General features: G+C 38.8%; 3 protein-coding genes across 19 annotated transcripts; 2 read left to right on the forward strand and 1 right to left on the reverse strand.

Moving 5' to 3' along the window:
* AASDHPPT (aminoadipate-semialdehyde dehydrogenase-phosphopantetheinyl transferase) lies at positions 1,825-39,816 on the reverse strand. 6 transcript variants are annotated; one of them, XR_002433340.1, is made up of 8 exons: positions 39,634-39,816; positions 38,646-38,871; positions 26,770-26,891; positions 26,158-26,319; positions 19,553-19,630; positions 10,250-10,365; positions 8,403-8,576; positions 4,071-4,202 (listed from the first exon to the last, which is right to left on the reverse strand). XR_002433340.1 is itself a non-coding variant. In XM_021380557.1 (7 exons), exons 1-7 carry the CDS (start codon positions 39,775-39,777, stop codon positions 4,061-4,063), a joined length of 990 nt encoding a protein of 329 aa, XP_021236232.1. In that variant the 5' UTR covers positions 39,778-39,816; the 3' UTR covers positions 1,825-4,060. The 6 variants fall into 6 exon arrangements, 5 of the variants coding, with proteins under 5 accessions (XP_021236232.1, XP_021236248.1, XP_021236267.1 ...); XM_021380557.1 differs by lacking the exon at positions 8,403-8,576 and having other exon boundaries at positions 1,825-4,202; XM_021380573.1 differs by having other exon boundaries at positions 4,060-8,576.
* KBTBD3 (kelch repeat and BTB domain containing 3) lies at positions 39,999-55,363 on the forward strand. Of its 6 annotated transcripts, none has more exons than XM_021380612.1 (4): positions 40,032-40,135; positions 45,099-45,249; positions 50,306-50,553; positions 53,246-55,363. In XM_021380612.1, exons 3-4 carry the CDS (start codon positions 50,330-50,332, stop codon positions 54,864-54,866), a joined length of 1,845 nt encoding a protein of 614 aa, XP_021236287.1. In that variant the 5' UTR covers positions 40,032-40,135; positions 45,099-45,249; positions 50,306-50,329; the 3' UTR covers positions 54,867-55,363. The 6 variants fall into 6 exon arrangements, with proteins under 6 accessions (XP_021236306.1, XP_021236287.1, XP_021236300.1 ...); XM_021380625.1 differs by having other exon boundaries at positions 40,046-40,135; positions 45,184-45,249; XM_021380602.1 differs by having other exon boundaries at positions 40,047-40,135; positions 44,511-45,249.
* On the forward strand, positions 61,636-70,546 carry MSANTD4 (Myb/SANT DNA binding domain containing 4 with coiled-coils). 7 transcript variants are annotated; one of them, XM_021380688.1, is made up of 3 exons: positions 61,636-61,767; positions 66,354-66,979; positions 68,552-70,546. In XM_021380688.1, exons 2-3 carry the CDS (start codon positions 66,518-66,520, stop codon positions 69,125-69,127), a joined length of 1,038 nt encoding a protein of 345 aa, XP_021236363.1. In that variant the 5' UTR covers positions 61,636-61,767; positions 66,354-66,517; the 3' UTR covers positions 69,128-70,546. The 7 variants fall into 7 exon arrangements, with proteins under 7 accessions (XP_021236363.1, XP_021236328.1, XP_021236337.1 ...); XM_021380653.1 differs by lacking the exon at positions 61,636-61,767 and adding an exon at positions 61,774-65,722; XM_021380662.1 differs by lacking the exon at positions 61,636-61,767 and adding an exon at positions 61,774-62,890 and having other exon boundaries at positions 65,572-66,979.

Here is a 71,892-nt window from a genome sequence, read left to right on the forward strand (position 1 = left end):
AAGCTACATGCGGGACCTCTTCCTCCTTCTGGATGGCCCAGATTGTAGCTAACTGTTTCCAAACAATCACCAAGAACCATTTTCATTACAAGCTGCATGGTAACAGCCCTTATTTACTTCTGCAGTTTGATTTAAAAATGCAAGAAGCTAAATTGGAGTGATTAAATAAAAAATTGTCCCTGTTTTATCAGAAAAGAAATAATTACCCTTGTCTACACTGTACGTTCACAGGTGTTTTTTTAGCCAATAAGTTTAGCATCACAAGGACTGAACTGTGAAAAGCAATGAGCATCTGAGCTCTCTCTTGAGCTCGGGCCTGGGAAATTGAGGTAATTAAATATGTTGGTTTAAAAGTGAATGGGAAGAAGCTAAGTAAGATTTTTACAAAACAGTGTCTCCATGACAGCTCTTGGTCATTGGGTTTAATAGGTACTTGCAGTAGTTCCTGCTATTTAGACAAGCAGTTTTCTGGGCTATGTTAGCAATTATTAGTCTTCCTATTTTCCTGCTCCTAGCAAGTGCTTTTCCAAGACAAATCAAGTTACCATTCTGTTTTCTTCCTGGCTTTAGGTAAACTTCTGAAATACTCTGGGGTTATAAAAATAAAGCAGAAAAGCACTGCAATTTTTCTGAGAGGAGACAGTGCCTGCCATAGGGATTGACTCAGATCCAGCACTCATGCCCCGAGCTAGCGCCAGCACCACGTCTGCTCTGAGCTGGATATTGGCTGGCATTCTCACTGGAGTCAGTGCATGATTTTCCTAAGCATTGGTCCTTGAAATCAATGGAATTGCTCCCTCTGGGAAGTAATTCTCAGTGCTGCCTCTCCCAGCTCCCTCATAGTTACTGTGGCATTGCGCAAAGCACAAGTTATAGATCTGCTCCTAAAATAATAATGAGAATACAGTAGGCTCATATTCATCACTCAATTTGTTTTTGAGGTTTTTCATAATATACAATATAATGCGACCATCAGGCCCAGCACTGCCAGTCAGGCAAGGGAAGGGTTTGTCCCCCCTGCTCTGCTCTGTGATGCCTCACTTCAAGAACTGGGTGCGGGTTTGGGTGCCACAATATGAGAAGGGCATAAAGCTATTAGGGAGCATCCAAAGGAGGCCCTCGAGCATGGGGAAGGGTCTGGAGGGCAAAGGAGCAGCTCAGCCCACAGCAGAGCAGGCTGAGGGGAGGCCTCATGGCGGCTGCAGCTCCCCACAGGGAGCGGAGGGGCAGCGCTGAGCTCTGCTCTCTGTGACAGCGACAGGGCCCGAGGGAACGGCATGGAGCTGTGTGAGGGGAGGGGCAGGTGGGGGTTAGGGAAAGAGTCTGCACCAGAGGGCGGTGGGCACGGAACAGGGCAGAGGGCACGGCCCCGAGCTGCCAGAGCTCAGGGAGCATTTGGACAGCGCTCTCAGACATCAGGTTTGGGTTTTGGAAGGTCCTGTGTGGAGCCAGGGGTTGGAGTTAATCCTTGTGGGTCCATTCCAAGCTAGGATATTCTATGATTCTATGGGCTGATGGCTGCCATGCTCCCCTGACCATCTCCCTCTGCGTGTCCTCGTGGGATAATCCCAGCGGATACCTGTCCTTGACCAGCCATCATCAAAGGCCAGCTCATGTGCACCGCAGTGTGTGCTTCCTGTTTGACTCCTTCTCATGTTGTGAAGTTACAGCTTCCGGGGGCAGCATCTTGTTGCACTTCTGTCCCTTTGCATAATTTTGAATGTTACCTCTTGACTGTGGAACTGCATTACTAAAAGGAAGATAGCAACCCAAGTGCAAGTATCATGTGTATGCTAAAGAAGGCAAAGAGAAGGAACGCGGATGAACATCTGTCAGTTCAGCTTTATTTACTGTTTCACAATGTATCAAAGTACTGGGCCTGTTCAATGCATCTACTACAGACAACACTTACAGAAAAGTTGAGAGTTTTTTTTTTTAATGTACATTTTTCATTAAAAAACCCTTGTCTGTTTCTCATACTGATCAGAGTTTTATTTTATAAAGTGGTGTTTTATCAGAAAGTTCACCAAAGTTTTTCCCTGACCAACTTTCTGAAAGTAAATGACAAGCAGATGTATGAGCAGCAATGCTCTCATTTGCATTTAGATAAACAATATGAGCACAGCCTCAGCAGCAGTGGTTCTTGAAATTCTTGATGGCTTCTAGTAGTGAACACAATGCCCTACTTAACTTAAATCATTATTTTCCATGCACCATTAGATTTGCAATACATACCTTGTGTTTCTATGCTCAAATCAAGGCCAGCCTTGAAAATGTCAGGCAGGGTGTGGATTTTGAATGGGATCATTATTTCAGGAATATTAGGCCAGACTATAAGTTGGTTTTAGTATGCAACATTCCTTTCACTTCAGTGGAATTAGACTGATTCTGGCTTGCTGGCTGTCTGGTTCATGGCATTTAGTTTTTCGGAAAAGAAAAATAAAACCGAGCCAGTTTACAGTGAGCACTAGATTAGGGGAACATCCCTAAAGCACAAAGCAGAATACATGACTGCAAAACAGCAAATATTCAAAGTTACCTGATGGCAAGGACAGAATGAAAAACACAAAGCATTTAAATTCATGCTCTGACATGACTGTTTCAAGCTGTTATTTAACTAAAAGTAGCAGAATCCAACACAGATATCACTGGCAGCCAGAGCTTAGGTGCAGAGGTCTGCCCATGCCGCTGTTGTTGCTGTGCTGGGGTAAAGCAGTCCTCAGTTACACTTGCAGTCTGCCTGGCAATAGCATCACAAATGTGTTCTCTTGCATCACTTTAAATAAGAACTGCATTATAGAAGTAAGTTAAGGATGAATTTGTATTGACATTTAGAATCATTGTAAAGGCTGCCCAGCCCAGCTTGATTTATATGACCTGTTCTTCATATGCTGTTATCACACCCTGACATTCATTTCAAAATCAAGAGTAAAAGATATCATATTGCAGTACTGAAAATTGGTCTAGTCAAACCTAAATGATATCTTTTAAAATTAAAAGTCACAAATGAAAAATAAATTAGGAAGTAATAAGAAACCTAGCATACAGAATAAAGAATTGAATGGCTTTTCTACAGAATGCTGAACGCTATATGGACTTCTTGAATATTTTTTAAAGTTATGCGTGACACATGCTTGTGTGATTCTAAAAGAAAATTTAGAACAGAAACCTAGGTTCAATTTTAAAACTGTGTTTCTCATTTTTACAGCTGGGAAGTCACAGAAAGAATGAAAGAAGAAGTGGAAGAGAGCACTCTGGATGCTTGTTCTTGTTGGAGCTTTCCTGTGCCTGGAACCAAGCAGAATCTTGGTTTGCGCCCATGTAACACACTGGGGTTTGCCACTGTCCTCATCTGGCTGTCGTGCAAAGGACCCAGGACACCTTTAAGCACCATTCACAGGCACTCTCCTGTTCACCCCATATCCTTCCCCTCATTCAGGCAGGAGCAAGGAAAGAGAAACAGGTTGATCTGAATGCCAACACATTAATGCAGGATGATAAGGCATTTTTGGAAATGGCCCAGTTTCAACTGCTCACTCACGTTCATCATAACGTGCACACCAAGTTTTCCAGCTGCTGTGACAGTGCTCAGCCATCGCCCAAAACCAAGCTGCCTGTAGGTAGGGGCAGGACTGCCAGCTGTTAGTGCAAACAGACAAGGAGGGGCAGCATCCGTGTGTGATTAGGGCATCTCAGCTGGATGATGCTCACTGTCTCAAGGAGGGCTGGGGTGGACAAGCTGTGGCATATCCAGCTCAGCCCTCATCCATCCACTGCCCGTGTTCATTCTTGAAACAGAAGAGGACTGAAAGCAGGGAAGTCTCCTCATAATAGATAAATAGCAGAATGAAGGGAGAGAAGTATTTCCCTTCATCTCACCTTCCAAAGATGGAAATGCAGTATTTCTTGCAGAGCCAGTGCATTCCAATTATCTGGTTTTCATCCTCTTTGCAGCAAAATTCAATTGTGCCTCCACCACTGGAGGGGCCTGGAGCCAAAGCAAGGAGACAGTTACCACTGCATAACATTGGTCTCTGCATAACACACTGGCCAGCTTTCATCAGAGCCAAGCAAAGACAGAGTTGAATCTCAGGCTTTGCCACCTGTCTGTGGGGGATTCCAGCTGATACATTGCCCTGTTCTCCATCCTGAAAGGATCAGAAGATACTGGTGCTTCTTTCACAGTAAGTTTCCATCTGTGCCTGTAAGATTCAATATTGGAACATTAATTGAAGCACATACCTCTCACCTAAAGTGACTTAGGCATTTGCTTCTGGGTTGTGGATTGCATCCACAGAGATCCATGCATCTAGTTTTTGGGCATTGCAGTTCAGGGAAGCATCGCACACAGGATCTTTTCGAAGCTGCCCCAAGATTTTGAAGAACCATCAGAATTGGTGGTAATGATATTCAAAGATATTTTAGATTGCTTCATGCTCATTCCCATGATCGTAACACTTCTCACTCCTTGTGGCCACCATACAGATTCCATACAGCGAGTGAAAGAGAAGTAGGAACCTGGTTGTACAACAAGACTTTAAACACTCAATAACTGGCAACAGTGGGGTTTTAGAAGACAGAAATGGCCTTTTACATTCTGCCTTGACTGCAGTTCTACACATTGTCCAGTGCAAGTCAGTTGCCAGAATGTCAAATCCAGATTACAAAACCCCCATCACAGATGATATGTTGGGTGATTTAGACCTAATAATTCTGTTAAACAGTTTATGTCTATTGGAGAAAAGTACACTCATAGGAAAATAATAGAAAACTTACACTGTACTACCAAAGAGAAAAAAAAAAAAAGCTTTTTCCTTTTTATGCCTAATTAAGCTAATCACTGTTTTCACTGTTTTCATTCCTGAGGATTATAATATAAATCACTGATAAGCAATAATACAAGACAATCTTTAAATAAAAAGCATTAAGATAACAACAACAAAAAAACCCACATGCATTTGTCACATTCAACAAACATTCATCCAAGTCTTTCAGCTCAGTAGTTGTGGCCTCTAGACATCTACTACATTTTTATACCTCTGAGATATAATAATATCCAAATTACACGAACAATAATTACCACATTTTATGTGCCATTTACATGAAATGATCTCATCAAAAGCCTCAGATGCAATTAGGCTGTTCACACATACTTTGGAAAATGAGGTCTATTTTTCACTTACCACACTGTTGTGGTGGCTGTTTTCTGAATTGTTTTGCTAGCATCAACCATCTGAATAAGGAGGCCTAACTTTCTTGTGCTTTATTTCACCATTTTCATCAAATGTAACATATTATTTGAACATTTATGCTTGAATAGACTCAGTGCAAGACCAGCTTCAATGTTATTCAGCAATGGAATGTACAGTCATAAAAATTTAACATACTCAGGAACTGCCTTGTTCACTCAAAGCTAATTATAAAAACTGGAAAGGGGAGACCTATTGCGATAGAAGGTCCAAAGAAGGGACAGAGCAGAAATGCATCTCCAAGGGCTTACTGCACCTGTGCAGTTGACTCCTTGTGTCTACATGAGATGTACAGAATGTGGTAGACTAATATCCAAACTGCACTCCAAAATCTTCATGGAGGGTCTCATGATGATTTCTGCTTGCTAGTAGAGCTACGAAAGCTTTCAAAACTCACTGAAGCCTTTAAAAAATTTTTTTTTTAAAATGGATCCATTTGGAGTAATATTTTTCTGTATTTTTCATCTGTTTAAAAGCTTGAATACAAGGGCTTTGAAGCACTAAACAAACCAAACCACTGGGGAATAGAAATGTATTACCCTATTTTAGAATAAGAAAACAAAGGTGCTTGTGCATGACTTGTGCTCTTTTACATCTTTATCAGTGACATAGATGATGGGATCATGTGTACCCTCAGCAAGTTTGCAGATAACAACACCAAGCTGTGTGGTGCTGTTGATAAGACAGAAGGAAAAGATGTCATTCAGAGGGACCTGGACAGGCTTCAGAAATGGGCCCACATGAACAAAATGAGGTTAAACAGTGCCAAGAGCAATGTGTTGCACTTAGGTTGGGCCAATCCCAGACATGCTAACAGACTGGGAGAAAAACTCATTGAGAGCAGTCCTGTGGAGAAGGAGTTCAGGGTCCTGATGGACGAAAAGCTGTGCATGAGCCAGCAGTGTGCACTTGCAGCCCAGGAGGCCAACAGTATCCAGGGCTGCATCAAAGGAGAGGTGGCAACAGGGAGAGGAAGGGGATTGTCCCCCTCTGCTCTGCCCTCCCTCATCTGGAGGGCTGGAGAACCTCTTCTATGAAGAAAGAGGTGGCCTTGTTCAATCTGGAGAAGAGTATACTCCAGAGAGACTTCATTGTGGCCTTCTAGTACTTAAAATGTGCTTATAAACAGGAGGAAGATTGACCTTTTACATGAGTAGATAATGCACAGTCAAGGGGAGAATGGTTCTAAAATAAAGGAAGGGAAATTTAGATTAGATGTCGGAGGGAAGTTTTCACTGAGAAGCTGATGAGGCCCCGGCACAGGCTGCCCAGAGAAGCTGTGGATACCCCATCCCTGGAGGGGTTCAGTCCAGGTTGGATGGGGCCCTGGGCAGCCTGATCTGGTGGAGAGCAACACAGCCCACAGCAGGGGGGTTGGAACTCATGGCCTTTAATGTCCATTCCAATCCAAGCCATTGTACGACTCTATAATTGTATGATTGTGTGATTCTATGGCTTGCCGAAGGTCCTCAAAGCTTTATTTCTACAATGCCACTGAGACGTTTGAGGCACAAAAAATGACACCTCTTGTTTGATTTTATGGCCAGCTCCCTCCTCATAAGGATTCACTGAAGATCTCTAACGAACTGAATTAGAAACATAACCTTAGTGTGACACTGCTCTTCAAGAAGGAAGGGCATCACCTCTGCAAGGACTTGACAGGCATATTCCTGCCTGCAAACAGTGCCATCCCGTGGTTGTAGCCAGTGCAACCAGAGGTGCCTTCCCCACCCCTGCAGCGAGCGCCGGGCAGGCAGCCTTTCTGAGACTGGTGAGGACAAAGGGACGGGTGAAGGAAAACGTAGGCTTGGGAGAAAGAAATAAAAATCAGCCTCAGAAAGAGCATATAGTTTGAAGAGAGATTTAAGGGCTGTGTAGGAGAAAGGAAGAGGAGAAGGAAGAAATCTGGGAAGTCACATGTAAATTTATTATATCAGGAAAAAAAGAAGCAGTGTTAGTTTGGGGGAAAGAAAAGCATATCAAGAGAAGAAAGCAACTGTGAAGGACAAAAGGGGAATCAGAGAAGTTTTCTTTAAAAATGTCCATGGGCTCACTTTGCAGGTTTTCAATTACACTTTATTCAATCCACTTGTGCAAAATCGTAGTCCAGTGCACTGAGTGGCTTTGCAGACAAGGAAAGGACATTCTCCACTGCTAGAGACTCAGTCCCTCATAGAGAGAACTAAACTGCAAATGGTAAAAGAACATGAACAGGAGGAGGAAAGTGCTGAGAGAATGTGCCGTGATTATATAGTATTTATGAACGAGCTTGGGATGTAATCAGCATCATAAGAGATCTTGCCTTGCAGAAGACAATAATACTGTGGCCAAGAAGTTGTAGGTTAAGCAGGAAAGCATGGTAAGCAGAGGCCACATACCCTAAGCTCAACTGAACTATCTTTTAGTTCATACATACACTCACATTTAATTAAGTTATGAAATCATCAAGCCTTTGGCATGCTGCCTGCTGTATAAACATTTCTGCCATAGATATTCTGTAATTCTATTACAGACTTCGTAATTCAAATGGAGGAGGAGAAAGGCATGAAACTCATTATTAAACCGTATTATTTGTGTAAGAGTAATGCAAAGAGGTTCTAGCTGAGACCAGGCATCATTGGTACTAAGTACTGGGAGACAGTTTCTTTCTCAGAGGGGGCACGCCGTTTCAGCTGACAAGATGCAGACCAAAGGGAAATAGAGGCATCAAGAAGTGATTTTATTATGAGAAGTACAGCCACAGGCAGACAAAGTCCAAATGGCACTTTTGTATTAGCAAGTATCCAGCTGAAATGTAAACATATGCTATTTCTTGATTAAAATAGAAGCAAGGCCATCTTAGAATTGTACCATATCAAAAACAATACAAAATTACAAGAAGATGTATTTTAGAGCTACTGAAACACTAGATGTTAGAAGCTGGAGGAGAAAAAGGTTTTACTACAAGAATCTGAGAACTCCCTAATTCCTCCTTCCAAGCTATGTCTTTGCCCTATACAGAAATGCACACTTTCATTTCCATTAGGAAAGTTTTTTGTTGGTAGTGGATGGACAGACTGGAGTCTGGTTTTGGAACCGAAATTCCTACAGCAATGGTTTTCACTGTGAAAGTTACAGAATAAACAACTGTTTACAGAATCTGGTTATATTTACCTTAAGAAAAGTTTCTTCCTCCAAAGTCATGTTTGGTGCCAGCTCAGGTGCTTGGCTGCTTTGCAGTCCTTGACCTCCTCTTAACAATTTTCCCTGGCTATTCGGAGTTCTCAGAGATCCTTCTGAAACCCAGGAGGGAATCTCTGCACACTGCCATGGCCCAACATCCATGCCCTGCACATGGAATGAGATTCCTTAGACCTGGGGAATGTTCTTAAGCAGGTTTACGAAAGGATGAAAGACTTTCATCGTCAGTGTCTTGGGATGGAAGAGCTCACAAGAGTTTAGATCCAGACTGTGGTCAAAACTTATGCTTGATCCTTTGCAAGGAGTGGTAGTGGAGTTGTAGGCAGCATTTCTGATGCTGTGTCTTATCACCTCCTTAAAGCAGGACATAGTAGTTATTTGCCTGAGATATGCTCATCAGATTTTCTAATTAATAGGTATTCTGCTACCTGCTGACCTACGGTGTAAAGAATCTTTTCCAGAAGCATTTGTTTTCTGAAACATTTTCATCTGGGTTAATCTCTTCTAGACTTGTTAGAAAGTTAAATGTATTTCAAGCATGCCCTGTAATGATACCACCGGTTTTCCTTTATCACACTTGATGTCAAGCTAGAAAAGCATTTAAGGCTCCCAGCTACAGCAAAATAAATTCAGTGTTTCTTCATTTCTGTTGTTAATGTGTCTTGTACAGAGTACCAATCGTAACATGACACAGAAATGGTATTTTACCATATTCACTTCTGTTCACATTTTTTGAATTCATGTATTTTGATTAAAAAACCTCTTGGTAGCTACTAGGCCTTAATCTGTTCCTTTTCCTGTTTTTATTTCCCTCACTGCCAGACCTCAAGTTGTCTCTTGCATGAGCCAAAACACACTAACATTTAAATGCAGTTGCATTTTTATTTTGCTTTTAAAAGCTGTTTGTACAAAGTTGAGAATTCAGTCAATTCTGCTGTCATGCCACAAAATGAAACCAAAAAAACACTGTCAATTCTATCAATCTCATTGTTTCAGAAGTTCCCAAATCAGATATATATACATATATAAATTCCTGACACATACAAGATTTCTTCACTACTTCAGCAGCCTACATCTGACATTACTTTCTTCCCTCTCTTCACCAAAGACCCAGAAGATTTTATAAATGCACTTCCATGACCGATGCTACATAGTCCATATCCAGCACATCTGACTCCACCAAGCCAACTGAAACCAATGTACTCCCACTGCGGTGAGCAGTTTGCTACTGCTGCTTTTCATCTTGAAAGGTGAATGGGAAACAGCAGTCATTTCTGCAGGCGAGAGCTGTCTGACTGCCGCAATTCAAATGCAAATACATATTCCATCGCACTTTAGGGAAAACATGTTAAATTAACAAGGCCAATCATTTAAACATCATAATAAGCAATTAGGCTGAAACTATGATATCAGAAATATCAGTCTCTGTGTAAGACATTGCTTTCATTCGCATGAGAATTTTAATTAGGGCAGAACCAAGCACACAGCTGAAGTACAACCTTCACTTTGTACCGAACAAAATTAATCCAATACATTTCATAGTGTTCTACAGGTAGCTAATTAATTGTAATCACGTAACAGTCACAAGGCTAACAAAATACTTTTATGCAGCTAGTAAACACTGCTCACTGAGACTATTACTGTATTCAGTATACAGCATTGGAACTGAAGACATGCAGGAAAATTCCATTTCTCCTACAAAGAGACCAGTGACCCCATTGAACAAGTAGCTCTCTTCACCTGTCACAAAAGCTCTCAGCGAGGAGGAGGAGTACAGTGTGCAATCAGCTGACACATGGGCTGAGCGAGCATCCACTCACCTGATGGCAGCTGTGGTAAGTTGCAGGAAATCTGCTGCTGAAGCTGACAAAATACAGATATCCACTTCAAGGGAAAACATTCTTAAGCTCGTAGTTCCAGATTTTTGCCTGCGTACCTGTTTCAAAGGCAAACTCAAAGAAATCTTCCTAAGTAGTTATTTCAATATATCAAACACTACTCTTATGATGAAAAATACTGAACGCTTTTTTTTCAAACTACATATAGGTACTTATGTTTATCCAAACTGCAGGGAGAAATGCAGACTTATTTTTAAGTCAAAGATAAGATACTCTAATATGATATGTACGTATATTTGTACGTATATATAAAACTCTAAATGTATATATGTTATACATTTATAAAATTCTCATAGAACATTGTAAGCAACATATAACATTGCTGTAATACATTACATACACAGCATCCAATATGTACCATGTAAAGATATATGAAGCCTATTACTGTATTTATAAAGATCACTTATATTTTCGTTTGTCTTTTCGCACTTCCCAGCCCCTTCTGCACTGCTTATTAGGTACTATACCTCAAAATCACAACCAATGATACTTTTGGTACTGCGGCAAAAATTGCAAACATTGATGAGAGTGGCCGTCAGCAAATTCATGGGGCAGAAGCAGTGGAAGGATTGAAGAGATTTAATTAGCTACAGATGGCCAACTCAGGATGTCTAGCGACAGCCATAATTTGGTGAAATGCCCTGCCACTTAAAGCACTGCTGGGAAATTCAGCTTCCTAATGCTGCCAGAAGATTAGCATTCTCTTTAATATTTCTTTTGAGCAAGTCTAAACAAGGAAGGCATTACCTTTAATTGTGTAATTTTGCAAAATGTTTCAAATATTTTAGAAACTCATAATGGCTTTGAAAAACTTCAGTACCTTCTGTGAAATTGATCTAAAGCTATACTGCCTAGCAATTTTTGTTGTAGTCATAGTGACTAAAGTAATCCGAGGTCCTTCTCCCACCTGAGGTTTAAATGCATTTCTTTAGCACTTTTCCAAAACATGCCAATCCCATGAAGCTTATGATGCAGATCAGTACTCGGATCAATTTCCTACTGACCAAAATAAGGTTTTCTCAGTAATAAAGACATCAGCAAATATATGGTTACGATTCGAGTCCCAGTCTCAATTTAGTACACTAGGTCAAACTGTTAGCTGCCACATATCTGTGTAGTTGCATTTTCCCAAATTAAATTGCAGAGATCCTAATTTACTCTGCCTTAGGGACAGAGTTAAAAAGAAAAAAAAAAAAAAAACTCTTTCTTGTTTACACCTCCCTCTAAAAGGCAAAGAATTATACATTTCACTTTATCTGACTGCTAGGATGCAAGGCTATAAGGAGGATATGCACACCTGCATAAATTTCAAATAAGAGGCAGTGGGCACAAACTGGCACACAGGAGGTTCCCAGTGAACACCAGAAGCACTGCTGTGTTGTGCAGGTGACAGAGCTCTGTCTTTGTATTTGTGTGAGGACATCTCAGACATGCTGTGTGACCCCGGCCTCTATCATCCCTTAGCGCTGCTGTCCCAAGGGAAAGGGAAGAAGCACACCCTACCTGGGCGGCTAAGAAGATCCTGGACACACAGACTTGGACAGAAAAAGGGGAGAGTGGTTAACCTATATGTGAATTCAAGGGCAGCCCAAGTTTCTGCTTTCTGTCCGTTATCAGAGATTTCCCTGGATAAACTGGATGTGACTGGTCACTGGAGTGAAATTCCACCTATTGCAAGATTAAAGGAAAGCAATTTTTTAGAACACTGAACCAAGGCTGGAAGCCTTAAGCTACTGTGACAACAGAAAGGCACTAGTTTTAAAATCTTAACAGGAACTTCTGAAGTGTTAAAGATGAATCCTACTATTTAACCTTGATGGGAAAGACAAAAAAAAAAAAAGTCACACAAATATTTATATTACTGATTGACAGAAAAACTGATTGAAATAATTTCAGCTGCTTTGAGAATCTGGAGCAAAACAGAAATAAAAACTTCTTTTCATGAGTTAAAAGCTAGCATTACTACACTTTCACCTTGTCTTTCACATTCATTTTCCCTCATCATTTACAGTCTTCACATATAATTGTTTTACTTAACTTTTCCATTAATTTACTGGGGGGATACCGGAACACTTTCTGGTAATGACACCAGAATATTTGCTTGTCAGCTCTGGGGCACGTCTTTGCCAGCAAGAACTTCCTGCACTGGGAGCAGCTGATTAAAAGCTGTTGCAGCAAAAGGTCCCTCAGCCAGGTGTGTCAGAGGGGCCATGGCACCAAGGACACAGCACAAGCCCAGACGACACATAAGGAAACAGGATGGTGCTGTTATGTCTAAAAACATGCATTATCTTCTCTTTACATCTGTAAAGCCAAAATAATTTTCCAAGATTTTTCATGCGTGTGTGTGTGGGAGAGAGAACAAGGTCTTACTACAACATGAAGAACCTTTCTGTTCCACAACATTGCTTCAAAATTCTTTAGAAACTTCCTTGCATGTACTAATAAGAACCACTACACTACACTGTAGCCTCTCACATATAAAAATGTGTATCTATCTTTGGACATGTCTTAAATATCACACTATTTTTGCAGTTTAGTCCAAAGAATGAAGTATTTTCTCTAATGTAGAACACAATAACATAGTTTGTGTCAAGAAACTAGGTTGCACTTTATTAAATTAAAATTGCAGGAATAATGCAGGGAGTTTCTTTGTCCTGAAAGAAAGACTTGAGCACACCTCGTCTTCTAAGCATGCCACAGAACAGGCAGTTGGTCCAGACCTTCATTTCATAACTAAAGGATATCTCTACGAGCATACAGTTTTCTGTTCTCCTAAATTCTTTCAGAAATAATAAGAGACAAATGTTTCGGTAATACTATCTATGCCTATATCTAAACAGTGAGAGAGAAAAATCTCAGAAAAGCAGAGCCATAAAGAGTTAACACAAAATAAGAACAAAACCATAAAATAATGCACTTTTTATTGTGATAAAGAAATTAAACTCCATTTTAGTAGAAACAGGAGTCATCCTTTGCATCTAGCTGTAAAAAAACCCACAAAACTGTAGCTACAGCACAAGGATACCATATTACAAAAACCATTTTAAAAAATAATAAAACATTAGCTCTCTTGTGAAGAATTCAGTCTGTTTTCGTACCTACATTTTCTATACAGAGTACAGCAATCTCAAATATCTGTACTCTGGTTAAACATGCTCAGAATCACAAATACAGGAAATCACCACGTCCAGACACTGGTAGATTTAGACAGCAGTTAAGGAGGAAGGTCTGAATCACTGTTTTAAACTTGGTTCTATCAATACTGAGCAGACACTGCTCATCATCTTTGTTGAATGTAGATCTACGGTCTTGTTAAGCTCCAAAAAACCCCATCTCTCTGCTCACTTGAAGAGCTACCTTTCCTTCCTAGCCTGCTTTTCTTTTCGCATCATGTTTTTATTGCAATTGTTAAGGTAAAGATGACTGAGGTGAATTGCTGCCTGGGTGCTACCTATAAATTACAATCATATTTATACTACCTCTGCTGATACACCTACCATTTCTTGCCTAAGACCCAGAACATTTGATTAGCATCAGTGCATTTGATTCCATAATATAATAACAAGATATATTTTGCATAGGTTTACAGACTTTGTGAAAGCCTGAATGAATTCATATAATCCACTTTTCAAAACTACATATTTTCACATCAAATGACACCAGTCTCTTGTCACATAACTGCAATTTGTCTTGAAGTTTTGACGCTTGAAGTTCCTATTCCACTCCAACACTGTTTAAGCAAGATGCATGAAGATTTCAAAGATAGTACTATGTCCAAGCTAAACACATTCATCTGCTTTTGACAATCTGTTCATTAAACAGCAAAACTGAAAGATCAAATTGAACAGCCATGTTTTGTGCTGAGCATACGGCAACGGTCGAAGTTCTCCATGTGGATAAGCACATGGGGGACAGAAGATGAGGGAGCACCACACAGATAATGGGGGAGGTCTGAGTCCTTACACACAAAGTTACTTATAACAACACAATCTCAATTACTTTGCTTGTTTGACATAGATGAGCCTAAAAGGACTTTTACATATTTATTTGTTAAATTATTTATTGGTCAGAGACTGTTAATAGGTACTCAGAAGCACAGGGCTGAACTGCAGTCTAGGGCAGTTTATGATTGAAGATTTAAACCTCTGCTTCTGCAGGGAGCCTGGTCAATCCTGTTCCATAGAAGAAAAGACAACCCAGCCACAGCATCTTCTGGGAAGGGCTCATGCTGAGCAGAGCCTGTTTTTACTACTTCTTACGTTTCAGTCTCCAAGTTACGTGGTCATCTTTAGGGCAGCGTGGATGAAACAAGTGATTAGGGAAGGGAGCTCTGGAGAAGGAATCTGAAAGCCTGAGAATTTCTGGATGTAAGTGGGAAATTTCTTGCAGACAGAACAGTGATGGAGACTAGTAAAGGTCATCTTATCTGCACTGGACTGGGGAAAACACTCTGAAGTAGTGAGGTAAGTTAGAGCTGTGCTGGACCAGTATTTCTAAAAACAGCATGCATACTCTCTGGGCATTAAGAACTGTACTCTGAGGAAACACAAGGAAGACAGTGTTATGATCACATATGTACACGGGGCTCAGTTTTCATATAATGGGAAACGTGATGTTGAAACCCCAATAATTTTAAATTAATATAATTTCACTGCTCTATTTGCACATAATACTTACACTTACTTTAATACGTGCTTTTGTGACAGACAGATGTCCAGAAAAACATTCTGATGTCAGAGCATCTAGCTGGTCTCTTAGCAGCATGTGGGTAAATTCCATGCCTACACAGCTGCTCTTTTCCACATTGCTAAATACAAGTGTAAAAACTGTCAGTTTGCATTGACACAAAGCAACCTGACCTAAATGGCTCTTCACAAGTTATTATCATCACCTAATCTTAACCTACGTAAGGTTAAAAGAGAAGAGATTTCAAGTACTCAGTGTAGATGAAACACGTGGCAAAAATATACTGTGAAGAACTGCAACCTCATAGATGATTCTGTCTAGAACTCTAGCAACAAGATGGTAATTTAGACTGTCTTGTACAGCTGCAACCGATGGTCAGTGACTGGTGAGGACTGGCACGAAGTGGAGCAGTAACAAACAGGCAGTCATGAAGCTTAGTCCTTTCCCCTACCCTCTTATTCCAAACAGGCCTCCTCCTTCTGCAGGCTTCCAAAACCACTGGCAGGATATCTCCATTCTTTCAGCTTGGCAACACATCTGGTTATCTCGGCTCTTAAACACCTTTACATGCTTGCCCATCTAGATTATAGAACACTTCAGATAGGACAGAATGAACTTAAGTCAACTAAAGCAGTCAAAAATATCCTATACCAGTAAACGATGTGGGTACATACCCTCTGAACAGCCTGTTCTGATATCTGTTGAATTCCAGTTATTTAGTGCAAGTTGTATTTCATTTCTGAATCCAGTCTGGAATGTCTGACTTATAATTATTCTACATATAAAAATGATTCTACATCTCTGTTAACTTCAGATTTGAAGTTGCTGAACATCTAATTTAACCTCTCTGGAGTCTGGAGAGAAAATACACTGCTATCAATGATTAGTGGTTCTATAGGAAAAACACACACACACACACACACACACACACCCCATGATTAGCATGCAAGATGAGAGAGTCATTAAAATGGATACAAAATTATTAACCCAAACTAGCAGAAGTAGAAAAGTTTAACAGCATATCTGAATTTGGGATTATCTACAGCTAAATCTTAAAAGCTCACATCCTTCTCTAAATTTTGTATTCATCTTTGTAATATCACATGGTTTTACAACAAACAGATTCTCTTTTAGTCAGAATACAGCAGCCAAGTTTTGCACAAATCTAAATTCACAGCAGAGTTATGTTTAACTGACAGAAATAAACACTTCAGAGCTATGAAAATTGTTCTATTGAGTAGGACTCAATCAATCTCTTTGGTATGTCTTCCTACATTTAGGAAGACTACAATGTATCCATGACTTGAAAGAAGAAAAAGAGCAATGTTACAACACTGAATTTATCTTGGAAATTAATATGAAATATTCTAAAACTATACTCAAGATCTACAGATCTTCTCCAGAAATTTCAGTTTACTATAACATAATAAAATATTTTGTCTTGAGGTGATGAAACAATATCTGTAAAAAAAAAAAAAAAAAAAAAGGCATTTTTTGTTTTGTTTTCTCCACATGACTAAAGTGTCTAGGATTGTAAAGCTGTAAGCGCAAGCCCGGGGAAACAGAACTGCTGTTTGGCAAACATCTATTACTCAGAGTGAAAAAAACCACAACACAAAAATGAAGTTAAAAATCAAAACTTCTATTAGATACAAAAAGTTTTAATCAACAAAGGTTTTAAGTGAAAAGGATATGGAATACTTTTATGTTAAATTCCTGCCTCAATCTAATTTTACACATGTCTAGTTCCAAGAGTACCAGAACTCGGACTATTCCAGCTTGCTTTTACATAACTAAACCTCAAATCTTGTACAACACTTGTGCCATATTGTAGCAGCAAAAGGATTTTTTAATCAATTCCTCTGGCTTTATTCATCCCATTGGAGTATAAAACTTTTTTTTTTTTTTTTAAGACAAGTGACAACATTAAACAATAATTTAAGTCCAGTATAAATAAAACACAGAAACACACTTCTATGTGTTAAGCTCTTGCTGACTGATCAACAACATTATTGTAACTCTGCTTCCTGCTACCAGTAAGGGCTACCAAAGTATGAGAACAAAGGCACGGAGAATCAAAAATCCATGTGATCAGCTTAGACTTTTCATTCAGAATTCCTTCAGCAAGGAAACATGCTATCTTCTTAAATACTGACAGAAAATGTCAATTTTGAAAAGGTGAATTAAGATGACTTAATGGGAAATATATAAAATAAAACAATTCTTATTTACATGTATTCCTATGACCTTTTGTTTCTAAGCATTCCCATCTTCAATTTGAAATCTGTTTCATTGGACTCTCTTGCTTAGAGCAAAAGTTATCCCAGTATGCAGAATCCTCAGGTGTAACTGGAATGCCAGGTGCAACTAAATCTTCAAAAGTCAATAATGTAAACTGTGGTTGATGAGGTTGCATGGAATATACCTAAGGAAAAGAGATATTAATCTTTCAGGAATCAGTAAATCTCCATTTTCTTCTTGTAACCTTCCCTGTAAAGTTAAAACTACATATTGAGTACTGTAGAAAGAAAATATTCCAGTTAAAACCAATGTCACTGTCACTAATTTGGACTATACATCGACTAACAGAAGCATGTAACAGGGTGCACAGAAGAAGTAAGTTTTGCACTGATTCAGTTCAGAAAACTGAGAGAACTAGAGATGGAGAATCCTATAAACACCACAGAATGAGTGTTTAAGTTCAGAAAAAGCAAAAAACAAACTACTACATTCTACACCAGATGTGATTATTTGAGATGATAGCAGTAGGATTTACTCCAATGGAGGAATGTCTACTCATACTCCTCTTAATGTCAGCCATCACTGGAGTTGTGCATACACTCAGTCTCCTCACAGAAACTCTTAGGGACAAAAGCAGTAACAATCAAGCCGTGATTGCCATAGTTAAATCCAGATTAAGTGCAAACTCAGATATAGAAGATGAGCGTGTCACAGTATCTGCATTAGTTTCATCACTTCAAGAAAATTTGTATATCAAAGAAAAAAAGGCTTGTTTTTTCTGAACGTGTGTTACTGTATATCCTGCTGCATGCTACCTGCAAGTGTAATTCCAGGAAGGCAAAAATTTGCATGAATTTGACAAAGGCTCTAAGTTCTTCTAAATAATGTCTACACATTCAATCTTAAACAAAGATGAAAAAGATCCTTTCCCTTCAACATATCTAACAACAGACAGAATCCCTTTGACGGTTTCCACAGAAAATACAAAGGTGAAATTTATTTCCTCCATATTACTGTTAAAAGGTGTCATGAAAAAGGAACAACACAAACATACAGACATTTTCACTTCATTTCCATGCTGAGGAGTCAAACAATGCCTGCTTGTGTTACTCAATAATTCCTATTTTCGGTGGATTAAGCTAATGAAATTTAGGTCTTTATAAATTTAGTTAGTGAGCAAGTATGCCTCTGAGACTTTTCTTGATTCAAATACTTTGCATCATAACTCCCAATATATACCACATCTGTTCCCTTCCTGATAATTTTAAGGTGCACGACAGTGATAGCAAGTCAGTAACTATTCTGTAGTATACTTGCATAATAAACATTCTGTCCAAGAGAACGCATGTATTTTCCTAAAAAACATTTGATAGAGTACATCCTCAAATGTAGTTCTGTTTTTTGAATCTAACCAATACAATCTAAAAGATCTGCTTCACTTTATTATCTATGAACACACAGATTTTGTAATTACTTTCATTCAGTAGTATGTGTTTTTGGTAGCTCCTGGTAGAGTCTTTTAGCTAGATAACAGAAAACAACAGACCCATTTTCTTGTGAGCAACTGAAATGCCACAGACAAACCCGACTATGTGTCACACTTTCCTTCTGCTGATTCTCTGGCTATTTTGGCTATGACTTGTCAATCTGCTTCAAATTTGACTTTTACTGCTATTTTCATGGCCCAGGTCTTTGCTAAATTATACAGAAACTCCTGAAAAGCTTTCATGTAGCTTTGTTGCTTCACTCCATAAAGAGACCATGAGGAATGAAGACCAACACTGCTGTTCTTCCAATCTGTTGGTATTTATCACTTGTCTCAAGAACTGTCCTAATGGTGTTTGAGAGCTGGATCTGCCCTTGGATACATGCAGTGATGGTCTCCCATTAAAACGGGAGATGGTGCAATAGTTTAGCAGCTCAGATTAAATATCCTTTTTTATCTATAAAATCAATCTTTCTGACTTTCGTCTAGCAGCCTGTAACAAAAATCACTGAATCGTCTCTTGAATAAACACAGTGAATGCTGTAGCATGTACATTTCAGACTTAACATTATCTGTTGCTGTCTTCTGAAATCATTTCTCTTTCCTAGCTCTTCTGAAATAGGCACAACATAACTAAACATAACAGTCCTCCAACAATCTGACTAACACTGCAGTTAAGATAAGCCTTCTTCTCCTTGGCCCTACATCTGAGATGAGGCCTTATTTTAGCTAAGGCATCACGCTAAGCTTATGTTCAAGTAATTAGTTACCAAGATACCAAGACCTGCAAACACTTGGTAATTTCTTACATCAGTATGTTGCTGTCCAAATCCTTCTTGTTTCCCAAGAGCCACCGCAATGTGATGACAGTCATCTAACCGTGTTTCCTAGTAAAGATGAAAAACAGCAATGTGAAAGTTTTTTCTTCACTCTGTTTCCAGCAGAGACTACATACACAGTTAAAATATGGCTCAGAACAATACCAAAGCACCATTTAAATTACTTTAGAATAATGACATCCAGAAAGCAATAGCCCTTCTTAGAAAGTTTGTTGGAGAGCTCAAGGATGCAGATACAGTTAGCAGAGATGAACTCATTACTATAGGTGGCATCATCTCACCCATTTGTAGACTTTTACATGCAAGTCCGTGACCTTAGTCCTCCTTTATCGTACCATTCTAAGTCACAAACCATACAACCTATTTTAACTCTTCATTTTCAAATGAGATGAACAACAAACTTTCTCTGGAGGACATTCTAAAAACCAAGAACATATGTGTAAATTTAAAGCAATGACCTTCTTGCTCTTGGCTGTGGGCATCATGTAAGTACACAACTTCAAATTGCTGACACAGTAATCTGAACACTGCTCTGTGGAAATACAGTTTTCCACAAAAATCTATTTTAAAACATGTATTTTAGTTTATATAAATATAACTTATATTTTAATAGCAATATTTATTAATAATCCCTTAATAATCTTATTAATGGATATTATTAACAATATTTTAATATAATTTATATTTAACAATTTTATTTAAAAGTTCCCCACACCGTAGAACAGCTAAGAATTCATCACAAGCAATTTATTTCAGAAGAAACTTCTTTTATATATGGTTTCTGAATGTTTATTTTATAGTTAAGCCATAATCTTGGGGGGTTTTTTAATTTTTTTTTTTTAATAAAGGAGAAAATGTTTTCCTTGCTTCTTTATCAAAAAATTTCCATACCATATCTGCACAAACTTTCTAAAATGGAAAAAAAAAAAACAACAAACAATTTAGATGCTACCACTAACCTGAAAATCAGCTACTAGCGTGGATACCCTCCTGGGAGGTATGACTGAACCTCCCATTTCCACTTCCTTGCAAAATACTAACACACTGCATTATTACAGAAAGAAAACATCATTATGTCCTCTCTTCTGTGATTCCCCAATAGCACTGTATATAAAACAGGTGCCAAGATGCTTGGTTTCAATCTACCAAACCCAGCTCAGTTAGGACAGTATCTGCTCTACTCACATGTAGAAGTACCACTAGGCTGGGGCACTTTACAGTCAAAGATATGGGTGCCTTGGCCAATAGGTGATGGTGCAGGAGCAGAAATAATGGCAAACAATTGGTATAGTTCTAAGGTGGCAATGTTTTGTGCTTGTCTTGAAGAAAAATGACCATGTCCGCTTTCTGATTGCTTTACTTCCCCCCTGCCTTTTTTTCATTTTTTTTGCCTGGCCAAAAGGCTACAGACTGATGAGACTGCACGCAGCTCAGCACATAGTGGCCTACACCTGCTGTCAAATGACTGAAAACAATTGTGTTACAGCTTTAAGCCAAATGCACAGAAGTTTGTTTTTGTGATGTGAACTGATATATCACTTTTGTTTATGCAACTACAAACATACCTCATGTAAAGTCTCTTATATACAGTTAACAAAATCATTTTCTGTCAGTTCTAAGCTGCATTTAAGTGGAAGTGACTCTTTAGATAAGGGGGACCATTCTCCTGCAGAGACCCCTCTCAGTGAATAATTAATTCAGAGGGTTCTCTCCCATTTACCTCACATATCCTTAGTGCATTAGAGGTCACAAAACAGTTTTCAGCATCTTCTAATAAAATGTAACAAACTATGCCCTCAGCCTCATGCCCAATGAAAGTAAGTACATCTTACTTTCATTGCTTCCGAGAAATATAAACCCAGAACAAACATAGGAGATCTTTCCTGGCTCCTGCTAATGACTAGCAAAACCCTCACAGTGTGGAGTTAATGCAGCGTAGAGAAACTTAAAAAACAGCATATCAGTCTGCCTCATATTCAACTGGAGATATCTGTACACAAACTCATCAATTAAATCCGACATCCTGCATGAAAACAGATGACTAAACAAAAACAGCAGCAGTACTGGAAACAAAATGAACAGTACAGAAATTCCTCTGGTTTTGTTAAGATTCCTGTCTATAAAACGGAGAACATAGAATAGATAAAAATTTGTTTTTCTCTGAACCAACTAAAGGCACAATGAGATTTATAATTACCTCATTGCAAAGGCTCATCAGAATGATGTGTTTGGGATTCAGATCAGTCTGGATTCACTCAACAGACAGTTTACAAGCAAACTGCACCTTCACAGGCAGCAGCACTGACTGCTGTGTGAATCCAGTTGGATTAGCTACTCTTGGAAACAGCTTTCATTTCTATTTTTTCCTCAAAATACAATAGAACAAACTCCTCTTGTTGAGGGTGAAAGACTCCATTACTGTTGCATACTAACAATTATTAAGTATGCTTCAAATTAACCCAGGTAATCTCACTTTGGAAGCAATGTGTTTGTAAGTAGGCAAATCAAGCAAAGTATTTGTTATCAAAATACACAAGCAATTATTTGTGTAGCAGCAGAGATACCAGGCGATTCTCTAACACTGAGGGAAGTTCAAGGTGAATGGGTGCTCCCCATACTGATTCTACAAAAACTGAGATAGGGAGCAAAAAAAAAAAAATTACTTAACAGAGGCTCCAGTAAATGCTATCTGACCATTCTCCCCAATTAACTGTATGAAACTGAGATTAGTGAGAAAAGGTCACAAATGCACTTTACTAGGATTCATCATTAGGATTTTTTTCTATATACGTATCTGTAGCAGGTCTTCTACAGATAGGTATTATATACATGCATTTCTCTCTCTGAACTATAAAACTTGTCAAAATCACCATCAACCAATTTCCTTCACCTATATTAAAAGTAACTAGTACTTCATTCTGTAAGTTTATTTTCTTCAAAAGAAGCAAAAAGATAATACAGAACTATTTCATATAATTATATGAAAAAATAAAAATCAAAGCGTATGTCTCCATCCTAAAATAACACCCTGACACAAATACTGTATCACACTTCAGTTGATTACTACATTTTAATTGTTACTAAATCAATTATCCTTTTTTTTTTTTAAAAAAAAAAAAAAAAGAGCCACATATGCTCTGCCAATTGCAAACAAATCATATGAGGGCTGCTCAGAAAGCAATGCCTCCTGTTTTATGATGCTGGCCTGCAACGTCAGAGGCAGATGTTGGTGGTATGGCAGTAGAGGTGGAACCTTCCCACCAATATTTCATTACATTTTGTTGCTGTGTGACAGATGGCAGCAGAGGGGCAGTCTGACAAAATGGAGTCTGACATGGAAGTGTATATGAAGCAAAGATACACAACTGAATTCCTCCATGTGAAAAAATGGCACCCACTGCCATTCGTCAGCATTTGCTGACCATTTATGGAGACCGAACAGTGGATGTCAGCACAGTGAGGCAGAGGGTGGTGCTCCTGTTCATCACTGGTGAAAATGCAGAGGTAATGGCAGTGACTGTGTTGAAAAACAGTGTTTTGTAGCTGAGAAATTTCCTCTATCAAGCAGTGTTATTGTGCTATTTCTATCTGTTGTCGTTTCCATCGAAATAAATAGGAGGCATTACTTACAGAGCAATCTACTCATTTGGCACACATAGTAGACATATGTTGAAACTCAATTTATGCTTCTAAATGAAGTTTTACTGTATTTTTTGGCCTACTACCTCCAAGATAGTTAAAGGGAATGTGAGAAATAATCTCTAGAGAAATAAACGAATCAAATGCCTAAAACTACGTCAATCTACCATTAAGATGTTCCTGAGCTACTGCCTTCTATCCAAGCTCAAAAATACATGAGGAGTGGCAAAGGGAAGAAGTACAAAACTAAACCCTTAGGTAAAAAGACAGCAAAAAGGCAACTATACAACAAGACATATTTAGTATTTACAATGAAACAGGAAAAAAAGCCTGTTCACAGAAAATTCTACCTACAATGTGAACAAATTCAAGATGCACGCCCCTGTAGTTTGATTCACCAGTATTTCTCTCGACTTGTTTTTTTTTTGCTTGCGAAGTATGAGGCAGTACATTTTTTTCAAGTCTTTATGCTTCTAAGTTGCTGTTTTCACAAGGCATGGTATTCTCTAAAGGAGATTTCAGACTATTTTTGTACACTTTGAGAAATAAAAATACTATTTTTTACTATCTTTACTGTTGGTAAGCTAGATTCTCTTTAAAACTCAAAGAAAGAGAATCCAGACTGTGAGATCATTGGATTTTAAACAGATGTGTTCTCTCTTTGATCATCTCCTACCATACAGATCTGATAAGTAAAAGCAAACTTTTTATCTGACAGAGGAAGTCCCCTCAATGAACTCAGCACAAAAGAGAACACAAGGAAAACACAGTAATAGGGAGTCTTACAGGCAACTCTCCGTGATTTCTCTTGGTCGACTCCTGCAGATTTCTCAAAATTAATGCCTACAGTTACCGAATTATTTCAAGAGTTTGGCTCAAGGTCAAATGACCAAACAAAATTAAGAATTCCGGAAGTAAGAAAATGGGTACAACGTTTTGTATTCTCAGAAGTTTATTTTAAAACTAAAGCGATTCTTAATTTTAGTCTGGAGACAGATAACTGAAAAACTGTTTTAACTGCTTTTTTTCGTTCTCCATTTCATTTTAATTAATGTAGATATTTAAATGAAATACCCAACAGAGCTAGTATCTTAAATGAAACAGTTTGACTGCAGTTGGACTTGATGATCTTGAAGGACTTTTCCAACCTGAGCAATTCTATAATTCTATGATTCTATGATAATAAACCCTGTCCTTGAGATAATACAATCTACACAGTTATAAGGCCGTGCTCTTGGGAAGTAGAGGGCAAGCATGGAAGAGGAGGTATTTCTCAGACAAAAATTAAATTAAGCTTCTAGCAGTATTACTGAGTTATAAAGAAAAACATAAAATTATAAAACATTTAAGTATTATAGGCAGCTATCTACATAATCATCTCTGAGCATGCCTTCAAAGATCAAAATCTGGAGCCTCAGAAGTTAATCAAAAGAGATAAATGCTTCTATGACAATGGTACAGTTAGCATTAACACAGAAAACAGCCATAGTACAAGATGTGTCACTATCTTTCCTAAGATATTTTTTGCCAGTCTGTAATTCCCACTATAGAATTTCATGACACGCTCAAATCCTAGAGAGCACGGCAATATTAGTATGAGAACTGATTTAGTGTGGGTAGATTTTCAAGTAACAGAAACCCGAATGTGACTAGAGATGCTGAAAGGAATGAACTGTGAACAGGTTAACTTGTAGCAGTAACGTTTAACTTATGCCATATTTAATTTTTTTATTTACCACATGCATACCATGCATGTACTTTGTATGCTATGTAAAACAAGCATACACCAGAAATTCATCATTCAGACAAGCTCTACCAGAACAGTCGCATCCAATAATACAGAGATTTGCAAAATGTAAATGTTTCAAGCATCCTGGAAGCTGATCACTGAAATGGAAAGCTTGACTATTTTATGAAATAGAATTGCAAAGTGTATATTCTTCGAAATTCCAGTCAGCTACAGACATGCTTCACAGTCTTACAGAAGACGGAGACAGGGACAGATGGGAACAAAAATCCCTTTATAGACAACTTTAAAGTCACAGTGTCTTTTCCATTTTTTCCTTTCAGTGATAGATTGAAAGTGCTTCTGGAGTGCTCTTGTAATTTTTTTTAAGATGATTAAATATTGTGAGATCACACTGTCTATCAGTTCTTTCTCTCCCAGTCCTTTAAAACACATAAGAAGGCCATTGGTCATTCCCATAGATGTTTTAGTGTTAAGTCTCAATAACTTTCAAGGAGGAAAAACAAACAAGCAAAAAAAAAACAACCAAACAAATTAAAGTCAAAACCCAATACTCAGAAGACTGTGCTCAAAATGATGTTCCAATTAAGTAAAGGCAATTTTTGTTTTGCATCTGTCCATTTCAACACACAGCAACCAGTCAGTACCTCTTAAATCCAAACCCATATAAACACATTGCTTCTTGTCCATTCAAGCAGGTGAGGAAAAAAAAAAAGGAAAACCAATCAAACAACAACAAAAACACAACCAAAGAGCTAAAGACACCACCTCCATTTCAAGCGTTTAACATAACTGCTAACTAACAGAGTCAGTTATCACCAGACTCATTCTCAGACAACTGATCGTAGAATCACAGAATGTCTTGAGTTGCAAAAACTTCAAAATTGTTTACACTATTCACAAGTCAGGTCTGAATACACTTTACTGAACTTCCTGCATGGCCTAGGACAAAAATCCTCGAGTGCTGGAATGACACTCCGGGAATGGAAAAAATAAAAAAGCCATTCTAATGAATGTACTTTGTAGGAAGATTTTGTGATCAACAAAAATATTTTTATGTGCCAGTCACCTTTACCCTAAGTTTTAATTTGTATCTTTTCAATGAGGTTATATAGAATAAAGGTGTGAAGCTGCAATTAAAAAAAAAAAAGTGCAATGCAATTAAAAAAATAGTTTGAAGGTTTCTTACCTCAAAAGTCCACTCTTCCTCTTTTTCTCCATCCAGCAGCATCTGGGTCTCATTATACACCTTCCCTATTTCCATTTGCAATGGGGACACATGAAATTCAATTCTTTGCAAGTTAAAGCCGATCCCAACTCCAATAGCCTTCAAGAAGCTTTCTTTTAGGGCCTAAAAAACAGAACACTGTTTTAAGAATACTCACTGTTTATACTTGTTGTTTCAATTTACCTTCTCCATAAACATTATTTATAAGCAGACACTGTAGGTCAAATAAATTAAAGGCTTATACCACTGTAAATATGACAGTAGAGTGACAGTTATCAAGAGAAAAAAGTTACCAGCACAGTTATTACCCTTCTCAGGGTGTAAAAATGAACATACAGATATGAATCATTGAGCTTGTTCTCAGTACATGTTTAAAACTAGTTATAAATCCTTCTAGAAATATCAGTTGTATTATGAGTCTTGAAGTTACTCTGATATTAAATAGATAACCTCTACATGATCATGAAACCATAAAAGTATACAGTTTTATCATAATGTCAATAGTAACAAAACATACTAAACAATTCACAGGTTGTATTATTGTAGTCTTTAAGTAGGAAATAAATGTATTACCCAGTGTCGATGAAACATATCCAGCTGCATCCACTCATTATTCATAGACTTGATTACATGCCACTCTGCCTCAGTAAACTGTCGCTTCATGATACGAAAGAAATTTGGAATTGAGCTACTACCTACAGATTTGAAAAAAAATATTTACAGGAATTTTAATAGAGCGGTAATGATTAGGAAATGAATTACCTCATGTTATTGCTCTAAAGAAAAGCTCACTCATAAGAAAAGTGAACACATGCTGCTCTGCAATCTGAATTTACATAGCTTCAAAGCAGTGAGCAGATGCTGCTGACAGTTCAGAACACAGTATTAAAAAAATCATTCCTATGGTAGAATTACTACATAAAAAAAATCTGATATGAGAGTCGCATCCCATATCTTTAAACAATATTTGACCAGTGGTGATAATATATACATACATAAAAAAAAAAAAAAATTACATCCAGCTATAAGACTAGTATATAAAATCTTCAGTATTTGACAGCTTGATCTAGTAACATTTTATAAAACAGCATGCTGCTTGTCAGAATTCATCAAGCTACTCTGCCTTCTGTCATTGGACAGTGGGATATGAAAGAAACACTTTAAAGCACATGCAGAAATACAGACCCTCAAATTTATCATGCAGACAAAAAAAGCCTCAAATCCCTAGATTAAAATTAAGCCTCCAGAAAAATCAGCACAGCTGTGTACTGCTGCCATAGCTTTTCAGGGACTATACCACTTTTCCCCACTAGACTTAATTTATTTTGCAGGAGACACTACAGACTGCATGGTTATATTGATCAGTGGCATTTCTACAATGCACTGGAAGCTATGGACATCACTACACACTTGACTAACCACCCACAATCCGTAAGATCAACCAGAATACACCGTGCAATCTGCCCAATAGGGCTTACAGCTTGCTAAGCAGACAATGCCACAAAGCAATCTATTTTCTTCAGTTGGGATAATCAAAACCCGCATAGAGACAATTCCACATATTGAGACAGTATTTTTTGTAGCTTATGCAGCATTCTTGTTAGAGGGAAAATACAAGTTGTATTTAATGCAAACTAATCTCACCTCCCTCATTGCAAGGCCACTCTCAGCTATTCTAGATGGATTATAGCAAGTGGAAGATGTGCCCAAAGAATGGAGAAATGCAAACATCGCTTCTATCTTCAAAAAAGACAAGACAGAGGGCTTGGGGAACTGCAGGCCAGTCAGCCTCACCTCTGTCCTGGGGAACGTGATGGAACAGCTCATCCTGTAAACCACTTCCAGACACAGGAATAGCAAGAAAATCATCAGGAGTGGTCATGAGCATGGATTCACCAGGGGGAAGTCACGCTTGACCAACCTGATAAGCTTCTACAATAAAACAACCAGAATGAGGAGAGCAGTGGATATTGCCTTCCTGGACTTCAGTAAGACCTTTGACACTGTCCCCAACACAATCCTCATAAACAATCAGCTGTGGCATGGGTTGGATGGGCAAGCCCAGAGTGTAGTGAGTATTAAAACTCTTCCATAAAGTGGTCGTCTTCTACACTACATAAAAACAGATATTGGCTGCAGCAATAATTGGAGTCACACTAAAGCACAGACTCAGGTTTCTTGATGATTTCCTTTCCAAGTCATACTGGAAAATGGAATCTGACATACTGTATACATAAAACAATATGTGGCTCTGATATTTAAAAGATGCCTTCTGTTTCCTTCAGTTTTTCACTACAGTGAAAAAACTTCTCAACATAGAAATTGTGCTGATAGTTGCTGTAGTTAGCTAATGGAATGACCTAGCACAATCTTAGGACAGAAATGACATTCTTTTCAGGAGAAAAAGAAGACACCAGAAAAGAAAAGCAACCACAATGTCAAGGATGGTGGATGACCAAGGTACAGAACTACTAGACATTCCAACTTCCCTGAAACAATGAAAAATAAACAATTCTTCAGTTTGGAGAAAGGTCTTTAATCTTGCTGAGTTTAAATAGACTTAAAAAAAAAAAAAAAGATCAGATGACTGTATTGAAAAACACTCCAAACTTTTCATTTTCTCCTCTTTCTTTTCTCAGGTATTTAAGGAAGCACCAGCTGCTTCTTCAGATCGTTCAGATGATGAAACATTCAAGAACTTGCTCCTCCTGCTCTCAATAGCACATGGTTCTTAATACCAGTAGAGAACACTTTCACAATCTAGATGCTTCCTGCATTGCCAGAGCTGTTCTGCCATACAAACTGTACCACTCAACATGGTGCATACACATTATACTAAACTGTTTAGTATACGAGGCGTATACCATCCCCATTCACACTGCCTTTTCAGTCCTCATTCCCTTTTTCGTCCTGAGTTTCTTCAGCTTTACAAGTACACTTCTCCGATATGATCCTGGCCAGTCATGTTCAAATTTACACAGTAAGCTGACGCTTGCCCCCACTGAAAAACTCAGGCACTGCTTTCTACTGAACTGTCCTCCACCCCACTTTCCTTTTTAATATAGTGCAATAATTTTGCTCTGAGGAATGGATCAGATCACAGGATTCATGGCTCAACAAACTGCTAGCAGTACTACAGCCTTAGTCTGTTTCTCCATATTTGCTTGAGTATCAGAGAAAAACAGAATGAACAGAATCATAGGAAAGTTTAGATTGGAAAGGACCTCTGGAGACCATCTGGTCCAACCTTCTGTTGAAAACAGGGCCTTATATTATCCAGGGACCTGTCAAGCAGAGTCCTTTAAAAAAAGATAAAAACAAACAAACAGCCCACTGCGCAATAGCTGGGAGAGAGGAGTAAGAAATGAGAGAAGCAGCCCTCCAGCCCCCAGGCTCAATGCAGAAGGAGGGCAGGAGGTGCTCCAGGCACCAGAGCTGAGATTCCCCCGCAGCCCAGGAGAGGCCTGTGGAGGAGCAGGCTGTTCCACTGCGGGCCACAGAAGACCACATCAGAGTAGACATACACACTGAATCCCACAGAAGACCCCGCTGCACTGCAGGCTTCTGGCAGAAACTCCAGCTCACAGCAGAGCAGGTTTTCTGGCAGGAACCATGACTCATGGGGTACCCAAGCTGGAGTAGTATCTTCTGGAAGGGCCATACCCATGTTGGAGCAGATCTTGAAGAAGAGCAGTCCATGGTAAGGGCCACGCTGTAGCAGCTCCTAAAGGACTGTATCCCATGGAGGGATCCCATCCTACAGCAGGGGATTAGTGTGAGAAGGAAGTAGCAGCAGAGACAAAGTGTTACAGACTGATCACAACCCCCACATCTCTGCACTGCTCAGGGTTGTGGTAGAAGAGCTGGAGCGAAGCTCAAACTAGGAAGGGTCAGAAGGCAGGAGTTCTTTATTTTCATCTTTCTCACCAACTTACTCTATTATTAATAGGCAATAAATTATGTTAATCTCCAACATGCCAAGTCTATTTTGTTCATGACAGTGATTGGTGAGTGATCTCCCCACCCTTATCTCGACCCACAACCTTTTAAAACTTGTTTTTCTCCTCTATCCTGTAGGGGAGGGGGAACAAGATGTAATGTGCACACTTGGGAAAAATAATATATACATATATAAATTACTTAATTAGGTGGGTGGGCATCAAGAAATTGCAAGATATTTATCTGATTGATTAAGAATCTAACTAGGTGGGGGATCATCACTGAAATAAATAAACTGATCTTTGTGATTTTAGGAATAGGTAAGACAGTTTTCAAATTTGCTATGGCATATTATCTAAGTGCAGATGGAAGCAGAAGAAAAACAGGATGTTTGTTCTACAGATTCTTTTATTTAATCAGTTTGATATTCACAAGATAATCTAGAGTCTTTATTCCTGAGACCAAGATGTATTTAATTTCTGCAAACACTTAAACCTCACATTTGTACCACACCGTAGTATCAATTTGAACCTAGAGTTTACAGAATAAACTACATAAATGTAAAACTAGCACCAAAGGTGGTGAAGGGTCTGCACGCAAGTCTTACGAGGAGTGGCTGAAGGAACTGGGATTGCTTACTCTGGAGGAGGCTCAGGGGAGACTTCATCACTCTCTACAACTCCCTGAAAGGAGGGTGTGGCGAGGTGGGAGCCTGTCTTCTCCCAGGTAACCGTTGAATCAACAAGAGGTAATGACCTCCAGTCGTGCAAGGGGAGGTTCAGGCTGGATATTAGGAAAAATGTCTTCTCAGAAAGAGTGGTGAGGCATTGGAACGAGCTGCTGAGGGAGGTAGTAGAGTCACAATCCCTGGATGGTGTTCAAGAAATATGTACACGTGGCACCCAGGGACATGGTTAGTGGGCATGGTGTGACGGGGTTGAAGGCTGGCCTGCGTGATCTTAAGACATCTTATCCAACCTTAATGATGCAATGATTCTATTATTCCCTGCTAACGAACTTTAAAGAATATTACATCTTATGAGTATAATATGACTAATCTTTCAAAATCCGTCTTCTACATATTAACAAAAAAAAGTTGAGTTCCATATTATTTTAAAAATACCTGATACCCTGGCAATTTCAAAAAGAGTGAGAAGAAAGTACTAAGTGATACTGGAATAGTCCAGTGTCAAATCTGGAAAATAAATGATTTTGAACATATATACATGCTTTTTTTTGCAAAAACAATTTACATTGAAATATATAAATATATGATATAGCATCTATTCCACTTAAATGACAACTGAATTTTGTTCATTTGTTATGTAAAGATCAGGCCAAAAATCTGCTTTGCATTTTCCCTGTCAGTAAAAATCCAGAACACACATAAATGATTGATTTTAAAAAGACGTAGGAGAGTGAAGAAAGAGTAAGTCCTATCTGAGAAAACGTTTCAGAAATAGTAGAAAAATACAGGGCTGTCTCTCCATTTTTCAACCTGTTCAAAATAAAATGAAGCAAGTTGCCTTTGTAGGAAAGTAAAAAGCCACTAAAATTGAGATCTATGTACATCATGCTATTAATAGTCCTACAGACAGCAGTATTTAGCAATACGGAAATCTTCAGACTGGCTTAAGTTTACACTGCCACAAACACCAGATCAATCCTAAAAGAGCTTGGTAATACAACATTCACTCAGCAAGGCTAGTAACTCTCCTGCCATACCTTATGTTAGCAAAACCATGATATGCCTTCTCAAAAATACCAAGAAGAACAGATGACCAAATGTCCTCAGTACAGTTTTTAAACAGTTTTACAATCTTCAAATTGTTTTGGTCAGATACAAACTAACTTATATGGCGTTCTATAGCCAAAACAATTAAAACCGAAAGCTAAAGCTACTATTATTAGCTTACTGATCAGCCAATGCCCCAAAAAAGAATAAAAACAGAATCCAAACTGCCCTGAATTGCAAGAAAGAAACAGGTCAGTAATCACAGAATCACAGAATTGTAGGGGTTGGAAGGGACCTCCAAAGACCATTGAGTCCAATTCCCAAGAATCAGGAATGGCATGTGGGCCTACTGACAATGAGAAACGTACTAGCTAGCAAAATGAGCAACTGAAGTATCAATGGATCAATCTACTTAATGTAAAACACAGAGTAGCTATAAATTGTGCAAGCTAATGAACTGTATGGAATGAGTGCGTATTGAGGCTCTTGAGCTGCCAATCCTTTTGGTGTAGGACAGGATTCAATGATCTCGACGTCCCTTCCAACCCCTGCAATTCCGTGATCTCTAAAGGAAACCAAAGTAAAATGATACTGAGAAAACATTTCCTCTGCAACAGATGCCCAAGATGTTTATTAATACAAACTAAGCCTTATGCAGACATTTAGAAACTGAGAACAGAGGACAAATAATTATCTAGATAAATGCCTAATTTAGAAGAACCAGACAGAAAATTATCAGGGCATGGTTTTTAAATCCATTAGCTCACACAGCTTTAGTGTTCACTGGAAACTGGATTTGCATTCTGTGACCTCTCTCCCTCTTGTCATTATCTGGCGATTCTCTCAGTGATACATATATTTAATATCTATTCTTGTTTTTCAACCAGTGATGATGTATTTTATCTTGGCATACCTCAGAAATGCAGCACTAGCCTTAAAAGGTCAAAAAAAATTGAGGTTGCCTCCTTTGTATCATTCAACGTTTCCCAAACGGTAAAAATGGAAATGTGATAAAGAAACAGCGTAATTCAATAATGCATATTATTTTTCTCTGCAGCTAGGATCTTTAAGTCCTTGTAACATTAGCAAAACTGCCAAGGGTTCAACTGCAGTAATCCTTGGGCCCAGCAGTGATCAAACTTTTAGCAAGCTGCCCTCACAGTCAGCGAAAGAAAACAAGGAATCATAATTGATTAGATAGCTCTACTCCCAAAAGTGCACAGGAACAACAGTAATTTTGGTATGTTATGGCCCAGACAAAAAATCATGCAGTTAAGGCAATTTTGTCAGAATAGGAGGAACTCTTATTCCTTTCAATACTGAGCAGATTATGATGCATCACACCAAAATTAAACCCGAAGTTGCCAAATCCAAATAAACCCCAAAATGGGCTCTCTTTATAATTATAACGGCAGTATGGTTGTGGAACACAACTACAGATGTGAAAACAAACAAGTGAAACATGCTTACATCTCTTTAAAGGTGACAGACATTTAAGAACGTGACATGATTCAATTGAGTTTTCACTCATAAAAATACCCAAACAACAAACCACACAACAAGAACCTCAACACGTTATTAGCACAATGGCACGCAGATATAAAAATCACATTTTCCTAACAGGTCATAGCCTTACACTGCTGTAACACTACCAAAGCCTTCTGACTGCAAAATTTAGGATGCAGCACAGAAGTCTGCCTTAGAATATGGATCTCAAAGCCAGATGGAATAAACATTCCATAATGTCCATAATAAACAGTACATAATAATTTTTCACCCTTAGAACATCCCCATTTCTTTGTATATGGTTATCCTCCCTCTTCTCTCCTTCAAAATAAGCAAGTATTATGGTTTTAAATTTGGGAATCAATTTCTACCATACAACAGTGAAAGTAACCATGTAAGAATATGCATTAAATAAAACTTATAAAGCCAAATGCCAACAGTTAGAAGACTGTCTGGCCTATCTGACAGCTAAAAAACAGCATGTTTTTCTGTTTGGTCTTCCCACAGAGAAGAGAGAGCAGTCAGCTGACCTGCAGTACCCCTCTCTCCTATCAACACACGCATGGGTCCACACCAGACACTGTAGGAGCTGTCTCTTATTCAGCCTGTAAGTTATACAAGAAAAGATGCAAGAGGAAGATGGATGTATTGTAATGTAGCAAGAACACAGCATGTCCTACATATCTGTCTTCTAAAAATTTACTGTCACTATTCTACATTTTGCTGCCACTTCCTATTTTAATGAAAATGGTTTTATGCTGGCGTACAAAAAGTCATCATAAAGGACTGACAGAATTTTAAGAAGAAACAATTTACCCTAAAAGAGAAGATTCAGTCACAAATTCCTTTTACTGTTTATCAAGCATAAGTGCTTAACCAGTAAGCAGAGTGTTTTCACAAACATGATGTAATTCTGCGTTAAAACAGTGTTACAAATTTGAATGAAAATAGAAGAATAATAAAATTTCTATATAACATGCTCTTTATTGGTGTGTTTACGATGGCTGTTTTTTTCCCATTTTCAAACAGAACAAGAACAAAGAAATTCCTCCCTGTTTACTTATTGAAAGGGATAAGACCACTATGATGCTTTAGTTCAATATGGATATGAGCTAGCTATTTCAATGCTGTTGTAAATCTAAAATTGAAGAACTTTCACGTGTATAAATTCTGACATCCTCAACCAATTAAAAAAAAAAAGCATTTAATGAAATTCCTTGTTTAATTTCTTCATCTCAAACAATGCATCTATATATTTACAGTTGTATCATTAGATAATAATTTGGCAATTGTCTATTCTAGCAAAAGATTAGATGCTGATTGCTATAATAACAATAAAATCAAAACCAATTAAAACTTGTCTCAGAGTAAATTGAAGTACTGCGAGAAGGACAAACACTCAAATCTGTCTTCATACTTCTTTCTAGTTCAAGAAATCCTAATTGCAAACTTTGGAAAGCAGAAATTAGAGAAGCATTACAAGTTCAGAAGCTTGTCCAAACATGACTTACCCACACGTGACCTAAGGCAAATTAACTCTTGCTGCAAAATTTCTGTCAAAGAGTCATTTATTTACTGCAAGGGTTAAAATAATTTCACATGCATTACCTCTCTAGACAAATGACATCCAGTTACTTCCACTAACACATTTATAACACAGTATGCATTTTCCCAAACAATTTAAGCATTAATCTTAAAATAATCTAAAGAAAAACAATCTTCTTCAACAGCAAGTAAATTAAATTGTGATTTAAACCTACTACAATAACCTGCTGGATTACAAAAACAAAAAACAAAAACAACAAAAAAAAAAAAACCAAAAAAAAAACTTACTTAAGGAAATCTTACTCTTCTGCTATCACTACATTATCTATTTCAATATCTAAATGAAGTACAAAACATGATAAAATGTTGCAAAGCTGAGGAACTTGTGTAGAACTATCTCCATTTGCAATGATATAAAATAAGTTTTTTGCATGGCCTGGCCTCACCTTCTAAGTAGTAGTTTCACTTTTCAGATTTTGATAACACAGACAAAGTAATATGGAAACAGGCATCTTTGGTACTAATCATAAAACAGAAATAAATAGCACAGATTTAGAGGTGACAAGATGTTTATGCGCACTGGTCTTAATGTGTATATACTAGCAGACAATTACTGAGCATATTTCTTAAAACTTGCAGTTGCAAGATATTCTCTTGTGTATTTACAATGCACATTTTGTTCGCTGGTTGAATAATAAAGGAGTATAAGAATTAGAATATTGGGCACCTCCAGATTCTGTAGAATAACATCACAGGATGGACTGTTCTGTCCCTAAACAAGCATATTTTAAAAAAATACTGTAATTTACTTTGTACATATGGAACTCCTTGTCCCTGTTGCGGTTCCAGAGATTTTTGCATATCTGTGCAAGTCATTATGCTCAGTTATACAATGTGCTTAATAACTGCAGAACAACAGCACCACCAAGTGGACATATAGGACAAAACACTAGTGAACTCAAAGGTATCCTATATTCACAGCACAGCAATAGAAACAAATTTTGTCTTGTCAGAATTACCAGGAACTTTCTCAGGAAGTATTTTAGGTGAGAAAAACTACTAGCATTAGTTCATAATACAAAGACTATAATTACAAATTCTGTCCTTAATGTGGAGTATTTTCCGGCTCACTTCCCCACCACATACTATTAATAAATTTGCATTGTTACCACATTCCTTTTCCAAAAATGTGCATTGTAAGTCCAACAAGAAAACTGTATATTCATAAACAAAACCTATTTAAAATTTGGTAGATGGTATTTTTAAACTTAATTAACAAATGTTTATGTAAAGTCGCATAATGTGGAAAATGCAAGGCCAGGCACGGCCACATTCTTGACAGTTACTTCCTGCATGTAATGACAAGCACAGAAGTTCCTTCCTTTCATTACCATAAGGTAGAACATATGTACTCCATACAAGATGTTGACAGCTGAATTACTTCTGAAGAGTAGGCTAACTATGGAACTTCAGAAATTGGAAATGAAAGCAGCAATTTTGGAATGATGTGTTTCATACTCTATACTCTCTGAAGCTTGCCACCAGGAATTCAGACTGTGGTCACAGTGACTTCCGCAATAGCACCATTTTCTGTTAACACATACCTAAATCTCTGTGAAAATACAGAGATGGGTAAAATAGCATTAGAAAGTATGCATGTTCAGGAATCACATCAGTCTGCATCTGTCACTAGCTTGTTTCAGACTGGCCATCCAGATACATAGCTTTTCAGTATGACTTATTACAAAAACATCAATTTAATTTCATCACTGAAGTCTTTGGAATTACTAGCATCTCCAGAATAACCATTATTTTTCTCTTTATGGGTAAAAACACTGAAATCTGTTTGTATTGGATCTCTGTTGTTTTGTCTCAGCAGCTGATGTTCCCAAATCCACACAGCTGCTGACTGCAGCTGTTCAATATGATGCAGAACCATTTGCTCTGCGGTAGGAGTTCAGGACCACAGCCATCAGCAATACTAGGAAATGCTGGCAGGAGCCTCTCTCGATACTGAAGAAGTTATGAAGTGAACATTGTATTCAAAGGCCTTCCGAGCATCTTACCTATCCCACTTGGGGTAGGAGGTGGAAGTGAGCGCGTGGGTCAGGGCACAGCTGCCAGCCAGTGTCAACCCATCACAGTCTTTTTGTCACAGTCTGGGGCCTAAGAGCTCAAGGTAACACAATAATTGATTGGAGAGTGCTAGATAGAATTAATGGTTTTAATACCCGTTTAGCTTTTACTTCCTGTTTCTGGCTACAGCACTGACTTTTTTGTTTTCAGTACTGGTTTGTGCACCTACTTGCTCCATGGCATGCTCCTGCTCTTGCTGTACATCAAATTTCATGACATGTTAATGGCTAAATTCAGCACCTGCAGTCTGCTGTGCTGTTTAATCACTTTGTTTTGTTTTGCCTGGGAAAGCCATGATAAAAGCACTGCGCTCAAGCATAATGTGGTATTTGGGCCCTGCCTTATTCCAGTCCCTTCAGAGGTGTATGTGCACTGGTGCAGCCTTATCAACAGCCCACAGTTTCTAGCAGGAAATATCCAGCTCCTCTGGTGGGGGGGGTCCTCTACAGGCTATAGAGGGGACACACATTCCAGCATGGTTCTGGAGCCTTTCTACATCTGGGACAGCGCTACCTGATGACCATTGTTTTTTTGAGTTAATCTATAAGCAGACAGAATTGAGTCAGATCATTTTGCTTTGAACTGTAATAAAGTTTCTGTGTATATTCACTAAACGTACCATTCCAAAAATTTAATGCTGACAATAATCAACAAAAAAGTGTACTGCATTCAGAAAGATATGAAGTTAGGGTTTGAATTTTTATCTTACTACATAAAAATATTTTGTAGCATGATATGCTGGACAAACTGAAGATTATGAACAGAGATTTTTTTGAGAATTCAGCTGTGTTACTGGTTGATTGATTGATGAGGATTCTCAAAGTCTGAAAAGTGCCAGTATATCCTAAATCCCAGTACACTTCCTTCTCGCCAGTCATGCATCACTGATCATTTGTGAACAAAATGACCTTTGTGAAAGTGCATTTAAAAATATCCTTTAATACAATTCCTATTTATGCTTTTGGCCCCGAAGTTCACTAAGAATCATGATAGCTTAAAGCTTCATAGAAGTAAATAAACCAACAGCTGATGTTCATGAAGTGTAGCTCCATACCAGGGACACCTCTCACACACCCTGATGATTCCCTCTCACTGAGGCTTACTGCATACACATAGTGAATGTCAGTATGCAGCATTCCTGGGGCTGGTGCTGATGCATAACATGTCCGCATTTATGTAGATGGGAAATAACATTCAAAGCTACAGGCTGTTAAGCTCTCAGGGAATTGGATCCCATTGCCCCAACTCTGAAACCTGTCCCTGCTTCTACCTGCCTAAGGGTCAGCAAACCAGTAATTAAAATATCTGCAGGTGGCAATCCTGTCAGCATCACAGCAGGATTCATGACCTTATTCTTCCAGGGTTCTGGTTTTTAAACTGGAAATATATTCCCATCTGGTTTAACAGGAAACCCTAAGCAAACAGTGAAGAGTGTGTAACAATAAATAAAAAGCAAATACACGATACGTGCACACACACTCTTCTGATAACACTAAATTGCTAGGACACAGATTGATTCTTTGGGAAACTTTGGTGTCTTCAGCACTTAAACATTACAGAATCTGCTTTGGTTGCAGTAACACATTACCTGGTAAATTAGTCTTCATTATATCAATGCCAACTTGAAGCTCAGGCTCAGCTGCAAGAACTGCATAATCTCCTTGATGAGAGACATTGAAGTTGTAATTTGAACGTACACTAAATACGCTATTTGCCAGGAAAGGTTTTCCTTTTGATGTCCTTTGCAAGTGTATTTCATTCCAAGGTACGCACAGCTTTTCTGCAATTAATTTCCGCATCAGCAGGCGACCGGCCTGTGAAATAAAATGGAATCAGACAGAACTATTATGAGATGTACAACACATCTGTAGTTCCTAAAACACCACCTGCCTAAAAAACTGTATTTTCATTACTGCCAAGAGAATGTTTGTGCCAGATCATTTAGGTATTCCCCTTTATAAAAGCCCTTGTCAAGTAAAATTAACCAAAAACCAAAAGCATTTCACCAGAGCTGGGTATGCAATACACGTATCACTATTAGCACAGAGATTAACAGGGTCAATAAAAAGCAGACCAAGCCTTGAAGGTTGACATAAAATTGGTCCTTCTCTATCTTATCTACTTCAGATACTTTGCTGCACTGATGAATACTCTTTTTATGCAGCAAAACACTCGAAAGCCTTCTTTTATGAACAGTCATCCAGTGACTCAGCCAATACATGAAATACTGACCAGCTGGAAGTGCCGGGTAACTGCTTACAGACTCATTAGCAAAAGACCACTACTATCACATTGCTCTGTAGGATTTATATCCTGAATGGATCACGCAAAAGTCTCTGAACGAAACCGCTTTATTCTCTTACGCGGCGCCCTGCTGCCCTCACACACAACCTCATGGAGTGAGTCGGCCCTGCCTCCTCACCGACATCACAACGTAACGCCGGCACCAGGACGCGCTCCCAGCACTGAGGGCCGTTAAGCTGCAGCAGAGCAGCCCTGCGCGCCCCGCCCGCGGGCCCAGCCCTGAGGGAGCCGCTCAGCCCCTCCACCGTGCCCCCGCCCTCCCGTGGGTGTACCAAGGCGGCTTTGGCATCGCGGGCATAGACAAAGCGGCCGATGCGCTCCTTCTCCTCGGGCTGCACCAGCCGCGCCGCCAGCAGCCACTCCTCACGCCGGGGTCGCCAGGCGGCGCAAGGGAAAGCCCAGCGCACGCCGCCCATAGCCCCGCAGCCGGGCCCGCCGCGACCGCCCACCGGGTGGGCGGGCAGCAGGGCAGGACGAGCTGTGGATAAGCGACAGCCAATCCGCTGTCAGAGCGGCGTCTGAGTGACAGGAGAATGCGCCAGGTGTCGGCCTATCAGAAGAAAGGCGGTGCCTTGCGGCTGAGCTGCGCCCGCGGTGACGTCAGAGACGCACCCGCTCGGCGTGATGGGCGGGCTTTCACGAGGATTGACAGCCCGCGAAGCCATTCCGAGTACAAAAGCCGGGAGAGTGACGCCGGAAGGAGCCAATCTTCTGGCGTCGCTATTGCGCGGGGGTGGGCCAGACTGGTCGGTGAGCTGCTGGTGTTGGCTGCAGGTGGGTACGCGCCGTTCGGAGGGGAGAGCGAACGGGGGAATAGCTTTTCACCGGGTGTGGAGGGACAGCAGCGCTGACGGCCTCCACATCCCGAGGCCGAGCGGTCGGGCTGCGAGAAGAAAAAAACAGCTCTGAGCACCCCGCCCTACCAGCTTCAGTCCTTCCTTAGAATGAAGGGAGGTGCCGCGGGGCGCATGTGCGGGGGGATGCGCATGCTCAGAACGGCGCTGAGGCTGCTCCCGGCCCCCGCGGGCGGGGCGCTGTGAGGGCGGGTGTAACGCTGCGGTGCGGAGGTGGTGGCTGTCCCGTGTGGTCTGTTATCCTCCTTTGATTCGACTGTGTGAAGTCCATGGCCAAATAAAAGCGTCTCCAATCCCCTAGTACCTCGCTTGGTGGGCTGTCGGCACGGGACGCCCTCAGTTTTAGGTCACCTGAATGTCAGCAGGAGGCAGTCAGTTTGTCCGCTCCTTAGATGCGAAGTTGTAATTGAATATAGGTTGCTTGATGCAAAATATTTCAAATCCTGAAGTAATGTTCGGGGAAGAAAGCGTTCCAGGAAGGAATCAGTAGCGCAATTAATTTATTTTCCAAAAAAACTATTCCCGTTATTCTTGATTACTTAAGCACAGGGTGTCATGCATACTCCTCTGTGTGTTACCCGCACAGACATCAGTGAGCAGCAGAGGAGGATTTAGTACAGCTGCAGAATGCAGGAAAATGCTGATCAACTGTATCGATTTGTAGCTGAGCCTTGCATTTCAAGTCGGGTATTCTGCACGCTCAGAGGAGAAAGTTGTGGCCTTACTGGTACTTAGTTAATCATTTGTCGTAGTTATATCTTACCCAGTTCCAGAAATCTAAGGTTTGATAAATAAGTTTGACCTGGATGTGCTTTCTCCTTACAGAGATGTAAGTGTATCAGTACTTTTAACTAGCTTGTTTGTTGAAAAAAAAATTAAAAACAAGCATGGGCCCTTTTAACTCAGAGGATTCTATGATTACACATAATTATACATAATTTCTGGGGGGTGGAACTAGATGATCTTTGAGGTCCTTTACAGCCCAAGCCATTCTGTGATTCTGTAAGCGCGAACTGAAGTTTGAGATGCACTACAAGGTGAATAATATAAAGCTGCATTTTGATTATAAAGAGGCTGTGATTATAAGTATACTAAAACATCCTATAAGTATGCTCTATATCGCATGTGTGTTTTGAAAAAAGCCTTTTTAAATCACATACAGAAATTAAGAGGCTATAAAACGCAGTAAAAACAGTGATTTTCTCTTCCAGAATTTGCAGTTATGATATTTGCCAGAATTAGAAGTACAACACAGCATTTTAACTCCTATTTTTTTTTTCTCCTGAAAATGAAAATTATAATTCTTGAACTTCTTTACCTAAACAAAAAATACAGCTTTGGAATAAATCCCAGGAAGTTTGAGTCTTTCTAACTGATATTGTTTTTTTATTTTCATTAAAGATCACTGCTTGCAGAGAGGGAACCTTCCACTTTGGGATTGCCTCCAGGAATCAGTGCGATTTCACTGCTTCCTGCTGGTACCATGCTGTTCCTTTTTGTGCTTTTTTTTTTTTTCCTTTTTTTTTTCTTTTCATGCTATTTTTTTCAATCACTTCTAAAGAATTAAAGCTTTAAAGTCTCCGTGTCACCTTTTCTTCTTATAACACTGTCTCGATATCTATTATTGATAAATGCCACCTTTGTGCATTAAACGTCTCAGAATGTCACATGCATCTTTTTGATTGTCTGAAAATGATTGACTGAGTGTTCATTTTCTGTGAAGTTCAGTTATTTATGAAAAAGCTGTGAGACAGAGTTGCACTGAATTTTCCAGACAGGAAACTGGAATTCTGTTACTGTTTGAGATCTTAGCTAGTGAGTTGGTAAAGTGGAGAAAAGCAAAACAAACTATAAAAATGCAAGGCTTTCTACATAACATTTATACTTAATTTACATTTCAGTTCTCTCTTGCCAGTATAGTAAGCACTTAAAAGGGTCACTGAATCCTTTAGATATCTGTTCCACTCATATTCATCTTGCTGAGTATTAAATTAGGAGCTGTTAAATTACATGTGCAGTGGTAAGCAGTGCCTTTAAAAATTGTCAGTAAACACTATCTCTCCCTTTGAATAGATCAGGAGCGAAAATAACAAATCATCTTAGTAAGTGCATAAAATATGTCAAATATCAAAAGTAAATTTTAAAATATTATTTTAACATTGAACTTGACATGCTGAACCTCTCAAAAAATTATAGCATTCTAATTGTTACTATACTAAAGCAGATGTCTCATAAGAGACAGTATTTTTTGAAGACTTACACTCTCTTTACAGTTGAATTTTGTGTTAAAAAATGACAACCTCCCCGCAAAAACGTATACGATTCCTTTCTTTTCATTGTATTAATTCTTTCTTCCTATTTATACGAAGTATGCTGTAAAGTACCAGCACTTATGATTCTACTGGTTTAAAACCCTGCTGTCAAGTAAGACATACCAACCAAGCAGGGAGCAGGTTAAGCAACAGAAGTAATGCTCTCTTCAATCATAATCTATTTCTCATGAGATACCTCATAAGAACTATTAAGAATCAATATTCTTTTTTTCTTTTTTTTTTTTAAGAGTGCTGTACAGAGAGTGCTATAGCACAGTAATAGTGTGCTTTGAGATAAAACTGATAAAGATTGTTTTACGAATGTTTGTAGTACTAAAGTACCAAATAAAGATTGGATTTAGACTGTTTTTGCAAGATGCATCAGTAGAAGATAGAATATCTACAAAGAGAGTGTTATTTATACTGTGAGTGCATACATGGCTGCAGTGGGTGTCCACTGTACTGGGAACAGTCTCAGGCATCTCCTCAATTGCAGAAGGTTCAGCCATGTTTATTGTCAGGTAGGCATGTTTTTTCTAACTTGCATATGCATGATACTTATGTATGCTGAATACTCTCACAAAACAACAAGCTGTTACAGAATTGGCTATATTTTTTTTAAAAAAATTATTATAAAATGATCAAAATAGTTTGGTGTTAGTCTCCACCGGCGTTACAGTGTACCATGTCCTCATCTGAGCATTTGCACTCATTCTTTTTACACATGCCTTTTCCCCTCCCTTGTTTAATAAGCTTTCCTTTTTTACTCGCTTAGAGTAGCACACCTTAAACCATTCTCATCTTCATTAGCGCAAACTATAACTATTTTATATGTTAATCACAGCATCTAAGGCTAATTGTGCTGCTGGTTAGTATTTATAAATAGATGAGTGTGTTCTGATGAGTACTCTGGTGACAACCACAGCAGACACCGCCCAAACAAAAGTTTGTCCCTGCTCAAAGCTCACTCAGCAGTTCTGTTTGCTTTGTCATCTCAAGCCTGATGAAATGGATGCCAATGCAAATTGAAGGAGTTGTACTGCAGTGGTTATGATTATTAATGTGCGGCTGTCAAGGTATTTTGAAACTGGCTGTCTTGGATGTTTTGGACTCCTGGGTAAGTTTAATGGTATGCTTTATTTATGGTCTCTTAATGTAACGTCTAGGATTCAAAAAATATCCAGAGTATAAAGTTGATACTCTGAAGGGCAGCTGGACTTATCAAAGGAAAAGTATAAATAGATAAATTACACATTTCAGTTTCTCCCATATACAGAACTACAGATAACATCTAAGAAGGATTGTGGTTGGTGCCAAATAGTAGAAAGTTTTTATAACAGTGTTTACATCTTACAACTGTCTTTTGAAAAGAAAATATTACCGTTGGAGAATTGCAGGGGTTGGAAGAGCATGGAACTTCCTGTGTTCCAGTTTTTCGTCATTGCTCCTTGACCTATCACTACACACCACTGAAAAGAGTCTGGGCTCATCTAATTGTTTCCTGCACTTTAGATATTTATAAACACCAATCAGATCCCATCTCAGTCTTCCCTGAACAGACCCAGGTTACTCAGTCTTTACTCATACAGGAGATGCTCCAAACCCTGTATCATTTTTTTCGTCCTCCACTGGACTCTTTCTAGGAGATTCCTGATTTTTTTGAACTGAGGAGCCCAGAACTGGACATAGTATTCCAAATGTGGCCTCCCCAGGGCAGAGTAGAAGGGGAGGATCACCTCCCTCAACCTGCTGGCCACGCTGTTTTTAATGCACCCCAGGATATCATTGGCCTTGGCTGCAAGGGCATACTGCTGGCTCATGGCCAACTTGTTGTCCGCCAGGACCTCTAGGTCCTTCTCTGCAGAGCTTCTGTTTAGCAGGTCATCCCCTAATCTGTACTGATGCATTTCTCCCCACGTGCAGGACTCTACACTTGATTTTTTTTTTGAACCTCATCAGGTTTCTCTCTGTCCAAATCTCCAGACTGTCCAGGTCCTGCTGAATTGCAGCACAGTCTTCTGGCATGTCTGCCACTCCTCCCCATTTTGTATCATCAGCAAACTTACTGAGGGTGGACTCTATCTCTTCATCCATGTCATTAATGAAGATGTTGAACGAGATCAGACCCAGCACTGACTCCTGGGAAACACCGCTAGTTCTAGGGCTCCAGGTGGACTCTGTTTCATTGATCACAACTGTCTGAGCTCTGCCAGTCAGCCAGTTCTCAACCAGCTCACTGTACACTTATCTATCCCACACTTTCTAAGCTTCATTACAAGGATGCTGTGGGAGACAGTGTCAGATGCTTCGCTGAAGTCAAGGTACACAACATACACTGCTCTCCCCTCATCAACCCAACCAGTGATGACATCGTAGAAGGCTACCAGGTTGGTCAAGCACTATTTCCTCTTGGTGAATCGCTGTTGACTAATAAGCTTCTCATCTAATTGCTTGGAGGTGGCATCCAGAACAAGTTGTTCCATCAGCTTTCCAGGGACTGAGGTCAGGCCCTTTTTCCACATTTCTTGGACCTTCTTCTTCCCTTTAAGTTTATCCATTAGCTCTTTTTAGTGCAGGTATTTACCTTATCAGTAGGAGAAGGTCTGGAGCACTTGGAACAATCACCCACCTGAACCGAGGTCTCCTTTCTTACCAGTTCTATCTGGACAGATGCATCTAACATCTGGGATTTCGCTGAAGAGGCACTGGTTTTAGCCCTCAGGTGAGTGCTCACCACCATACTGGAGCTTCCCCAGCTGTGAACCTCCAAGCTAACTGCCCCAACAAAACATTGCTTCCAGCAGAGCTGAGGCACCCTTCCTGCTGAAACACCCTGCACAAACTGCCCATGCATCAGTGAAGTAAAAGAATTCCTCTAGGAGTACAGTGAGTGTTTTTGCAGCTATTTGCTGAGTTTTCAAGCATTAAGGAGAGTCAAGCATTTTCTTGTAGCTTTTTACCAATAGATGAGGTACTACTAATAGGAATGCGTGCCCATAGTATGGGCTTATCACACTTCTCAGTGTGGATACCTAACATCTGGGTCACCTGGCTCATTGTTTTCTAGACTGCTTCATTCCTTTTCCTCTTGGGAACAGGGCACATTAAAACAGAGGGGATCTTGTGAAAAGCAGAACTAATGAGGTCTGGATCCTTTTTATTGGACTTTGTGATGAACCATGTAATGCTCTCTCGAGGTGTTTCCTTAGTTCATCCACAGTAATGACTGCAGTTACCTTATCATGCCCAGCCTTCTTTTGATCAACTGCTAGCTGCTTTGGTTTGCTTTGTGGCCAGACACAGACAGGCCATTTCTTGCCAGTTAACTGTCTGGTGTGCAGAATGCCCTGTCCTCAACTGGAGGTCTGAAGAGATAGCCTTGAAAGGTATGTCTGTCTCCTTGATGATATATCATGTGGGGTTGACCCTAATAACTTTGAAGTTTCATTAAATGTCATTGCAGTGGCCAGTTGGCCAGTTATTTGATGAGACCTTCCATTACCTGAAGAGGGCCTACAGGAAAGCTGGGGAGGGACTTTTTGTAAGGGCAGGTAGTGACAGGAGCAGGGGAAATGGCTTTAAACTGGAAGAGGGTAGATTTAGCTAGATATTAGGAAGAAATTCTTTACTGTGAAGGTGGTGAGACACTGGAACAGGTTGCCAAGAGACATTGTGGATGCCCCCTCCCTGGAAGCATTGAAGGCCAGGTTGGATGGGGCTGTGAGCAACCTGGTCTAGAGGGAGGTGTCCCTGCCTACAGCAGGGGGGTTGGAACTAGATGATCTGAAAGGTCCCTTCCAACCCAAACCATTCTATGAGTCTATGACTTTCAAGCAAGAAAAACTTTAAGGTTTTTTTTTCTTTTTTTTTCTTTTTTTTTCTTTTTTTTCTTTTTTTTTCTTTTTTTTTCTTTTTTCTTTTTTTTCTCTTTTTTCACTTTTTTTTTCTTTTTTTTTCTTTTTTTCTTTTTTTTTCTTTTTTTTTCTTTTTTTTCTTTTTTTTTCTTTTTTTTTCTTTTTTTTTCTTTTTTTTTCTTTCTTTTTTTTCTTTCTTTTTTTTTTTTTAAAAAAAGCCAGGCTAATTCTTAAAAGCTATACACAAAACTATGAATTTGGAAAGAAAAATTAAATTTGCTTTGACAAGGCGGAGCAAGAGTGAAAGGAATAACTGTACAGTAAGAATAGCAGACCGTCAGCTGTGAGCACATGGAGCCCACGAGCACAAACCTACACAGCAACCCTCGGCTCCCATATGTCAGGACATCATCAGTGAGAAGACCATATGGCAGATAGCTGAATTATTCCTGTAGCTGTGATGTGTCCCCCCCTGTTTCTTTCTTCAGGGTGCTGTGAATCTTGCCATTCTTATGACCAGTTGTGCATCTATCGAAATGTAGGCATTCATCAGTGAAAGATGTGAAAACCTTCAGTATGTGAGCAGAGAAGCATTGTCAAGTGTTGAGGTACCTTCTGTTTCCTCATATCAGAGAACACATTTCATCTCACAGCAGGCAATACCCAGACACATACTAGTATTAGAGGTCAGATGTGTAACAATACAGGAGATGCTGGAAGGCTGGTTATGTGATGAGTGCCAAGCCAGTTGTGTGACAGAAAAGGGCTTGAGTATACAGAGCTTTTGTGTGCCTTGAGAAGAGACTGTATGGCACACAGCCTTATGTTAAGAAATAAAAGGAGATCCTAAGTCTCATGAACCATCTAATGCAGTTTGGTTCTTGGTTAATCTATATAAAGGTAGACTTCGTAACTGGAATCCCGTGGAAGTAAATAGAACAAAAATGAGGAGGCTCATTGCCCAGTTTTCCTGAGCTACAGATGTATGCAACATATGCTTGTGCCATCTATGTTTTTACCCTGCTGTCAGTAACTCAATCAAATATTTATAAATGTAACTATTGATTAATTCATATGGCCTTGTAGGAGAATGCATTAAATAATTATAAATACCTGGTGGCCCTGTTTTAACATGCCAACTTTTAGCTATCTTGTTCAAGTATTTTGTAGGGCTCTTAAAATCATGAACATATCCATCAAACTGGTAAATTGGTACAAAAGCTATCAAATAGGGTGGGAATTAGCTACAGGGAAGATGAGAATTGATTGATTGATTGATTTTCAATGGAGAGGAGGGAAGAGTAAATTAGGCTAAACAACAGCACAGTATTCATTAGTATCTTAATGTCAGACAAAAACAGTAGTGGTACATTGCTAAAATTTGCTTTTAATACAAGATAAGGAGACATTGCTATAACGGATTAGGATTTAGAATACAGTGGATGACCACTGGATGAGTAGTGAAGCACTGATGAGAATTTAACCATCATGCTGTACAATAAATCTAACAACAGTGAAAGAAAGATGAACTCAAACTGGACTGCATGAAGAGAAAAGTGCAAGAAATAATAAGAAAAACAAATTCGGACTCATAAATGGCCTTAGAAGGTCTGACAATTGTTTAATTAATCCTAACAAAAGCTGAGATAGGATATCATCACTTGAGAGTTATGAGTGAATAAACATCACAAAGGAAAATTAAGTCAAATGACAATTTTGTCAGAAGATCACATGAATGTAAACATTAATAAATTGAATGTGCACTTGGATGCTTGTGATCTTGGCATCGATACTATTGGAATAGTCTTTCAGTGCAAACATTGGTGGTGAAAGAAAACTGAAAATATACTGCCATTACGAAAGTAATTATGTGATACCTTTGCCCGCAGAGATGGACCTGATGACATTAGATGTTTCTGTGTTCCTTATACAAAGATGGATATTACTGAAACTGGTAATTTTACCTACAGAAAGCAAATAGTAGGTCAGAGCATGCTATAGAAATTACATGTAAAAGGAGGGACATGTCTACTATCTATTATCAATTCCAGAAATCTGTGAAAAGGTTTACATTTCCTTCCTAAAAAAAAACTTTTGCTTTATGTAATGCTAAATAAACCTAGAAATTCACTTAAGTTTCATTCAGATGTGGACAACAAGTTTTACTGAAGCAGATTTAGTCTTTTGAGGAACAGAATTGAAGGTCATAAGGAAAGGGTATTCTAGAGCATTCTGACATACTAAAGAAAACTTAATGATTACAGAAGTTGGGGGTTTATGAGACCATACATTAACAGAGTAAATGGTGATCTTGTTCTTCTGTACTTTCCTAGTTCCTCAGATTTAAAATTGGAAGAGTGAATATGTGAGATAGTCTGGCCATGGGAATGAGAAGATGCTTGCTTCAGGGGTGCCAGTGCTGGGATCAAGATGAATGGATCTCTTCTATTCCAGGAGACATGGAGGTCTCCTTGTGGGTGGAACTACCTGACTAGATAAAATTATAGCTCAGTCTGCTCTGAAAATACCTCCCATGAAGAAGGTTGCCTGATGGTTAAGTTTGCTCTGAGTGTATCACCTGATCAGATAAGCCTTTTCACAAAATTAAAAAAACAAAATCATTATTATTCTGGACTACACATTTGGCTTGGACTTTTTTTCCCCCTTTCTTTGTTGATTCAAGTGGGCCATTTTCTGTTGCAAATATGATTGGAATTGTGGAAGCAGAGTCCTGTAATCCAAATTTGTTTATGCTTTAAAATAGGGAAGTTTGACTCAAATTTCCAGAAAGGTCAGCTTATGCATCTGTAGCAGTATGGATTGCTCTTAGGATCGGTGTAAATAAAATATATTTGAAGTTTCATAATGCCATCAAGGTTAAATAAGGTATTTTTAATGTAAAAAAAAATTGCAAAGCCCAACTTAACTGCACAAACAATTCACTTCAGTATAGGGCTTTTCACTAGAAAAACTTTCTACTGAAAGGGAGATTGCCACCATATTAAGTTTGAATCAGTTCTGAGCCCAGTTAATTTGCGCCAGTGTAAATGAAGCTCACAGTGTGCAGCATAATCCCTAGGCAAAGGCAAGAGTAGAGGTTGCAAGGTAAAAATCAGTATCAGTTGACATAAACAGAGTTGCACTGTAATAGAATGATAGAATCATTAAGTTTGGAAAAGACCACTAAGATCATCTAGTCCAACCATCAACTCATCCCCACCATGTCCACTAAACCCTGTCACTCAGTGCTACATCTCCACTTTTCTTGAACACCTCCATGGGCTGTGACTCCACCACCTCCCTGGGCAGCCTGTGCCAGTGCCTCACCATTCTTTCTGAGAAGAAATTTTTCCTAATATCCAGCCTGTCACCAAACTGTCTCTAAATGACCCCATCTGGCAAATCCTAACAATCCTGTGATTAGGCCAGACTGCTGGTGTTTGCGTTGCACTATTTTAGTCTGGAGTGCCTAATGATAATCCACTTAGCAAGTAACCATGAGCTTCTATCTCCCTTGCACAGCAAGATTTGGGAAGTCCATTGAGTTTGGGGGTTTGTAATATGTAGATAAACCTTGTGGAATCTAAAAATATATAATAAACCTTTCCTTTTCCATCTTCATTTTAAATCAAATTATAAGAAATTGAGGTTTTTGGAGGGTAAGCCTAGCAACAATCTGTCTGAAATGACTATTAAAATATGTAACATGCTCCCTGGCGTGCTTCCTGTGGACTCTATTGAAAAAATTCCTGCAGGTGGGTACTATGTGTAGGCATGCTCTTTGCTACATGTCAGATACATTACTTTTCAAAGTATGTCTGTATGACTTGCAAACCAATTTCCATGCTAGGATTTTTGGTTTATGGCATACTGATTAAAAAAAAAAAAAGACCATAAAATCAATTACTTATTTTTCCATTTCAGGTTCATGAATAGATTGAAGAAAATATGGCCAATCAACGAGATTACATTTGCAGACCTATTTGCAATGGAATTTCTGTTCCTGAAAGTAAAATTAATTCCTTAGTGGCTGAAGGTCATGGACAACAAATTCTAAAAGTACTACAAAAGTTCAGAGAACAAAATATATTTTTTGACTTTAAAATTATTGTGAAAGATGAAGTCATTCCTTGTCATCGCTGTGTACTGGCAGCTTGCAGTGATTTTTTCAGGTAAATATAATTTTGGCATGAGTTGGCAGGAAATGCATTGGAAATTCTTCGGAAGGGAGGGAAATAATATTATTACAAAAATTAAAAGATAAATCATCACAACTTTTGTATGTTTGCAGAGTTTTCACTGAAGCGGTCAAACACTGTAATACAGATAGTAAATAATTGCATTGTTAGATTTCCAAAGTGACCTGAGGAGCCTGTGAGTTTGAGATTCAAACAGCAGTCTGTGCATTTCACTGGGACTTTTCACTGGGACAAAGATGTTAAACACTTCTGCACGACCCTTCTGTTCAGCAGAACTGACACAAATTGTGTATCTTCGAGATTTGACTTTGCGTGGAACAGTCTGTGTACTTTGACACATTTATATTGTGAAGCATAACATTGATTCCAGATACATTTTGCATTGAACAATTGTGGATAAATTGTTCATGGCTTTGGAGTTGGGTTGGATTTTGTTATAATAAGATGAGTAATCAGAATAGCACGGTTTGTCTTCAGAGTTACTTAAGCAGATATCTAGTATTTTTTCCAAACGACAAATTTCAGCCTTTCAGCATGAAAGAAAACTGTGATCTTCGTTCTGATACTTAAAGCTATACATTTCTAAGGGACAGATTAGTCCCATATAGAATTTATGACAAACCTTGCTAACATTTTCCTTAGTAAGGCTGAGATGTGCAAACCCAAACTGAAAACCTGTTTCTAAATATATTTTTTACTGAAACACAAAACTAAGATGCTCTAACAATGAAAAACTGGGGTCCTGAAAATGAGTTAGTGAACTTAATTCAGTTGCCTGTATGTAAGGGATACATTATTCTCAAATGGCCTAGAACATCCCACAGTCTGCAGAAGTCTGCCACATATGACGCAGGACATAGCGAGACACGTGTCTTTAGGACTACTGACTAAAGAAGAAATGCAGATGAGATATTTCTTCACTGTAGCAGCAGATCTGGCTTTGCTTTAACATACAGTACTGCTTGGCTCCATAGAGACACTGATAGAAAGGAATATTAGCATGAAATGGCTTCCAGTGGTAATTTTTAGAGCTGGAGTAGTGTTTTCACTACCAATAGGCTTTTTGGATTAAAATTTGCCAGAAGAGTTTGTGTATAACAGTTCTTAACAGCAGCCATAGAATTTGTAAATAGTCCTGCAATGCAAGGCCTACCTATTACCTTCAGGGAATAAAAAGTACCTGTGTCCACTAGATAAAAAGCTTTTCATCTAAAAGATTATCTTTCTTTCCTTTGGACTTCTCTTAGTTTGGGTTTCATTCTGTATACCCAAGATTCAGTAACATTTTGCTCCCTACTTGTTAGCTTTTGGATTCAAAGCCTTTTCCTAACTCCACTTTTTCTTCTAGTATTGCTCAGTTGCTATTGCTTGTAAGTGAAGCTTTATTTCCTAGGCACCCAGTACCCTTTCCATTTTACTCTGCAGCCTAGAGATTTGTATCATAGCTTCAAAAGACTGAGTCATTTATTATCTAAAAAGGTTTGGGGACGTAAGTTTCTTTTTGTAATTTTACCTTCTTGTTCAGGAGGTGAGTTTCTGCTTTATTTGATGTTCACTTTCCAAAGAATATGCTGTACACAGTGGTTTCTATTTTCTTCTTTGGCTTCATAAAAGTATGGGATTTTGAATATCACATACTATCCAGATACTAATTGTGTAAGAGAGCTATGATATAAAACTCATTTTTTTTTTTAAATAGGAACTACCTATGATTTATTATTAATCCAAATTATATACCCAGTATTTGGAATCATATGTGTAAATCTTTCTCTACTATCGTCTATTGTCAAATCCGGGACCCTGATGGTATGCTCCAGGAGGGTGAGGGCAAATGACATGGCAGAATGGTTCTCTTGCCAGATTGCAATACCTTAATTATTTTATTTCAGAATGTTAGATTGTGTGCAGTCGTTAAAAGTTAAGACATAGTTATTATGTATTTAGTAATAAAGTACTCGAAGTTGCAATAAAATTTAGACAGATCTACTGATCAATAATGTTTGTTTCACAATTTCAACAACTGTCGGTAGTCAGTCACAATCTGTTTTTTGTGCAGGACATTTTATCATCAAATACTTTGTCAAAACCTCATTTTTTATGACATCTGCCTGTATAAATCTGTCTGTCAGCTCTAAAGCAAAAATGAAAGCTGCTCCTCATATTTTTTCTCCTCTCATCACTCACCCATTTTCATTCCTGAGGAATGTACCCATCATGCACCCTGCCAGTTGTTCCAACGTGCAGTTTGGAAGGCCTTTTTCCTCTTAATTTTCTGTATTCATCCACAGTGCCTGACCTAAATCATGTTGGTTTTTTGCTATATATTTTTTAAATCAGCCTTTCTCAAACTGTTGAAACTGACGCTGCCCCTAACAACTTCCGCTCCCACTGAGCGTTGTAGATTTCATCTCTCTTTGAAAATCCATAGAAAACATAGCTGCTATCATTTTTGAGCCATCGCTTTGAGTATGCTATCACTAATCTTTTTTTTCTGATAGCATATCAAGTCAATGTATTCTTATTTTTGCTAACCTTCACATTTTAGATCTATACAGCCATCCCACCTTATTATACCCCCCAATTATCTCTTCCTTCTCACATCAGTATTGCCTCCTGTTTGCTAGATCCTTAATTTCTGTGTATATCTTCTATATTTTATTCACAGAGCCCTGTTTGAAGTTAATATGAAAGAACGAGATGATGGCAATGTTACTATTAGTAATCTATCACCCAAGGCAGTGAAAGCTTTTCTTGATTACGCTTACACAGGAAAAACAGAGATAACAAATGATAACGTGGAAATGCTCTTCCAGCTGTCATCATTCCTTCAAGTTTCACTCCTTTCCAAAGCTTGCAGTGACTTTCTCATAAAAAGTATCGATCTTGTCAATTGCTTACAGTTGCTTTCTCTGTCGGAAAGTTATGGTTCTGTCCGCTTATTTGATCATGCACTAGATTTTGTACAGCACCACTTCTCCCTGCTACTAAGATCAAGTGACTTTTTGGAGATGAATTTCGAGATATTACAAAAATGTCTTGAAGCTGACGAACTAAATGTCCCTGAGGAAGAATCAGTGTTGAATGCTGTTCTTCAGTGGACCAAACATAATGTAGAAACGCGACAGAAGTATCTGCCCAATTTGATCAAAAAAGTGAGGCTACACCAGTTACCTGAAAAGACTTTGCAAGACTTTCTGCATTCGGAAGAATATTTACTTAAAAGTGCTAATTGTTCAGTAATAATCAGTGATGCAGTTAAAAGTGTGCAAGACTTTAGCGGACTATTTCCAGATGCACGCCCTTCAACAACAGAAAAATACATATTTGTTCATAAAACTGATGAAGACGGAGAAAACAGGCATACATTTTGTTACAACATCAAAACAGATAAATGGAAAGAACTACCACATACACACATGATTGATCTTCCAGGGTCAAGCTTATCTAGCTACGGAGAAAAAATATTTATAACTGGAGGATGCAAAGGGAATTGTTACAGGACGGTCAGGCTTCATATTGCTGAACCGTTTCATGATGCCACGGACCAAACCTGGTGCTACTGTCCAGTCCGCAATGAATTCTCCATAGTGTCAGCTATGAGAAAACCAAGGACAATGCACACATCTGTTGTCACCTTAAACCAGTTGTTTGTCATAGGTGGAAAGACCAGAGGAGCTCAAGAAACCCGAAGTCTTTTGGATGTAGAATCATATAATCCTCTTTCCAAAGACTGGAAATCTGTAAGCCAATTACCAAGAGGTATCTACTATCCAGAAGCAAGTGCATGTCAGAATATAATTTACGTCCTTGGCTCAGAAGTAGAAATTACAGATGCCTTTAATCCGTCTCTTGACTGTTTCTTTAAGTATAACGCTATGACTGATCAGTGGTCGGAGCTCGTAGCAGAATTTGGGCAGTTTTTCCACGCAACTCTAATCAAAGCTGTTCCAGTGAACTGCACATTGTACATATGTGATCTCTCCACCTACAAAGTCTACAGCTTTTGCCCAGAAACCTGTGTTTGGAAAGGGGAAGGATCTTTTGAATGTGCTGGATTCAATGCAGGGGCAGTTGGGACAGAAGACAAAATTTATATATTAGGCGGTGATTATGCTCCAGAAGAAATCACAGATGAAGTTCAAGTCTACCACAGTAACAGGTCTGAGTGGGAAGAAGTTTCCCCAATGCCAAGAGCCTTAACTGAATTTTACTGTCAGGTCATTCAGTTTAATAAGTATAGGGACCCCTGGTCATCTGTAATGACAATTTGCTCTGGAGAATTTTGAAATTCCTGATTCAAAATAATCTATTTAAATGCACAAGTTTTAGAACAGATTTTTCAGTATTAGTTTGCAGAAAAATATGTACTATTTTTGTTTTAAATCTTCAGTTTAAATTGTCTGCTATAGAAATGTTTTCGAAAGGGTCTATAAAATTCCCATTCATCCTAGTCATTATATATTAAGAATTACTTAGTTTTATATACAAATCTTCTCTGTAATTGTCTGAATAATTTTCAAAATACTACTTTAAAAAAAAAAAGTAATGGGGAATTTATTTTGTAATATGTGCCATTATTTCTGTAATAATCACAGTTGACCCAGGAGATAAATTGCTGAGTGAGAAAACCGATAGCGATACTGTTTTCCCTATGTAACTGAAGTGTAAAGAAATCTACATTCATGATGTTTCCCTTTTTTTTCCCTTTTTTTTTGGTATTCACAAACCTGTTAGAGGACTTCATTGTCAGTTTTATCTTATTAGAATGACCTGGGCAAGGGGAAAAGCCAAAGTGACCTTCACAGCATTAAAACCAGGTGTCTAATTGAAGAGACTGAAAATTCCCATCATCTTACATCAGCTCTTCAGTTTGACCAGTTTTGTTCCATCCTTGTGCCTTAGTAGTAGCTGTACTTTCTGTTTTCATCCCGTCGCTGTGGCTTTGATAACATTTTGCAGGGTGAGCAAGATTTCTACAGGGTGGATGATTCACGTGGGAACTTTGCGGCACAGATGGTCACCTCAATCACTGCAAGAAAACACACTTCAGGATGTTTTCTAACAGAAGTCTTCCATCTCCGAAGTCTGCAGTGGTTTCTGCTAAGCAGCCAATAGGCTGCTTGCAGCAGAAAGTTGCAAAATTAAGTTTTAGCTGTTGCTTCAGTTAACTACTGGAAAAGTTTGTATCTTATAATACATAGAATACAAAGTTAGAAAAATAAACCCCCATACTTAAAGTAAATAGTATTTCTGAAGGGAAAGAAATCATTTTTAAAAAATTCTGTAGTAGTTTAAATGAATTAAAACACTTTCATCTTGTACTTCATGGCGATTTTAAGTGTTAAATTATTACCAGGTAAACACTACGCAATATATTGCTTGAGAAACTCTGTAGTAATCTATTATGTTAAAATTGTAATGGATTTTCAGTATTAATACTACTGTGAAGTAAATTTGATCTCATGCGTACAAAGTGTCTGTCTGACAGGACACTGGAATTATCTAGGTTTCATAAACTCACCTGTAATCTTCCACAGCCTGGGAATTTTCTTTCTTTCCAAATATTTAAATAAGATTTCAGTAGCCCTTATGTACTAATTAGGCCATAAAGTTATGTTATGCCAGGCAGAATGGTTCTAAACATCTAAGCACGTCTTTTCCAAGCAGCTTAAAAATGAACAAAATTTAGTGAGGTACCTAATGCATCTTTTACATGGCTTGAGACAACCGCTGTAATTTTGTTATCACATCTCTGGTGCATGTACTTTTAGCAAAAGAAAAGCTCAATATTAATGCTTAATGCTTAATATTGCCTAGCAACATATTTTTCTTTCAAACAGTAAACTATGGAAATATCCAATTTTGTCATTTTTTATAATTTATCAGATATCTTTTAAAAGTTAGATAATATTGTAAGAATTTTCATAAGAATGTAAATGAAGATTATGCACATTTGGGTAACCTATTAATAGTGGAACTTTCCCCCTCAATAATTTGTACGAAGATATGTGTCAGTTCTGTAGAAGTAAGTAGTTTGTTGTAGTAGTATTTCAGGTAACTTCTACATTTATTTTGATCTTTTCGTAGTGAATCTCCAAATCATATTATAACTAGAGTTAGACTGGTAACCTTTACAATCATTTTTATATCAGATTCTACTTTTTGTTAGTAAAAACTATACATATTAAACAGCTTAGGAGAGATGGAGAATACTACTAATGCTTATTAAAACATCAAGGGAAAAATAAATAGAAATACAGGAGAATAGTAGTTTTAGCATTAGTAGGCTACTCAAGATAGCATAGACTTCATTTAATTATCACAACTTGTCACTTTCCATCAGAAATACAAGGCTGCAGCAGAATTGCCAGGTCATGGCCTGAACCAATGGTTGAGCACCAGGTGAGAAGGCGTGGCTAACCCAGGGAGCTCACGTGCAAGCAATGCACCTGAGTGACTGAAAGGCTGGAGCCTGGATCCGTCCCTTCTCACTCTCATCTAAGGATTAGCAGCTGAGGGAGCAGCATCTCTCTGGGTAGAGATTGCCCTCCTCTTGAGCTATCACTGGTTATTGGAAGGAGCAAGCAATTTTTATTCTTTGCTATCCTCCATTGCTCCATAGTGTTTGTATTTGAGTGGGAGATACTGTCATTGCCTTCTTTTGCGGCACAGAGGCCTAATTCTTGTTTGCTTGCGGTTTTGTGCTGTTTTTATATCCAAGTAATGAGTATGTAATTTATGCAATGACAACAATGACACATTATGCCCATATTATATGGGTATAAACAGCTATGCAAGTTGGAAGAGACTAAAGAACTGCAAGTTACTTTCTGTTGCTTCTGTCCTGACCAAATGGCTGAGCTGTATAAACAGCACTGAGTCAGTCACAAATTCAAGTGATGTTCTTTCTTCCAAGTATCTTCTTACAGTATGTTTTATTTCGTGGTCTTCCATCCAGCCACTTGCTGTATGTATATACCTCTGCCATATGACATCAAACAGAGCATATGTGGTAAATTACTCATTATTTATATATAGAGAGAGACAAAAACTAAACATAGCTTTATTGGGAAAAAGACATGCTTCTTTGATATTCAGTGCTACATTTGCACAGGAACTAATGTCAGTTCCCAGTCCGACAAATCATTCATGGATTTCAAATGGTGTTTTGCTCTCTTAATCAGTGATGAGGAAATTAATTAGTAGCATCAGTTATTTTTTTTACTATTGATTACAAGAAGTTACTGTGAAATAGAATGAATTTTCTTCTGTTATGTAGGTAAGCCCATGGAAAGGAAAGAAGAAAAGGTTATTTGCTGTAATTTCAACATGATAGGAGAAGGGGGAAAGGTTTCAAACTGAAAGAGGGGAGATATAGACTTAGATATAAGAGAAACATTTTTTTTTTTTTTACATTAAAGGGTAGTGAAGCACTCCATAGGTTGCCCGGAGAGATGGTGGATGCCCCATCCCTGGAGACACTCACGGTCAGGCTGGATGGGGATCTGAGCACCTGGGTGGCCCTGTTCATGGCAGGGGAGTTGGACTACGTGGTCTTTAAAGGTCCCTTCCAACTCAACTGATTCTGATTCATACAGAGGACTAAATCTGATTGTGAAATCGATTGCAGAAAAAGCTATGTTAGAAAGTTATGGTTAAAAACAAGGCTTTAAGATAAAATTAATGACTTATATTACAAATCCTGTGATAAATATCTAGCAATGGATGAAATCTCAGTAAAGTCAACAACACTACTCAAAACAATATGGGTTACTTGCATGAGTTATTTCTGTAGGTCTGGATCGAATATATATTTTTAGCTGATTACACAGCAATTACAGAATTTAAGAACATTCCCAAATTAGTGCAGGCTGATTTTTTTTCTACAACTTTTCTGACTTTTCAAAGCTCTCAGAACTTAATAAAAAAAAGTACTTTCCTCTGAAAATAGTGCATTACTAGATAATGATTACCTAGGTTCTCACTGAAGTATATTAAAATGTTTAAAACATACAAATTGCATGTAAAAGTATATGCTACTATTTGCACCTAAATGATGTAACCAAAACATTTCTAATAGTTGTCTACTATATGTCACAGAACACGTTACAAGCATGACCAGTACCATATACATTAAGATAATATACATGTGGGATTTTAATACCCAGTAATGATTATATTGGATAGTTTTATAAGAATGCACTGAAAACATTATGGCACTTTGGTAATGTTATCACACTGGTTTAGTTACAATAGATATCAATTATTCAGGTGTTTATATTGATTATGTTTGCACAGATCTGATAGTTATTATTTCTGTATTAATGAATTTATTTTCTATATTCCAAATATATTAGTAGTAAGTCAGTTTACTGCTGTTAAAAATTCATTATATTTTAAAAATGGAGTAAGATTTATTGGGTCAGATTTGTTCCAAGTGTTACTCCATTAAGAAAGCTGTATACCTCTTCTGATTAGTAATAAGTATTAGGTAAGGTGTAGGCTATAGAATGTGCTGATAGCATTTTGAAATGTGGAGTCTAATTTTAGATGTTTCTGTTTGTGGTCTACCGACAGGAGGCAGCATAAGATCTATTTTAATTAAAACAGAATTAAACCAGGGATATTTTGACAATAATTGTATGTGAAAATTATGCTCAGTTTACTTTTTCCCTTCTAACATCCAACAAAGCATAGAGATCATTAAAATCTTGCTGCTGCCTGGGCTCTGCTGATATGTGGAAGTATGATACTACTGTATGTTTGCTGAGATGTTCATTCTTCTGTGAAATAAAGCACCAAGCAACTGAATCCTTCTCAAGTCTCTGTTGTTGTTTTTGGTTTTTGCTAGTTTGTTTCCAATGAGTTTCAAAATACAGATGATCTACACTGTTTCTATTTAGGCTCACATTCTTTCCAACTGGTGAACATTTTGAGTATTAGGATATGACCAAGAATGCAATTAGCAGGCACGAAAACTGCAGTGACAGCATATTTGTTTTGTTTTGTTTTTCATTATCCTTGGACTTTTTAGCTGCATATCTTTTCTAAATCAATTTGCTCTTATCAAGCTAAATTAATTTAGTCTGCTGCAAAGCTCTAAATGGGCTTCCATACTACTTTAGAAGTTGCTACTCTAAAATTCATGTGCAAAGGGTGCAGTCGTGGCATTAGGTGAGGGAGCCCCATGTTCTTATATTCCTCCAGAACTTATAATTCAGTGACTTTCACAGTCTGGACATAATGAATTTTAGAAAAAATGTATTACATGTGAAGCAAAGATAGAGCCAGAAAGAATGCGGATACAGAGCTGCTGCATGTGGCAGGTAAGCCTGGTTGGCACAATATAGGCAGGCTTTGGGTGCTATATTATTCCTGGTGACCTGGTTCTCTGCTACAGTTAGTAACCAGAAGTTTCTGCTTATTTAGAAGAAGAACCACATATGACTTCTAGATGTTTGACAAATGAAAAAAGGGCATAATCTGAGTAAAATCTAGAAAATATTATCAGATACCATTTCCAACACTGAAAACACTGAATCTAATTTTTCTGGAGTATAATTTGCAATTTATGGAAGTCAGTGTTCTAGAAGGAAAGAAGTAAGAGTTTTGGTTCACCACACATTCCCTTACACGAGATACCATATCATTTTTAAAAAGTTACACTCAATGGTTTTCTGACTTCATGAATAAGTTAAATTCTTAGAGGGAATATTCTTAAACATCTAAGTCACCTTCCTTGACCAGCACATTTCCTCTAACCCTTTACAATTGTATGTAACTGTATGGTTGGACAGCATAAGTTCAGGTTATTTTCTCCTCTCCTGCCTTTAATCCTCTGCTATTGTTACTAATTCTACCCGCAAAGATAAATTCTCACAATTACCAGTGACATGCAAAACAAACAGATCCTGGAATTATAATTGTCTCTTCAGTTTTCTTCTCTTTCAGTGAAGCTACATGTAAATTCAAGAGAGTTTATGTGAATGAAGGTGGTATAAAGACTTGTATAGTGGAGGAAGCTGGTATACACCCAATAGCCTCTGTAACAGTGGAGTAACAACTGGGGAGAAAGGAGATCTATTTAACATTATGAGAACAGCTACCATATAAAATCTCAAACTTCAATTTATATTAATGGGCAGCAATCATACTTAGTGTTTTTGTACTCACTATGAAAAAGGGATATATTATTATAACTAGCACTAATTATTTTTGCAGATTGGCAGAGGCTCAGAGTGGTAATGAGTTCCCTTCTTTACCTTTCTCCACCGATTGCACTTCAATTCAGTTTGAACTAGCTTGCAAGCCCTTCAGGGCACACTTGCATCTTATTTACGAGCACTGTCAAAATACATAAATAACATAATAACAAACTAAAGCCTAGGCCACGCATAAGTTTTATTAAGAAATACCATATACATCATTAAAAAAATTGCCAACAAAGCAGTATGGTCTTATTGCCCTACTCTCCACTATTTCCCTTCTTAAATTTTTATGGTACGCAGTGGGCATAATACAGCAGCAGAACTACTATTTCCTGTGAGCTGATAAAACTGCATAGGCCTGTGAAACCAGTGACCTGCAGCCCACTGAAAACACTCAGTATCTGAAAGGGTTCAGGAGGGGCTCAGTCATCAGTGTGCAAAGGAGCCAGAACGTGGAGCAGATCGGGCAGAACAGCAGTGACGCATTTCAGCAATATATGTAAAAGTATATATTAATTATCTACCTCCGGGCAGCGCCTGAGGCCCACGCAAAGGCCGCATTGCCATGGCAACGCGATGCACACAGGGCGAGGGCCCAACCCACTGCCCACGCTCAGCCAGCACCGCACCCGCCCAGCGCCTCACTGAGGGACAGAAAAGCGCCACCGGAAGGTCATGGAGGGGAGGGCGGGCGTTGTCAGCAACTAGCCAATCACCGGAAGGCATCGGGAAGACAAGCAGCGGCGGTAGCCAATGATGCATGGGGCTGCGCGAGCTGCGTCCCCGCGGGGGAGTTGCGGCGCTCAGAAGCTTATTCGGGGCATTCCAGAGCGTCTAGGAGGGCGGGACAGCAGAAAACCAACGGCGGTCCTCAACGGCCAATACGTGCGCGGGAAGGGCTGATGGGCACTCATCTCGCCCAATGGGAAGGTGGCGATGGTTAAAGGGCCGGCGACCCGGCGGGGCGAGTTGGGTGCAGGTGAGTAACGTGCGCGGGCCGGGGTGGGCGCGGTCCGCGGTGGGACTGAGGTAGTCGCGCTCCCAGCGTCTTATGGCGGGCTGCCCGCGCGGTCCTTAGCTGTCGGCTCCTTTGTGGTGCGCGGAGCGGTTGCTCTCTCAATCCCGGGGATCTTAGAGGCAGCGGCCTGCTGCTTTCCCGTGAGGCGTGTGGGGTCTCGGTCTCCAGCGGCCTCGGTTGCCCGGAAGCCCGGCGCGGGGAGGGATGTCGGCGGGGCTGTCCGCTGTCTTTGTCCCCTGTCTTTGTCCCCTTCAGGGCTCCCGGCGCCTCTTGGCGGGGCTGGGCCGCGCCTGACGGGAGGACTTGGGCTGGGGGGCTCTGCGGCCTTCTGCCTCTCTTCCTTCTTTGGTTTTAAATTAAGAGCGGAGAGGTTTAGGTTCCACGTTAGGAAGAAGTTCTTCGCTCAGAGGGCGGTGAGGCCCTGGCACAGGCTGCCCAGAGAGCTGTGGGCGCCCCATCCCTGGAGGTGCCCTGTGCCAGGTTGGATGGGGCCCGGGGCAGCCTCAGCTGGTGGGGGGCAGCCCTGCCCGTGGCAGGAGGTTGGGACGGGATGGACCTTAAGCTCACTTCCCCCCTAAACCGTTGTGCACGTACACTAGCACCAGCTGAACCATCTCTCAGTACAAAACTGAAATTTGTCCCAAGCCAACGTAGCCATCTGTTAGGAATCACACCTTAAGCTTTCCAGAAAGCCCTGGGTTTACTATTATGTGAAGACTGTCCAATTCTCAAATTTGATTTTAGAAAAATAGGTTATAGTGCTTCCTGATCTAATGCTTATTTCTTCAGTCATAACTTCTGGAAGATTTAAACATGAAGGCAACCATCAAGGCATAACATTAAAAAAGTAATCTGGATATACATATATATTTGTAGAGGACTCTTCATGGGAGTTTTTGGTGTTGGTTATGGTTTTTTCTGTTAGTTGGTTTTTTTGTTTTGTTTTTTAAAAACTCCATTCCAGCATGTGCTTACGCAGTAGGATGTGAGCAAAGGAAACAAAGACACAGCGACAGACTATAGATGCCTCTGGTGTTATGTATTTTGAGGTGATGAATCTTCTGCATATTTATGGATTGTTCAGGTTAGTTTCACGAAACTTGTTTTATTTCAACAGTGACAAGTAGTTCCAGTTTCTTTAGACCAGAGGTGAGGGCATTCTTAACCTTCAGTTGATTCTCACTTGACAGGACTGTATCAAACTCAGCGTCATGTTACTGGCTCTTCTGGACACACCTTGAAAGCTTTCTGTTATCTCGTGATCAAAAACCCTTCTCTTCCCCTAGACAGCACTTTGCATTTGTACCCAAATGGTGCAAATACATAAAAGCACATTTTGCATTTGCAGCTAGAACCGTGCCAAGTAACGCGTGCACAGCTGCTAGTCATGTCAGAGGCTGTTTGCATTGTCTGTCACTTCTCTGGGATTTCTCTGTCACATAAGCAGACTTTTGTCATCTCTGCCCTGATCTGCTTATCTCTTTTCTGAGTGAACCGCCTTTATTCCCAAGTGGTGCACTCAGCAGACTTTATTTGCTGTGGTATCTTCTGCTAAAGACACAAAAAAGTTGTAGTCTTGTGGTTCTGATTTTGGTAAAAGCTGAAATGTTTGTCTGGAATTATTTATGAATATGCATTTTCATGTTTTAGACGTCATATCAAACCAGAAATCAAACATGCTTGATGTTTTGTTCTTGTAAATTAATCTTTTCAAATTGCTGATAAGCAGTTTCTGTTCTTTTTTTGTAGCTATCTACAATGTGTACAAATCCTTGCCTGTTTCTATTCTTGTCCATTAAATAGTTTAAGCGTGTAGCAGTTCATTTTTTTCTGAATTAAAAGTAATATCCTGGACACCATCTAGAAATATCAGAATATTAGAACCAGAGTATTACCAGCCTCAGCTTTATTTAGATAATAGTGCTTTTTATTTAATTTATCAAAAAGGTAAATAGTCCTACTGTGGAGTAGGTCCAAATCTGCTCATCAATGCACTACTAAGAGAATTCATTAGCACTATTTGTGTTAAGGAGAAAGGAAGCCTCTTCAGTGAGGCAGCGTGCTTTCAAAAGGCAAAGAGTTAGAAAACATGAGGTGTGCCTAACAATTAGAGAGTAATAGCCAAGAGTTCTAAAATAGGTAGGCTCCACAGTTGCTTTCAGGGGCTTATATCAGATATGCTATAGGAGGAAAAAAAAAAGTTGAAAAGAAAGCTATGCAAAATGGCATTTTGTACCATGGGTTCCCAATGTAGTAGTGCAGTGCTTGACCTGTAACTGAAAATCTAAACCCAAGATTTGGCACTTGTGAAAGAGTGGATGGGCAATCAGGGCAGTGATGCAGAGCACCTGGATGAGCAGCAGTGGGGCTGGCCTACAGGGTGACCTGGCAGTTGTGTGTTTTAACTTGTGACCTGGCCTAGAGATAAGAGGAAAGCTCAGCTGTCTATCTTCTACATTCATGTAAAATTGTATTTAGAAAATAGCATGGATGAAAAATTGATTTTAAAACCTGAATCTGATATTTAGGTAATGTAAAAGACAGTTAATTATCTATTAATATTTCCAAGAGTTTGATGTATCCTGTTTGCGAGTACTTTGGGAAGTCTGACCCACTGTCCAATAGCTAGCCAAGTACTTGGACATCCACTTCGGACTTGCCTGAATTCAAGCAGTTCTACCAATTTCAGTAAAAATGAATGAGTTTGTGAGTTTTGACTTTAAACAGAGGTTTGGTGCCTTGGTAGTGTAAGTCAGAAAAACTGTCTGTGTTTTGTGTTAGAACTCTACGTAACTCAGGATCAGGCCCTGAGCAACCTGTGGATGTCCTTGTTCAATGCAGAGGAGTCGCGCTAGGTGACATTCAGAGGTCCCTTCCAACTCGCAGGATTCTATGATTCTGTAACTTTTTACCTGGAAGACAGGCAGACACACATGCACTCATGCAGTTTCTGAAGCCAATGTGAAGTACCTGGCCCCAGGAACTCAGCTTAATCTTTTTATTTATCAATCGAAAATAATTGTCTCATTAACAGTGAAACTTCTAAAAGTAGTCTTAGTTCTTTCTGTGTATTGATAGCTCTTCTGGAGAATTTACCCACTCGATGACTTTAAAAAAGTTTTTAATATAAACACTGAAGATGAATTTGAGTTTAATAGATAGGTCAAGAAATTCAATTACTATAAAAACAGAAAAGAACTAACACCGTAATTAGGGTTTGAAAAGCACAGTAAGTACCAAATAAATTGATTTACTGCCAGAGAGAAGTAAGTATGATGCTGCTTCCTTGAAAGCCCAAATATCTTTTCATGGCAAACATATAATAATGAAGGTTAAGGGAGAAGTTTAAAGATCAGGTAAAAGGTCTCTGAAAAATACTTGTGTAATTCTAGCAGATACAGAGATACAGTGCTGTGTTGCGGTATAAATCTGACTTTTTAAATGGCAGAAAGTTGATGGTGGGTTGTTTTTTGTGTTTTTTTTTTTAATACTGGTCATGGCAAGAAGTGCATCTACAGTACAACCCTATGTTATAGTATATACTTCAATCATTCTCTTTTCTCAAGATAAATTATTTTCAGAAGGGCAGGAAGCTTCATACATCTTAAACAGAAACATGCAGCTTGCAAAACTTGGAAAACTTTGTAAGTAAGCTAGTTGCGTACAGTCAGCAATGCATAGGAGGTGCAGACTATAAACTGTTATGTGCTTTGTCCCCCAGATTGAGAGTTTTTGCTAATGTGCTGATGTGTATGTTCAATCTAGAGTTGTGCACTATGTCCGAGTTGAGCTTTCTCTAGCGTCAGGCGCAGGATCAGCCATATCTGGGGTAGAGGACTGGATGAGCTTTGAATCTGCAATGAACTGAGGCGTTTTACAGTGTGAGGGCAATGGAGCAGGGCTTTAACGTAGGCAGGTAATGACTTATTCTTAGACCTGTTTCTTACAGAAGCATCTCTAATGCATGACATTTGTTTGAACGCTTACTTCAAACAGTTATTTTCTATCATTCAGCAAGATTGCTCCAGTACTTTTTTGTGATTTCAGTAAGTCAAAAGAGCCTCTAAGATGTCAACTTTTAATATGTACCTACTTATATCTACTTTTTTTTGCATATGTTTCAGAAATTTCATTTGCCTAAACATTTTGCATTTGAAGTAACAGTGTAAAGCTCTTAGCTTCTTTCTGAAATAACTTAGCATTCAGACTAAGATGTGTATGCCAAATTTCAGCCTTAAGCATATCCCAACAGGCAAAACCGTAAGAGCCGTGGGAAAACAGCTATATTTCTGTAATGGAAATATCAACTCAACCTTAACAGTTTATGACATAGACATACTAATAGATTTATAATTCATATGAGTTTACGGAAGCTCATCAATAGCTACTTTATATTCAGAGTATAACAAAATTGTTTTCCTCTAACAGATGAGCAGTATGCTCAGAACATGCATTCCTTAACTGGTGATTTTTGGAGCCAAGCTCATTAAATGAAAATATACAGCGTATATCTTTGAGATTTATTTTGTTTGCTCTTTCTCTCACAGGAACCCTGACAAACAGGAAAGTACTACAAAGTGAAGACAAAATACATTTAACGAGAACTGATCTCTACTTGCATTGTTTTTTAAACTTCATACCAATAACTGCTTAGTGTCAAATAGCCTCTGTAGTCCGCTGTGCTAAAATTATTAGGTTAAAGCTGGAAAAAATGAAACAATTGAAAAGAAAAAGAAAAAGTAATTTTAGTGTTCAGGAAACTCAAACTCTCCTTAAGGAAATCAGGAAAAGGAGAGAAGTACTCTTTTCGAAGCAACTTAATACAACAATTAATGAGATGAAACGGAAAGCGTGGGAGGAAATAGCAGAGTGTGTGAATGCTGTGGGTGAAGGTGAGCAAAGAACAGGGACAGAAGTGAAAAGACGATACCTTGACTGGAGAGCGCTCATGAAGAGAAAACGTCTGAATGCAAACATCAAGGCAGTAGGTGCAGGGTTTCACCTTCCTTCATCCGATTTAGATGACTCTCTCAATGAAGATATGGATGACAAAATGGGGTTTGCAAATGAGTCTAGTTTTGAATGGCAGAACATCACTGACTTCAGAGAAGCAGGCGGGTCTTTAACAGAAATCAAAGTAGAAGAAGAAGAGGAGGATCCACAAAATTTTGAAGTAAGTGACTGGCATACATTAGCTATATGCAATATGTCTGTCTCCCCACTTCAGCAGGGGCTTCTCTCTGTGCTTCATTCGCATCACTTTCTGCTTTGTCTGAATGTATGTATTAAGTAGTAGAAACAATTGCGCTTCAGAGAGAAGGTGTTCAAATGTACCAACTTGCAGTGGTGCATGAGGTTGGTAACCCTCAATACAAGTATGTATTTGAACATGTTTTCCATTTTTGTGTGTCATAGATAGGAGTTATTTCAGTCAGTAGTATGAAAATACATTATTGAAGGATATTGGCTGTTTTAATACTTAGGATATCAGAATGAATGAACGGAGAAGAGAAATGCACCTCTTTAACAAATGAAAGTGCATGTTACCTGAAGGTACAGAAAGAAAGAAATGGAATACTCTTTGCATTTCTTAAGATGAGACCACAGGGAAAATATCACCTGAATAAATCAGTCAGCCATTCCTCTGTCAGAATTGTAGCTGTGAATCCTGTGGCCAGGTTGCTATTCTTAGTAGCATTGTGGCTGTTCTGAGATAGGCAGCCAATGAGACTAAACTCAAATGTTTGGATAGTGTTCTTTTTTGGGGTGTTTTTTTTGTTTGTTTGTTTGCTTGTTTTTAAATACGGGTTCAAATTGTGTCTTAGCTCAGCTGGAATGTGTGCTGGGAAAAAAATACCAGCATAAGCTCTTAAAAATGGTAGTGGGACTGCTGCCTGACAGCTGCTGAAGAAAGGTGTTTGTCTTCTCTAAAACTGGAATACTGGTAGTTGCTCTCACGGCCTTACATTTTTTCCCTTTCTTCCTCCGTTTGCCTTCCATTTGCAGTATTCATAACGGGAAACAATAGTCCTTCTGTATTATGATGTATAGCACATAGCTCTTGCAGGATTACAGCCTTTATGGTTCACCAAGAACAGTGGTACTAACCCCCAATAAGCAGTGTCATAAGTGGTTTTCAAGCAAAAATGACAATATAAAATTGGTTAAACAAGTCCTGTTTATTGACCCACTTACACAGATTGAAGGGTTAGGACCACGTGAAAAATGCCAGATGGTTTTAAACGCTGCAGTGATAAATGTTTTTAGAAATTGAATCCTTGTGTTAATGAAGGCTGGGTTAGCTTCAATACCACATAGCCTATGGATCCAGCTGCTCCGATAGATAATTAGTCACAACAAATTGCTAATGGCTTACATAAATGTCACTGAAAAGTAAGGCCACCACATGATTTTCACGTCTGGTTTTCTGTCAATGATTCTGAATACTCTGTAATATCTATCACGCAGTGTTTTTTATGCTACTCTTGTATGTCTATAGACAAACAGATTTTTCATTTTTCATTACAAATATTAACTTACAGATCAAGTGTCTCGACCGATGTAATGACAAACAAAGTTTTTTGATCTGACTTGATTATTTTGTAAGAATGTAAGTTCTGGAGTACCTTTTAAGATGCAGAGAAAAAAATAACAGTCATCCGTTATTTTCACTGAAGTTGCGTATAATGCTATTTTGGCAGAGAGACTGGAATGTAATTCTTGTATTTTGCGTTCCTCTCTGCAGTTTCCTATTGAGGAAGAAGAAGAAATTTTGTCATCAGTTTTGCCAGATTCAAAAAAAGAAAGTGACCTACCAGATTTCACCCACATTGAGGAGTTCGGAAATCTAAGTTCTGCTCAAGCTAGATTAGCCTATGAAGATTCACACTTGCTTATAAATCTAGAAAAGCAGAAGGTGGAGCTGGAGAAGCAACGATTAGACATTGAAGCTGAACGGTTGCAAGTTGAGAAGGAGCGCCTGCAAATTGAAAAAGAACGGTTGCGGCATGTTGACTTGGAGCACGAGAGACTGCAGCTGGAGAAGGAGCGACTTCAAATTGAGCGGGAGAAACTGAGGCTAGAGACTCTGCACGCTGAGAAACCTGCCCTGGAAAATGACCTCACCCAAACAGAAAAACCCATCATACAGCCTCTGGATCTAGAAACTGAAAAGTTAAAACTTGAAAAAGAACGCTTGCAGTTAGAGAAAGAAAGGCTGCAGTTCTTAAAGTTTGAGTCGGAGAAGCTGCAGATTGAGAAGGAGCGCTTGCAAGTGGAGAAGGAACGCCTTAGAATTCAGAGAGAGGGTCACTTGCAGTGAGCTTCTCAACTGAAGTGTTAATACTGGTGTTCTGATGTGTGTAAAATAAAGGTAGTTCTTTTCCTGATGCTGAAGCTGTCGTAAAGGTCTAATGTTCTTCTGTTCAGAGCTGAATGTTGATGTTAAACTTTTTAAAAAAAGAGGAAAAAAAATGGTGCTCAATAAGTCAGTGTGCCTATGTAAATATGCTTATATATGAAATTGCTTTTCAGTGTATCAGAACTAAGTGTTGTTACGTTCTCTTGTCTTTGGTATTGTGTTGTATTAGTTTGGTGTCCTTCTCTCAAAAACACATTAAGAAGAATCAAGACCAAATGCTGTATTTTTTTTTTAATACTGCACTAACAGTTAGGGAGTATCAGAATAAGTCAGTATGTGCTGGGAGGGCCTCATGCTGAGGGTAGCCCACACAGTAAGTAGAATTAGGCAGAACATAGTAACATGCAGTCCTGATGTGATTCATTAAACTTTTTTCCCCCTTTTTTTTTTTCTTTTGTCCACTTCCACAGCTGAAAGGAGTTCACTAAAAGTTCAAGAAGTACCCTGCAGTGGTGTTTGCTGTTGGAAGTGGAGAAGGTTGTGTTCTGCCTTTTTGAAGTATTCATACCAGATAAAGTTACACATCAACCATGCCAACCATAAGCAGGACTTTTTGGATGCATTAGGTCATTAATGATGTTATGTGAAGTATTTTATGCTTACCTGTCAGTATAGCATGGGGGCTTAGAAGCAGTAATAGCTGTCTGATCAATCTGTGATGATCCTCTAAAGGAAATTGTTAGACCTGGTGTATTTCTTGAAAGAGATTAGCTGATGATGGGAGTCTTGGAAGCGGAGACAGAGGGTGAGCACAGGCTAATGAAAAGTGAGCTTGAACACTAATGCTCTTGATATTAATTCTTCCTGGCCAGCACTGAGGTTCGTAGACTCATAGAATGGCTTGTGTTGGAAGGGACCCCAAGGATCATCAAGTTCCAACCCCCCTGCCACAGGCAGGGCCACCAACCTCCAGGTTATTTCCATTGAGGCAGCCTGCAGAGGTTTTTATGACTGATGCCATACAGTGCGTTTTAGTTAGGTAAACAGAAGTGGTCAGTGCTGAAGGCTGTCATTTCATATGTAATGTATTTGTTTCAATAAAAAGCTTTCTGTGCTTTCATATATGTATGTGTAAATCTGAACTGAGCCACACTTTAGAATTTTCATTTTTCTGTGAGCAGTCTTTTTTGACTCCATTTGAAACTATGAGAATACTAAATCTGAATATATGTTGAGTGACTTAACATGGATTCTTGTGCAAGTAAATATATTTATACCACTATAGGATTACTTTTATTCTGCAAAGAAAATGTTATTTTTTTATTACGGAGACAAGTGTGCTTCTACAGTGGAAATAAATTTGACTACTGCAACCCAAAATTGCTCTCGAGACTATGTTTATTCAGAGCAGTATGTGAAAAGAAACTTGAATTCCTAACATTGCAACACCCTAAAGATGCTGGTGTCTGTATTCCTTGTGTTGTAAATGGGAGATACAAAACATTTCGGAGTAGGACTCATCTCAAGCAGCACTTAATTGAAAAAGGAAAGAGACAGAGACCAACTGGATAGAAATGTTCCCAGGGATTAATGCACCTGAAATTCTTTCTTGAAATAAAATAGTGACTTTTCAGGTCCCTGACAGGTGAGAAAAATATATATATTTACTAAAAATTGCTTTATGTGCTCAGCTGTTAAACTTTTTTGAAGGATCTTCCCTTATCTTCCCCTTTCAAAACATGGAAGAGGCAGAATTCAGAAAAATTGTCAGGATTACCTAATGTGTAGAGCATTTGCCCCGTAATGAATAACTTGGGTTTCACAATGGTTGTGTCCTGAGGTGACTGGCTCTCTATATGACTGTTCTGCCAAACCAAGGAATGAGGGGCAGCATCGCCACTCGTGCAGGAGGTGGTGAGCAGGGGGACCAAGCCAGCACAGAGGATGCTGTTGCGGTCTTGTCTGTAAGAAGTACTCATCCAGGAAAGAGATGTGGAGTCTGGCTCCTGTTTTGAGAGGGAATTAATGCTGCTGCTCAACACTGGCACCTGTCTTTGTATTTCATTCTAGTTGAATGGCTTAACCATTAGAAAAATGGTTTGTGTTTTATGTTGGACATCTCTTGCGGCATAATTTCCAAGCATTTTCCCAAGTTTTTTGGGGAAAAAAAATTGAGGTATATCTGAGTAATTCATTTTTCATTTCATAAATGAGAACACTCCTCCAAATGTGAATAGAGCAGCCTGCAAGCAATTATTCCCTCCAACAACTGTCTATTCAGCCTCCTAGGGAACTGATGGACCCCTTGGTTATACAGAACCTTTTGGAAAATACTGAATGGTGAAATTAAGTGTTGTCATAAATCATTGAAAATACAGTTTCAACATTAAAAGTATAACAAATTACAGAGCTTAATGCAATAATTTTCTAGCCTGCTTCCATACCAAAATTTCAGTCATTCTGTAATTTAAATTGAAATGTCATATTTTCAAATACTAATCTGCAAACTCTTAAAACTTAATTGCTTCATTTACCAACCTGGGTCCTGACAACGAAGCCTGAGAGCAAAGCTTAGACCATGCAGATGTCACCAAAGTCAGGACACACATAACTCAGTTCCTATGTTAGATACGTTTGGACTCCTACTTAAAAGAAGGGCCTGCAGTTGTAAGTAATCATGTCACAATAAGTGACATCCCATGCTGGGAGTCGCTTTAAGACAAGAG

This window comes from Numida meleagris, chromosome 1 (assembly GCF_002078875.1).
Source record: "Numida meleagris isolate 19003 breed g44 Domestic line chromosome 1, NumMel1.0, whole genome shotgun sequence".
Classification (NCBI taxonomy): domain Eukaryota; kingdom Metazoa; phylum Chordata; class Aves; order Galliformes; family Numididae; genus Numida; species Numida meleagris.

Excerpts from the sequence above, each read along its gene's own strand:
- AASDHPPT (XM_021380557.1), bottom strand. The coding sequence starts at position 39,777 with ATGGGCGGCGTGCGCTGGGCTTTCCCTTGCGCCGCCTGGCGACCCCGG. Across the intron at positions 38,872-39,633 it reads GCGATGCCAAAGCCGCCTTG|GCCGGTCGCCTGCTGATGCG; the intron begins GTACACCCACGG and ends TTTATTTCACAG. Across the intron at positions 10,366-19,552 it reads TTGGACAGCAACATACTGAT|GTACGCAGGCAAAAATCTGG; the intron begins GTAAGAAATTAC and ends CCTTTGAAACAG.
- KBTBD3 (XM_021380631.1), top strand. The coding sequence starts at position 50,330 with ATGGCCAATCAACGAGATTACATTTGCAGACCTATTTGCAATGGAATT. Across the intron at positions 50,554-53,245 it reads GCTTGCAGTGATTTTTTCAG|AGCCCTGTTTGAAGTTAATA; the intron begins GTAAATATAATT and ends TTTTATTCACAG.
- MSANTD4 (XM_021380688.1), top strand. The coding sequence starts at position 66,518 with ATGAAACAATTGAAAAGAAAAAGAAAAAGTAATTTTAGTGTTCAGGAA. Across the intron at positions 66,980-68,551 it reads AGGATCCACAAAATTTTGAA|TTTCCTATTGAGGAAGAAGA; the intron begins GTAAGTGACTGG and ends TCCTCTCTGCAG.